A 72,089-nucleotide genomic window follows, 5' to 3' on the forward strand; every position below is an offset into this window, starting at 1 on the left:
GCCAGCCTCCACATTCAAAGGCAGCATCAAAAGAGCAGGAGAATCGACGTTTCCGGCATAAGCCCTTCATCAGGAATGAGGCTCACAGACACAAGCATACTTGAAATGTCGATTTTCCTGCTCCTTTGATGCTGCCTGACATACTGTGCTTATCCAGCACCGCACTCTCGACTCTGATCTCCAGCATCTGTAGTCCTCACTTTCTCCACAATCAAAGGATCATTCTCTGCCATTTCAAACAACTCTAGCGGATACATCTTTCTTTCACTCCCCTAGTGCATTTCACAGGAATTGTTCCCTTTGGGACTCCCTAGTCCATTCCATGACCACCAACACCAAGCCCTGTTCCTATGGCATCTGCTATATAACCACAGAGGTGCGACACCCATCCCTTCACTTCCTCACTGTTCACCATCCAAGGGCCTAAGCAGTCTTTCCAGGTTTGAATTTTTTTTTCGTTTGAATACTATGTGTTTTCGAGAAAAGTTCAATAATTTTGAACAAGCAAAGCAAACACTTGACAGGCATATCTCTGAGTTCACAACCAATGCACACATATTACTGGTATTTTCTGACTGAACAATCGTTGCACAACTGGTGCTCATACATTTCAGGGATTTCCCAAAGTGAACAACCAATGCATACGTTGTAGATACATCCCTAACTGATCAACCAGTGCACACAGACTTGTATATCCTTGACTGAACAACCTGTGCATCCACATTACAGGAATATCATTGATATACCATTTCTGTGTTATAGAGTCATAGAGTTGTACAGCCCAGAAACAGACCCTTCGGTCCAACCTGTCCATGCTGACCAGATATGCTAAACTAATCTAGTCCCATTTTCCAGCACTTGACCCATATCTCTCTCAACCACTCCCATTCATATACCTGTCCAGGTGCTATTTAGCACTTTCCATACACACACCACCCTCTGCAAGAAAAAAATTCTCTTTACTTCTCTTTAAAATCTTTCCTCTCTCACCTTAAACATACGTCCTTTAGTTTTGGACTTCACTATCCTGGGAAGAAGACCTTGCTATTCACCCAGTCTATATTCTTCATGATTTTATAAACCTCAAAAAGATCATCCCTCAGCCTCCAAAGCTCCAGGGAATATAGCTCCAGCCTATTCAGCCTCCCCATAAAGCTCAAACTCCCCAATCCTGGCAACGTCTTTTCTGTACCCTTTCAGCTTTAACAACATGCAGGGCACGTAGCATCAGAGGAGATGGGAGGGGGGCAACGTTTCAGGTCGGAACTTTTCATCAAGACTGGGGGAGGGGAATGCGGCTGCGAAATAAATAGAGGGAGGCATGGTGAGGCTGGCGGAAAGGTGGGTGGGGTAGCAATAGGTGTCTATGATTGGTCAGTGGGAACGGTGGAGCAGATAGATGGGAAGGAAGATGGACAGGTAGGGTCAGGTTAAGGGGGCGGAGTGGAGAAGGAGAGCTAGGCCTGAGATGAAGTAGGGGTGGGGAGATTTGAAAGATGGTGAATTCTAAGTTAAGGCTGTATGGTTGTAAGCTGCCAAGGCGGAAGATGAGTTGTTGTTCCTTCAGTTTGCATGTGGCCTAGTGTTGATGGAACAGGAGGCCCAGGATGGACATGTAGTTGGGGGAATGGGAGAGGGAGTTGTATCCATCTTCCTTCTCATCAACTGTTCCATCCTTCCCACGGACCAATCACAGCCACTTCCTGTCTGCAATCACCTATCGCCACCCCACCCACCTTTTCCCCAGCCCCATCCCGCGTCCCTCTATTTATTTTGCTATTCCCCATCCCCTCTCCCAATCCTGATGAATGATTTTGACCTGAAACGTTGACTCCCCTTCTCTGATGCTGCTTGACTTCCTGTGCTTTTTACCACTGCACGCTTTACCCGCTCTGACTCTCCAACATCTGTAGTTCTCACTATCTCCAAGTTTAACAACATCCTTCCTACAGCAGGGAGACCAGAATTGCACACAGTATTCCAATTGTGGCCTAACCAATGTTCTATACAAACACAACATGACCTCCCAACTCCGATACTCAATACACTGACCACCGGGCAGCATGCTGGCTCAGTGGTTAGCACTGCTGCCTCACAGTACCAGGGTCCCAGGTTCAATTCCAACCCTTGGGCGACTGCCTGTGAGTAGTTTGCACATTCTCCCAGTGTTTGCGTAGGTTTTCTCCGGGTGCTCCGGTTTCCTCCCACAAAGATGTGCAGGTTAGGTGAATTGGCCATGTTAAATTGCCCATAGTGTTAGGCGCATTAGTCAGAGGGGAAAAAGGGTTTGGGTGTGTTACTCTTTGGAAGGTCAGTGTGGACTTGTTGGGCTGAAGGGCCTATTTCCACACTATAGGGAACATGATCTAAAGGCAAGTTTACCAAATGCCTTCTTCACTAGCCTGTCTATCTAATATTCCACTTTCAAGGAACTATGAACCTGCATCCCAAGATCTCTTTGTTCACAAACACTCCCCAGGAATCTACTATTAAGTGTATAAGTCCTTCCCTGATTTGCCTTTCCAAAATGGAACACCTCTCATTTATCTAAATTAAACTCTACCTGTCACTCCTTGGCCCATTGGAGCATTGGCCCACCTGATCAAGATATTATTGTACATAGAATATAGAACATTACAACGCAGTACAGGCCCTTTGGCCCTCAGGGATATGTCTGTCAATTATTTGCTTTGCTTGTTCAAAATTATTGATCTTTTCTTGAAACCAATCTGAAGCCCATCTAACCTACACTGTTTCATTATCATCCATATGTTTATCCAATGACCATTTAAATGCCATTAAATTTGATGAGTACTAGTGCAGGCAGGGCATTTCATGCCCTTACTACTCTGAGTAAAAAACCTACCTCTGACATCTATCCAATATCTATCACCCCTCATTTTAAAGCTATGTCCCCTCATGCTAGCCATCACTATCCTAGGAAAAAGGTGCTCACTGTCGACCCTATCTAAACCCCTGATCATCTTGTATGCCTCTATTAAGTCACCTCTTAACCTTGTTCTCTCTAACAAAAATAGCCTCAAATCCCTCAGCCTTTCCTCATAAGACTTTCCCTCCATAACAGTCAGCATCTTGGTAAATTTCCTCTGCACCCTTTCAAATGCTTCCACATCCTTCGTATAATGTGGCGACCAGAACTGTACGCAATACTCCAATTTCAGCCACACCAGAGATTTGTACAGCTGCAGCATGACCTCTTGGCTCTGAAACTCAATCCCTCTATCAAGAAAAGCTAACACACCATACATTTGCTTAACAACCCGATCATTCTATACATGTACCACCCTCTGCGTGAAAACATTGCCCCTTAGGCCTCTTTTATATCTTTCCCCTCTCACCCTAAACCTATGCCCTCTAGTTCTGGACTTCCTGACCCCAGGGAAAAGACTTTATCTATTTATCCTTTCCATGCCCCTCATAATTTTGTAAACCTCTATAAGGTCACCGTTCAGCCTCTGACGCTCCAGGGAAAACAGGCCCAGCCTATTCAGCCTCTCCCTATAGCTCAGATCCTCCAACCCTGGCAACATCCTTGTAAATCTTTTCTGAACCCTTTCAAGTTTCACAACATCTTTCCAATAGGAAGGAGACCAGAATTGCATGCAATATTCCAACAGTGGCCTAACCAATGTCCTGTACAGCCACAACATGACCTCCCAACTCCTGTAAATGGCAGCATCTCAGGAATAGAGAATTCGACGTTTCGAGCATAAGCCCTTCATCAGGAATAAGAGAGAGAGAGCCAAGCCGGCTGAGATAAAAGGTAGGGAGGAGGGACTAGGGGGAGGGGCGATGGAGGTGGGATAGGTGGAAGGAGGTCAAGGTGAGGGTGAAAGGCCGGAGTGGGGTGGGGGCGGAGAGGTCAGGAAGAGGATTGCAGGTTAGGAGGGCGGTGCTGAGTTGAGGGAACCGACTGAGACAAGGTGGGGGGAGGGGAAATGAGGAAGCTGGAGAAATCTGAATTCATACCTTGTGGTTGGAGGGTTCCCAGGCGGAAGATGAGGCGCTCCTCCTCCAGCCGTCGTGTAGTTGTGTTCTGCCGGTGGAGGAGTCCAAGGACCTGCATGTCCTCGGTGGAGTGGGAGGGGGAGTTAAAGTGTTGAGCCACGGGGTGATTGGGTTGGTTGGTTCGGGCGGCCCAGAGGTGTTCTCTGCCAAATTTTGTTGGTTGGAATGTAGTTCGGAGTCCGTGTGGGATCAGTCGGTTCCTTAGGCAGGTGCTGAGGAAGGAGATGTGGCTGTGGTAACGGGTCTGTTTGAGAACGTGGCTGAAGAGCTTCTGTGCAGAGGAGATGACCTGGGGGGTGCAGTGAGAGAGGGACTCACTGAAATACTTGTAGAGGGAGGAAGAGAGCTTCTTCAAGGAAGGCATCCTTGTAAGAGGATTCGCAGTAGGTTAAAATCTTCGAGATGACCCCCCAGGTCATCTCCTCTGCACAGAAGCTCTTCAGCCACGTTCTCAAACAGACCCGTTACCACAGCCACATCTCCTTCCTCAGCACCTGCCTAAGGAACCGACTGATCCCACACGGACTCCGAACTACATTCCAACCAACAAAATTTGGCAGAGAACACCTCTGGGCCGCCCGAACCAACCAACCCAATCACCCCGTGGCTCAACACTTTAACTCCCCCTCCCACTCCACCGAGGACATGCAGGTCCTTGGACTCCTCCACCGGCAGAACACAACTACACGACGGCTGGAGGAGGAGCGCCTCATCTTCCGCCTGGGAACCCTCCAACCACAAGGTATGAATTCAGATTTCTCCAGCTTCCTCATTTCCCCTCCCCCCACCTTGTCTCAGTCGGTTCCCTCAACTCAGCACCGCCCTCCTAACCTGCAATCCTCTTCCTGACCTCTCCGCCCCCACCCCACTCCGGCCTTTCACCCTCACCTTGACCTCCTTCCACCTATCCCACCTCCATCGCCCCTCCCCCTAGTCCCTCCTCCCTACCTTTTATCTCAGCCGGCTTGGCTCTCTCTCTCTTATTCCTGATGAAGGGCTTATGCTCGAAACGTCGAATTCTCTATTCCTGAGATGCTGCCTAACCTGCTGTGCTTTGACCAGCAACACATTTGCAGCTGTGATCTCCAGCATCTGCAGACCTCATTTTTTACTCCCAACTCCTGTACTCAATATTCTGACCGATAAAGGAAAGCATACCAAACACCTTCTTCACTATCCTATCTACCTGCGACTCCACTTTCAAGGAGCTATGAACCTGCACTCCAAGGTCTCTTTGTTCAGCAACACTCCCTAGGACCTTACCATTAAGTGTATAACTCCTACTAAGATTTGCTTTCCCAAAATGCAACACCTTGCATTTATCTGAATTAAACTCCATCTGCCACTTCTCAGCCCATTGGCCATCTGGTCCAGATTCTGTTGTAATCTGAGGTAACCCTTTTTGCTGTCCACTACACCTCCAATTTTGGTGTCATCTGCAAATTTATTAATCATTCCTATTCAGAAGCTTTGCAGAACTTGTTTCTTTAAAAGACATATTATAGCTTTAGCCCAGTTTTAACAAACAGACAATGCACATATATGATAGATATACACATAAATTAGCACACTATTGGAGCATGTCTGACTCACCTCTAAGATTTAGTATGTTTATTTGCTCTATCATTTAAGGCTACCTATTTCCATTTCCATAACCTCATCATGCTTTGTCCTTGTCTTAATCTATTCACAACTGAAACCCACACCCATGCCTTCAGTATATATAAGCTTGAGAATTCCAATGCACTTGTGGCTTGTCTCCTGTATCCTAAAATATGCAAACTTGAGGCAATCTAAAACTCTTTTTCGCTTGTTTTAATTTGGAGCAAGAACTGTTTCCTCATCACAATCCAGCTCATTGACCTCTGGCTTTCTTGTCAGGCAGAGACTTGATTTTAAAGTTGTTATTCTTGATTATAAATCTCAGAGTGGACTTGCACTTTCCTAGTCTCTGTGACCGTCCAGCACCACAATCTTCTGAGACATTAGCACTCCTGTAATTCTGATCTCTTGAACATGTTAAATTTTAATTACTTCACTACTGGAACCATGCTCTTGAGTTCCGGAATACACAACCTACACCTCTTTACCTCAGTTTCATCCTTTAAGACACTCCTTAAAATCTAACATGGTCAACATTGGTTATTGGTTTAGGACATTTCATTCCATTAACGTTCCTTATAAATATAAGTTGTTATTCTAAGACATAATCTGGTCTGTTATGCAGCTGGTGTGGTTCATTTTCTGGTTAATGGTTACTCCAAATATGTTAACAATGGGGAATCTCATGATAATAATGTTTGTTATTGGATGTCACGATGATATCATTGAGTTTACATTTGTTGGAGATGGTCATCATTTGACACTTGTGTGTTCCAAATGTTACTTATAGCTAATTCTAAAGCCAGGCATATCAATGTAAGGTGTATATTTGGTATTCTGACTGATCTTGATACATGTATGCAGAAACTCCTTGATTACTTAAGGAGTTGCAACTTCTGTTGAATGTTGCAAACATCATTGAACAACCATACCTGTCATTATGATGGGGTGAAGATCGCTGATGAAGCTGTCAAAAATAATTGAACCAAGGATACTGCCCTGAGCAGTTTCTGCAGTAATGCACTGGGGCAGATATAATTGACCTTCAACAACTGCAACTATTTTCCATTGTAACAATTATGATTCTAGCTACAAATGTCAATGTTAGTCACTCTTACATCACACTCAAATTCAGCTTTGGACCCAGGTGTAATGAAAGCTAGAGTTCAATACTGCCAGTAGAACCCAAACTGAGCACCAGAGAATAGGTTATTGGTGCGTAAGTGGCATCGGCACTTTCTGTCACTTCACTGATAATTGGGATTAAGCTAATACAGTAGTAGTTGGGCAAGTTGGATATATCCTACTCTTGTGAACAAAAATGCAGGAACTGTCATAAGGCACTTACACAGTGCAGTTTGTTAGATTTACAAGATTTTGATCCAGCAGTGATGAAGGCATGGTGTTTTATTTTGAAGTCAGGATGATGTGTGACTCGGAGAGGATCCTGATGGCATTGATCATCCCATGTACCAACTGCCCTTATTCTTTGAGGTGATGTCGGCTACATCCTTGAGGGAAGCTGACAAAGGAGTTTCAGCAAGTTGCTGCAGTATATCATGTGTACCTGAATGATACATATCACCATGTATTAGTAGGGGATGGGCTACCAATCAAGCAGTCTGCTTTATCTTGAATGGTGACAACATTTTATACATTGGTGGAACTGCACTCATTCTGTGGAGACTACTCATCACGTTGCAGATTTTGGAAAGGCCTTGCAGAGTCTAAAGCAGTCCTGATGAAACCCAGATTAAACATCAAAGAGCAAGTGTTTTATGAGTAAGTGTCACTGATAGCACAGGGTAAAAACAATGACTGCAGATGCTGGAAACCAGATTCTGGATTGGTGGTGCTGAAACAGCACAGCAGTTCAGGCAGCATCCAAGGAGCAGCAAAATTGCCAGATTCCTGATGAAGGGCTTTTGCCCAAAACGTCGATTTCGCTGCTCCTTGGATGCTGCCTGACTCACTGATAGCACAGTCAATTATTTTGCTGTTGATTGAAAGTAAACTGATGGGTGTAATTAACTGGATTGGATTTGTCCTGCTTTCTATGGACAGGGCATGTCTATGCAAACTGTCAATTTATTGGGTGGATGCCTGTGCTGTAGCTGCCATACAGTAGTTTTTTCGAGGCATTTTTGTAGATTATAATCGCTTTTGCGACAATCCTGTTGTAATTATGCCACTATATCAAATATGCAAATAACAACTACTGACACCATGTTGCATAAGATAAAAGGTGAGTTTTGCCTCTAAAAGTGTGTTTTACCAGATGGGGCAATGTTTATCTTATCTCCTATAGCTTAAGAAGCTGGGTATGAATGTCATGGTCTTGAAGAATCCAATAGTCTGTGATTAGAACTAATTATTATGTATAAATACTACATTCTTCAGGCATGAGTGCCAAGATCAATATTAAGTTCTTAATTTACAACAGAGGAGCATGCCTCTTGTGTAGGGTCATGTTTCAAAAGATCCACATTAAGATGGAGTATAAGATTTTTATGCTCTCAGGTCATATGCTATTATACTGTGATGTTGTTATCACTCAATATGACTGCACAATCGTGATTGTCAAAGTGTTCTTCTCTTTGGGGCAGCATGGTGGCTCAGTGGATAGCACTGATGCTTCACAGCACCAGGGACCAAGGTTTGATTCCAGCCTCGGGCGACGATCTGTGTGGAGCTTGCACATCATTACTGCATCTGTGTAGGTTTTCTTTGAGTACTCCAGTTTCCTCCCACAGTCCAAAGATGTGCAGGTTAAATGGTTTGGCCCTGCCAAATTGCCCATAGTGTCCAGGGATATGCAGACTAAATGGGTTAGACATGGGAAATGTGGGGTTACAGGTGGTTCTAGACAGGATGCTCTTCAGAGGGTCAGGGTGGACTCAATGGGCCAATTACCTGCTTCCGCACTGTGGGGATTCTCGGATTTTATATACTGTGAAGATAACTGGAGCTGGTTTCTGTTCTTTTGCAATGTAGCACCATGATCTACAATAACTTTGTGTGATCTGGCCTTGTTGAATATTCGAAAAAGCATTGTTGGTATCCAAGGATTTTTAATTCTAACTTACACTTACTGACCAGTGAGCAGTTAATTTTCTACTTGCTCGCTTGTTGTGGATCTTTTTTTCTACTCTGCCATTGAAAAAGATTCTCCTGTATCTTGGGATGGTTAGATAGTGATTGCTGGCCAACATTATTTACATGTATCTTCTGAACATAAGTTGTGCTAGGGATGGTAATTCCATCTCTATTGTATTGAACAAAAAAATGACAATGGAATGCAAGCATCTTGTTTTGTTGTTCAACTCTTTATGAGTATTGATTTGATTATACTTACTATATGTCCTGCTGAGCAGTTTGAGAATGGATCAAGTGCGGTTTGAGAGTGAGGTGAGAAGGTGATATGGGTCATTTTCCACTTAGTATACACATCTTGAAATGGTTTGCCAATAAACTGTTTTGTTGTTAATACTGCCAGATCAGTGACAATGAATAATCTGAAAATTGTACTGATCGTTTCAATGAGCGTCATACCCATTGTGTTGCGAAGTCATTGAACAATGGGAAATTTGAAGAAATAATCCATTGGAAGTAGGTAAATGCCCCTGTTCACTGTGAATTGCTCTATTGTTACTTTTGTCCAAGGGATGGATAGAAGATTGGTTGGATGTAGAAGTCCTCCGCTGCTTGTATTGATATGATTGACATGCCTCACAAGCATTCATTTGTTATTGAATATTTTGATTCATTCTTGACTAGTACACAGACATATGGTACTCATGTGTCCCTGTTGTAATATGGATATGATATCTTGCCATAATGATTTGGTATTAGGAGTTGTTTGTCTTTGAAAGTAACTTATCATGATAAACCAATTAATCTTCTTTGGTACTTCTTTAACACTGTCAGGCCAAACCTAGATTACAATTTTCTACAATTCTTTTACTTGCTCATCTTCAATAGTTGTTGATTGCAATGATCACATTAGCTCTGGCCAAAGTATAACAGGTCAACATTGAGAACTTCTTCAACTTCATAGTCTACAGCATCAATATATAGATCTAGAGGAATATCTTGACTTTTGTGAGGGTTGGATGAGATTGTAAGTGTGTTAGATATGATTATCTTAGTACCTGGCTTATCTCTCACTTAGAGTCAGAGAGTCAGAGAGTCATATAGCATAGAAATAGACCCTTCGGTCCAACTCGTCCATGCTGACCAAGTTTCCTAAACGAAACTAATCCCACTTGCCCATATCCCTTTAAACTTTCGTATTTATGTACCTGTCCAAATGTCTTTAAATATTGTAATTGTACCTGCGCCTACCACTTCATCTAGCCGTTTGTTCCACATATGAATCAACCTCAGTGTGAAAATGTTGCCCCTTAGGTATCTTTTAAATCTTTCTCCTCTCACCTTAAAAATATGCCCTCTAGTTTTGCACTTCCCTACCGCATGGAACAGAACTTTGATATTCACCTTATCTCTGCCCCTCAAGACTTTATAAACCTCTACAAGGTCATCCTTCAACCTCCTACACTTTGGGGAAAAAAAATCTCAGCTTATCCAGCATCTCCTTATAACTCAAACACTCTAGTCCTGGCAACATCCTTGCAAATCTTTTTCTGAACTCTCTGATTTCATAATATCCTTCTTATAGCAGAGCAACCAGAACTGCACACTGTACTCTAAATATGGCCTCACTAATGTCCTGTACAACTTCAACATGATGTCCCAACTCTTATACTCAATGGTCTGAGCAATGAAGGCAGCATGCTAAACAACTTCTTGACCACCTTGTCTACCTGTGATGCAACTTTCAAAGAATTATGTACCTGAATCCCCAGGTCTCTCTATTAGACAACACTTCCCAGGGCCCTACTGTGTAAGTCCTGCTCTTGTTTATCTTACCAAAATGCAAGATCTCGCATTTATCCGATTTAAATTCCATCTGCCAATCCACAGCCTATTGGCCCAAATATTCAAGATCTCTTTGTAATCTTAAATAACCTTCTTCACTGTGCACTATACCCCTAATTTTGGTGTCATCTGCAAACTTACTAACCATTCTTCCTAAATTCTCATCAAAGTCATTCATATAAATGATAAACAGAAGTGGACCCAGCATCATACCCTGTGGAACACTGCTGTTCGTAGGCCTCCAGTCAGAGAAACAAGCCCCCACTATCACCCTCTGGCTCCTACCATCAAGCAAAATTTATCTCCAATTTGCAAGCTCGCCCTGAATCCCATGTGATCTAACTTTACTAAGTTATGTCCTTGCACTTTGACAAGCACATGCATCTAATAGTGGCACGCTCCTTAATGGTTTCAACGTATCATTGCTAATGGTTTATGGGTCGATTTCAATGATGAAATTCTTGCCAAATAAATATATATGAACTGCATGATACTGGACACTGGAGCTAATGTCTTGGGCTTTATTTTGAATAGTTGGCTTTCACAGTTGACAGGATTTTCAAATCAAAATTAAAACATTTCTCATCTTCTAAGTGACTTCAGCCACTTTTATGACATATCTGTTTTGAAAATTACTTTCCTGGATTGTAATATTGCAACTGGCGAGACTTTGCTGACAGGACCTTTGAGAGAATCAAAGACATATTGATCATTGTCATGTGACACATATGGACATGCTCCTTGAGCACATCTCAACATGGAGATAACTTTTCCACAAGTTGAGAATAAACGCTGAGAGGAAATTTTTAAACAATCAAAAGTAAAATCTCTATCTACTTTAGTCTGCAGGGTACATGTTTGTTAAACACCCTTGATCTTCCTTGAATTAGGATGAATTCCATGGGTCAAATAATGGACACAATGAAGTTTATCTGCCTGAATTTGACCAAGAACTTCTTACTGTTAAATATCATCCCAGATCCTTTTACTGCTGTCATCTGCAGGTAAAGGTTGTTGTTATTGCTTTATGGCATAGTGGCTCAGTGGTTAGCACTGCTGCCTCACAGCACCAGGGACCCAGGTTTGATTCCAACCTTGTGTGACTGTCTGTGTGGAGTTTGCACATTTTCCCCATGGCTGTGTGGGTTTCCTCCGGGTGCTCCAAATTCTTTCCACAGTCCAAAGATGTGCAGGGTAGGTGAATTGGCCATTCTAAGTTGCCCATAGTATTAGGTGCATTAATCAGAGGGAAATGGGTCTGAGTGGGTTAATCTTCGGAGGGTCAGTGTGGACTTGTTGGGCCAAAGGGCCTTTTTCCACACTATAGGGAATCTAATCTATGTTGTCCTGCTGTTTTGTTTGCTTTGCAAAATATATACATACATTACCAGAGGTAATCATGAAAAATATTAAATATCCAAATGATGTCCAAAACATTGTGAGCACATTGAATTATTTTGGTTGATGTACAGACCAGCATCCATGCTTTGCAACTTGTTTGGAAAGAATCTTGCTTTGGAAAACATTGGATTTATTTTTACTAGCATTGGTATTATATGTAGATAGCTTCTAAATGCAAAGTTGAGGAGCTTTGGATCTAGACATTCCCTTATGGTGTCATCTTTCTTTAATAACATGTGATGGAGCTACACCGATCTGTATGGTCATCAAATTATATGATTTTCCTCCATCTCATTTAGTTCCACTTGAAATTTCCTCTGAATGTGCATGCTGGTCCTTTGGTAGTTCCCAAGTATACGATTTCAGGAAGTCAATATAAGCTTGTGAATTGGCACTGCAGTGTTATTCGGCCGATGCACGGAATTGATGATCCACTAAATGTTGTGAGGCAATCTGTCAAAGATGAAGTGCCATTTGCTGAGGTATAAATCTTTCAGTATTGCCATAATATATTGTTCCTACTGCTGTGTTGGTATTAGTTTTTAATCCGTGCCATCTTCCCTTTTCAGGACGTATGATAACAACAGTTTTTGTTGTTATCATATTTCCTGAAAAGAGAAGATGGCACACATCAAAAACATGCCACCTTCCCTTTTCAGCACATATGATCACAAAATACCGTTGTCATACTGAAATAACTGCAGAGGCCAGTATTCCATCACCAATTCACCTTTTATTTGCATGGGCACAGTACATGGTTCTGACCAGCCAGTGCCTAGAATGAGGAGAGTTTCTGAATTTCTTGTTTATATCTGTCAGCCAGGACTCCCTGATTGGCCCAGGTTAACAACCACCAATCAAGGATCTCATAGTCAATGAGACCCACCTGGTCCTCATTCCAATCACTACACATAGTTTTTAAGGCTGACAATATGAAAAGCTTGGACGACTTCTGAAATTTGCCTTTTGCTTGGTTAACTGTGAACTTCATTGACATGCTTGCATTTGATACCTGCGTAACACTTTTCTTAGTGTGTCTTTCGCTGCCTTGTTTTCCTCATACTCTTTGCCTTGCAGTCAGTATGACATGTACGATACTCTGTTAATCCTGAAGTTAGTCCCAACTTTGAGTTTATGTCTATGTTTCCTAGTGGCATATTGACCATGAAGCATAACACAATAAAAACTGGAAATTTGACGATTATACCACCATCTTCTTTTTTGACTGAGATCTACAACACCTACTTTAACTAGTGGGTGGAGGAAAACCACTTGGGGGTATACAAGAAGAGGGTCCTATATTAAACAAGGCAAGCATGTTAGCAATTGGGATTTTTCAGATTTCCTGTCATCAGTTTGATCCTCTTTCAGGATTGATCTGTGATGCTTCTGGACTTCTGTTTCACTCAGCATCTGAATGGCTTCCTTCAAAGTCAAACTTTCTTTGGACTATAATCTGACAAAGACTCATCAACAATTCTTTCAACAATTCTCTTTCTAATGAATTTTGATTTCAAATCTCTATAGTCATATTTTTCACTAAACTGCAAAGTTGTTCATTAAATTATCCACAGATCCCCTCGATTGCTGCACTCTTCTGTTACATGTTGCACTTTAAATAATTTTATTTGCTCAAAGATTGAAGTCATAAGCTTTTAAAACTTAACCAGAAGTATCTGTGTCTTCTCTAATGCCTTGGCAAGCTATAACTTCATCAGTTATAGCCTAGGTGAATACAGATGCATTCAGTTGCATAGCTGCAGATTGAGAGTCAGTTTGGAAGCAATTCCAAGAACTGTTTTCTCCAGATGGCCAATTCTGTGTTCTATTTGGCCTATCGCTGCAATTAAATTTTACTGGTAGTATCACTTCTTCTGCCAATCTTCCTAAAGTTATTATTTATTCTTCTTACTTTAAAGCTTTTCCACTCTGCAGCATCTCAATGGATGGATTTCCTGCACGTTTGCAGCTAAAATGGAGGTTTATTGCCCTTTGTGGCTAAAATGGAGGTATCCAGTCTTCTGCAGATTATAAAAAGAGGATTAGTATCCAGAAGTCCAGGCTAATGCTCCAGAGGACAAGGATTCAAAACCTACCATCCCATGCAGTGGAATTTAAATTCAATCAATAAATCTTGAACATGAAAGCTACTCTCAGTTTCATGATCATCATTACTATCATTGTTAATTGTAAAAACACATTTACTTCACCAATGCAATTTAGAAAGGATATTTTCCATTATTGTTTAGTCTGCTCTACATGTGACCCCCAGATCCACATGTGTTGGTTCTCAACTGTCCTTTAAATGACCTTTCAAGTCACTCAATCCAAAGACAATCAGGAACAGGAAACAAATGCTGGTCCAATGACAACCACATTCTATGAAGGAATAAAGAAAAGCTTCTGCTTTGTTTAACCTTGCCACAATTTTGTCACGATTGTTCAACTCATTCTACTGATGACTGCCTAAATCTCTTGAAACTGCAATTAGAAGTTTCTTCTGGATCCACTGGAATTTGTTCAAATTCTAATCTGTACTTCTGCGTGCAATGTTGAAGTGGAATGGCTAAATTAAATCTTCAGATGACCATCACTGTCACTACACTATGTGAACTAAATGGACCCTTTGGTCATGAATAGGTGGATCTGCAGTTACCATTTTCTTCTAAGATTGACATCCTCAAGACCTGCTCTGTTTGATGTGGTAGGAGAAATCCATTTCATAGTCTAACTTGAAGAGACTCTTGTCATAAACAAGATGTGGTTTCTGAATGATCACAATCAGATACAAGTTGTTACAATTAGAATGGGCTGAATTTTACCAGAAATTTGCTAAGTGTCAATTTAGTGCATTTTGAGGATGGTTTCTCTCCACAAGGCTAACAAGTTTTCTCACACTATCTTTACAAACTCTCCTCATTATCTTCAGTCATATATCACACAACACCAGGTTATAGTCCAACAGGTTTTTGAAATCACAAGCTTAAACCTGTTGGACTATAACAAAGCATCATGTGATTTTTGACTTTGTCCAACCCAGGCCAACACTGGCATCTCCACATCATCCTTATTTTTGCACAGTAATCCAATGGTGCCCCACCTCGTCGTATTCTCCCACTCACCACAGTACTTGTCATTGCTTGGAAATACCAGAGTTCCTGGTGCCAGTACTATCTTTGAAGGCGAGCTATCCACCTAGTCAAATGCTGATAATCCAGAGTTGTCTCAGAGATGTACAGTACGGAAACAGATCCTTCGGTCCAACTTGTCCATGCCAACCAGATATCCTAACCTAATCTAGTCCCATTTTCTAGCACTTGACCCATATCCCTCTAAACCCTTCCTATTCATTTACCCATCCAGATGCCTTTTAAATGTGTAATTGCACCAGCCTGCACCACTTCCTCTGACTGCGCTTTCCATGTTAACACCACCCTCTGCATGAAAAAGTTGCCCCTTAGGTCCCTTTTAAATTTTGCTCCTCTCACCCTAAACCTATGCCCTCTAATTCTGGAATTTTCCCACCCAGAGAAAATACCTTATTTATTTATCCTATGCATGCCCCTCATGATTTTATAGACTTCTATAAGGTCACCACTCAGCCTCAGACGCTCCAGGGAAATCAGGCCCAGCGAATTCAGCCTCTCCCTATAGCTCAAATCGTTCAACCCTGGCAACATTCTTGTAAACCTTTTCTGAACCTTTTCAAGTATCACAACATCCTTCCGATAGGAAGGAGACCAGAAATGCACACAATATTCCAAATGTAGCCTATCCAATGTCCTGTACAGTTGCAATTTGACCTCCCAACTCCTATACTCAATGCTCTGACCAATAAAGGAAAGCATACCAAATGCCTTCTCCACTTTCAAGGCACTATGAACCTGCACTGCACCAGAGGAAAGCAAACAGTGCTTTTCAAAATATGTAAAAGGCTGATACGTCCTTACACATGTAAGTGCGCATTCTTATATCTATCACTAATTAAAAACCAAGCCACACAGCTTACCCATCCTTTGCCTCATCCCTACTGAGTACATTGCCAAGGTGAGCGCTACCCTTTTCTCAGTGCCCAGCGTAGCCCAGAATCTTCCTGTTTTCAGTGTTGGATAATCACATACAGGAAAGTCTCAAATGGTTCAAATGTTTATTCAGCAAGAACAGAAGCAAACAAAAACAAACAGAACCTGAATTTTCCTCTGGGAGCAGAAGTACACTGCTTGCCTTTTGAGTAACAACAACTTCACAGACAACAAACTATCACTGCACCCAGTTCCGATCTACTGGAATCAGGTGCCAATTAATTCATCCCTGGTTTGTGGGACCTAATGCTACTGTGCTCTAACATGCAGAAGATGATGTTCCTCCAGTGCAATGTTTCATCTTCCTCCTTGGAAAGCTTATGCTGTTCTCTCAGCTGTTTAGGTTCCAACACATTCTCTTTGTCTGCTGTAACTGTGCAGAGCACAGCATGCTAAGATTATGTGGCAGATTATGTCTGGACTGTACACTAAAGCTTCCAAATTAGTTCAAGCATCGGAACCTTATTGTCTAATCCACCATGACCCTGGTTGAAGAATGGCCAGCATTGTATCTATGCCCAGCCTCAGTCAGAGGGTTATATAATGAAATCATCAACTCTGCTTGCAAGGGGACTTCTTGTCTTTCACTAACCATCCTTGTAAAGCACAGTCCACAGGCATAGTTATAATTGGGTTAAGAATAGTTAGATGGTTGCTTTTGACAGGCATGGATTCGATGGACCGAAGGGCCTTTTCCATGCTGTAGACTTCTGTGGCTATATAAATGAAGCATAAACATGAGTTCCCAAGGATATAAGCATCATGGAATGGAACAATTAGATAAACTCCGCTGTGTTATGACATGACACTCTCAACATGAAGTGTGTACAGTCTATGATGGCCTGCACTTTGTGAAACCTAGTTATCCAATGCCTTGGCTACAGCACTGACCTCATCACAGGGAACTGCAATGAAGTGCTGTGATCTGGCATCAATTGTATTATTAACAGCCTTGATACATTTGTGGGTGGACAATTGAAGATCCCATCTGAATTACCAGTGGATGCTTGAATGAAGCCAATTGCATTAAACTTTTGTGCCCCTGTCACCCGGGACACTGTCATTGCATTATGCCAACTGCTGGAATAGGACCAGTGAGCTGAAGGGGTGGGCACCAAGATGACAGGTTAGGATGGTCGCCCACCCCTTCAGCTCATAGGTCCCACTCTAGCAGTTGGCATAGTGCAGCAGCAGTGTCCCAGGACATTCTCAGTCGGGTGACACTGCAGGAATGGCATTGAGCATGATGCTCTGGGCCTCCTATACCTCCTGAGGGGATCGTCAGCTACAATTCATTCATGTGGAGGCATTTCAGCAGCTGCTGGAGTTGCTACTCTTCCTGGGCTTGGTGGCACATCTCCTCCTCAGTTTCTCTGCACCTTCATTGTTCTACAGCTAGATAACATCTTTCTCCGATTGTTTGATCAATTTTCCAATAAACATCAGAAACAGAACATATCTTCAGTAGTATGAGCAGCTAGCTTTTATCCTACTGACAAATGTCTGTTGACCATACTCGTCCACACAGTGGGACATAGCGTATTCACCCATTCAGTGAAAAAAGAGTTGTTGTTTCAAACATAAGCTCTTCAGCAAGAATTCCTGATGAAGAGCTTATGCTCGAAACATTGACTCTCCTGCTCCTCAGATGCTGTCTCACAGGCTGTGCTTTTCCAGCACCATACTTTTTGACTGTGATCTCCAGCATCTGCAGTCCTCACTTTGTCCTATTTACCCATGCAGGCAAGGTAGGAGAGCTTTGAATATCAAAGTAGGTACTTTGTGAGAAACTGCGAAAACAAGTGAGATGCCCTGGGATGCGCCCAAGTCAAATCCATGAAATAGATCCCTGTCCCCACAGACCCATAATGTCCTGACAGAAGCATTCCAATGGATGGTGCTGGTGCACCCCAAAGTGCAGAACTATATTACAAGTACATGCAGTGAGACTGATATATTCCAGTTGACCTCATTTATGGTCGTGGGATGGGTGTGATCAATGCAGATGGTGCATGCCCTGAGATGCTGGTGCCTGGTGTCCGAGATGGAAGTCTGGAAAAGCAAACAGCAAGTTGGAGTCAGCAGATAACTGCCCTGACTTTCATGTTGGGAATTGTTGTGGTCTAGTTTCTATCCAACGGGTGCAAAAACGGGAAACTGAATATCAATCAGATATTAATGTAATATTAATGCATGTTAACACTCACCACTCACTCGGGAGATTCTCATTTCACCATTCATCACTTGACTGGGAAATGAAACTTTTTGCTCTGGATGTCAAGAAGCTCCTTGCTGGCTATGTGAGGTGGGGTTTCCTGGCTTTCTCACCAATGCTTATTTCGTTCAGTCCCCAGGAAAATTCTGCCCTATGAGAAAACGTACATGGCAGCTTTGTGTCTGTCAAGTTCTGTTCTGTCTTTCCCCACCCAAATCATGATGATTTCATCAGAATGGTTGGACTAACCCTTGCAGAGCCAATTACATGATTAGATTCCCTACAGTGTAGAAACAGGCCCTTCAGCCCAACAAGTCCACACTGACCGTCCAAAGAGTAACCCACCCAGACCCATCTCCATACATTTACCTCTGACCAGTGTACCTAATACTATGGGCAATTTAGCATGGCCAACTCACCTGACCTGCACATCTTTTGGTCTGTGGGGGGGGGAAACCAGAGCACCCGGAGGAAACTCACAGACACAGGGAGAATATGCAACTCCACACAGTCAGTCACCCAAGCCGGGAATCAAAACCAGGTCCCTGGCGCTGTGAGGCAGCAGTGCCAACCACTGAGCCTCCTTGCTACCCCTTATAGAACAAATTATAGAACATTATAGAGCAAACCCCAGATCAGGCATACCTTTTAAATGATTCTTCTCAACTTTATAATGAGACAGACCAATGATAAAGATGTTAAATGGGTGTACAGGACCAATGAATCTCCTCTAAATTTAAAGGAACCCTCCACCCTTTGCATCTGCCCAAATTATTACCATCCTAAATAGTTTATTTTCTAAGTTTCAACAAGATTATAACATTCCAGATACTACTCAGTAATATACACCCCACCAAAGAAGGTTCAGAGTTGAGTTCTTGGATTAGTGATACAAAGAACTATGTGAGACAGTACATATTCTAAAGTAAAGCCATTTATTTAAAAACTAAACATGTTATTCAAAGACAGACGATAACAGTTATTTTGATCTTTAAATAGGATCCAAGAAAAAGAGAAAGAATTCTGTCTTATTTCAAGCAGAAAATCCAGCTTTAAACTTCAGTTTTGTTACAGTAAAATATTTTAAGTAGGTTATCCATAAGATATTAACATAGCATTTATCTTAATTCCCCAACTGAAGATCACAGAGTTAGTGAGATAACTCTAGTGCAGTTAAGGAGAAAGTTATATTCACTGAGATTTAGCAATTGGATCTTTACTTTGAGATAACGACACCTAAGCAAGTTAACTAAATCCACAAATCTTATCGCTGGTCTCAACAGTCAGCGGTTTTGAGGCAGTACAGTTCATTACTACAGGGATAATATCTTAATTGTAATTAAGACCAGCCACTTAATATTTCAAAACTGGTCATGATCACTATTTATTTCTACTCAAGAACATTCCTCTTTGATTTTGAAACTTATCTGTCAAATGCCACACATGCAATTGGCCTCATTGATTCTTGGAAAGCCAAGCTTCCTCGGACATGTGGTGATTAATTTCCATTAGTTAAACTGTCTGCAGTTTACAATTATAACTTGGTGCGAGGTTGAAAGACCTCCAGCTGAGTGCAATCCATGTCACCAATATCAGCTTGTTTGATTAAATACTACAATGTGTTGTCCTTTCTAAAGTAACCAGAATCAAATATGCTAGCATGCAGTTTTTGGATTTGTTTATTTTTATTTGTTTATAAGATGTCATTGAGACTAGCATGTATTGCCCATCTCTAATTACACTGGACATACATGATTTGCAAGATTATTTCAGAGGACAGTGAAAACTCAACTACATTGCTGAGGGTCTGGAGTCACAAGTGGACCAGTCTAAATACAGATGACAGATTTCCCTCCCGAAAACACATTAGCAAACCAAATCTTTTTTAACGACAATTGATAGTGGATGCATTATTTTTTAATCTTTTTTTTGTGTATTCCTGGAAGGGTAAATCACAAATATGTCTTTCACCCAGAACTGCTTTTCTTTCAACTTATTGTAGTCATGGCCTGGGACACAGCTTATCGCTCAGCTTTTTCAATGGCACCTTTCATTTTGAATTGTTAATGTTTGAAGCCCTCTTAACACTCTTCAAGTGTGACTTTTGATTCCTCTTCGTCTTGCTTTTCTAAACAAATCTCTGCAGTAATTTGTCTTTATGTATTGTATGTGTTGAAAATGCGTTCCTGGTTAAAGCACAGCAGGTCAGGCAGCATCCAAGGAACAAGAAATTCGACATTTTGGGCCACAGCCCTTCATCAGGAAGGGCTCTGATGAAGGGCTCTGGCCCGAAACGTCGAATTTCCTGTTCCTTGGATGCTGCCTGACCTGCTGTGCTTTAACCAGCAATACATTTTCAGCTCTGATCTCCAGCATCTGCAGACCTCACTTTTTACTCCTGTATTGTATGTGTGTTTATGTTTGTGGAATTAAGGAAATATATTTTAATTCCAAATCATAGCATATATGTTAATCAGTAGCCGCTGTTTGCCATAATAAAAAAAATGTTTAAAATATATTAATTAAATAAGCTTGGTCTGCATTTCTTTTATTCTGAGCAACAGTAAGGAACTGTGGAAATGGCCATATCCATTATTGAATCAACAATATTACATTAATGGTGCATCTAATGGAGTAATGGGGCTTTGTTTTTTATTCATTCATGGAACATGGGCTAGCCAACTTCTGAAAGGAACTACGATAAACCATTTGATACCTAATATCATGGCTAGTAAAGGTCTGCAGTGGAAGCTAAGAATGCTTCCTCATTGGTCTAGATACTATTTTTGTCTGTGTTGTATTTTTGATACATAATAAAACCATGGTCACCCTGACAAATTTAACAATGCAGTCCTTGCCCTGCTTTGAGGCTGCAGTCATGGTTGCAGCAGTTGGAAAATTTTATTCACAATTTTTTAGTGTAGTGAAGATGTGCTTACCAGTGGTTGTCATTCAAGATAAAGGAATTGCCTTTAAAGACCCTCTGTGGATTTTGCGAGTCCTTTCCCCTCTCCACCTCATTTTTCTTTCATCTAGTCATGTTCTGCATGACCTCACTGCATTCTCTTTTGTTGTGCTCAGTTCACAGAGGAAGCCATGTCAGATCACCCATGTTTTGAAGCAATTTGTTTCAGCAGAAGATTTTAATTTCATTATAAATGGACAGAAAAATAATTCAGAGTCAGTCAGACCACTTCTATGTAGAGTATTGAAACTTTAGGCAAGTATAAGAAAGTGTCAAAATATATATGATTTCTCCAGCTGTAAACAGACATGTGTCAAATAACCTGTAAGCAGTTTATAATCCCTTTTAAGTCATAATGGCGGCTATTCTCCATGTTGTTTTGTTGAGATGTTTGACAATAAGTAAATAAGTAGGCTGTTGGAGGTGGTTTTTAGAAGTGGTAGTGTTGCCATTAAATCTGCACTACATGCAGATTGATGTCAAGGTCTATCTGTTCTGCATACTGCTCCAGGTCATTAGGAAATGTTTGCAAATCCCTTTACCAAGGTGACATCTGGTGCAGATGCCACCGGAAGTGTGTGCACGCATATCGCAACATGTTTCAGTGTTTTCAGAGGCCACAAAGAAACAGTTGCAACTGAGCACAATTTCTCTCGCTTCTTCTGAAGGGAAATTCATATTATTCTAATTTAGATTGCAATTAAAATGTTAACATGCCAACTGAAGATTTCAACTGCTCGTTTGGAATGGTTCCGCACAGATTAGCACGTGACTGTCACCAGACACTTGGCTGATCAGTTACTGCATATTATCACCTAGAGTACATGGACTTGTTTCCTGAGTCAATAGCTTTTTTAACAGCTGTGCTTTCTTTTAGCTGACATAGCATCATAAATAATATCTCATCCCTGACTAGTCAGTCAAAACTATTATAAGAAATAGTGTTAAGACATTCTCTTTCCACAACCTGGAATATATGAAAGGATCTAAGATAAATGGAAAAGTGTTTCCTTAAATATGTTTTATCTTTTGATATAAAAATGAGATTTTGTTTTAAACTCTCGTTGGTCTGCATTGACCGCTACATGTTGAGTCATACTTTAGAGGAAGGAAGGGAATTTTGTTAGAAACAGCTTACATTTCAAATTATCTCTGAGGATAGGTCATTGACCTGATGGATTTGTGAAATCTTTTGAACATTTTCTGATCTTTCTTCCACTGTATTGCACTTATAGAAACTTGTTATATAGGCTCTCTTTAGAAATCGTACAGATGACAATTTGTTGTAAGATGGAGTGATAAGTAGGGAACATAATGAAGTGTCTTATCCCTTTCATGGAAACTCATGTGTGTTCTGCACAATAAATATATAGAAGAGGAGAAAAGTCATCTTGTGTCAATATAGCACTGGTATCGATCACATAAACCATTGTTTCTGTGTTACAATGATATAAAACCTTCAATACATTGGAGTTTGAGAAATCTGCTGATTGTGTCTCCACAGCAGAAAAGGAAGTGAGATGTCACAGAAAAGCAGGAGCACTGGCGGGCTGGGGTAGGATTACCCTTCAGTTCAACAATATTGACCTAGATCTAATGCTGGAGACAATGAGGGAGTGACAGGATACTTCCTTCGAGGAGCGTGGCAAGAGGAGGCCAGCAAATCTTAAATCCCACTATATTCAGCATCATCTAAATTTCCTCTCTCACCTCCTGCTCCTGTTTCTTCCTTGATGAACTGTTTCCTTCTTGAGACTCACTACCTTCTGGGTTCCGTCCACTCTAAAAAGCCATGGTATGGAGCAAGCAGTAGACCACCACAATGGTCGAGTTCCTTGTAGGATAGTATTAAAGGGCACCTCCCAACTGGTGCCACAACTCAGATATGGTTGTTATATTAAGCAAGTAGCAATGGTCGTATTAGTTCTGTGCCTCTATCTAGGGTCCTATCCAGGGATGAGTAGCCATCTCCAAGGGTTAGCTCTTTTCTCCACAGTTTCACCTGCACACTTTGAGGATTCTGTGAGGATCTGAGGCAATCTGGACTGCTGAATGATGAAGGATTAACGGCCACTGCCAAGAACATAAGCAGGCACATAGTTGTGCTTTGGTTGTGGTCCCACATCGGTTGAACGTTGATTGAGTGGCTGTTCCTCCTCTTAGTAAATCTGAGTGAGAAGTTGCTAGAGCCTTGATGGCCATTTGAAGTAAACAATGACCTAGGGAGTCCAGCAATGGCAGTAACATGGAGTATGCAATCCCTGTGATAGTGACATGAAGGATCTGATGGGTAGCGCCCTTCTCACCACCAGCCAAGCTACATCTTCGTGTTTTTTGAAAAGTCGGCCAAATGGCTTTGACAGTTTATTCAGGGGAACCACTCAACAGGATCCCCCCTCTATTTTCCCTCAGGGTCTTGAGGACACTATTGCTGACCTCTTTCTGATGGACTTGTGGTCAAAATTTTTTGTTTTCGCAAATTTTTCCACAACGGATAGGTGATACGGAATGATCCAACTACTTGGAGAATTCTACAGCAATGAGGCCAGTTACATCTTTCACAACACCGGGAACAGGTAGAACCTCAGTACATAATGACAGTTGATATTTGTATACCAAGGGTCTATGCAGCCATTCTCAGAGATGGGCATCAGGAGATGTCCTTCACCCCCTTATCCATGGTGGCCCTGCAGACATGGTTCATCTTTGACCTCTAGGTGAAGTGGAAGATGGTTTGGATCACTGCAGTGGCGCATGCAAGAATAATAGGTCAGACCCATGCTACATACAACAACAGCGATAAGATCATACACCTGATGACCAGGTTTTTACCTGCAATGGAGAGGGATCAGTGCTCCCATCTGCCCATTTCTGTTTCACCTTGGCAAGTCAATCCTTCCAAGTTTTTGCACATGTACCGATGCCTCCAAACCATTTTCCCAGCACCTTCAGGTAATCTCTTCTGTCGGTAAAGGAGCTAAAGGATCAGTTGGCTCAGTTTCCAAAGAACATGGCCTCACTCTTGCTTCAATTTTGGCTCCTGAGGCCAGTTCAGACTGGTCACAGATGCTCATAAGTTTGTGCACTGACAGTGGATCCGAGCAGAAAACAGCAACATCCATGTACAGGAAGGCTTTGAACTACAGACATCTGCTGCTTGGAAAAGTCACCCCCCTCATGCTTGCATCCTTCCTGATGGACCTGGTAAACACAGGGCAGGAGAGAGAGGGCAGCTCTGCCTGACTCCAGATCTGACTGGGAAACTTTGATTTACACCCACTGATTGTGACCCACTGATGTTAGCGTAGACCAGGTGGATCTTGCAGACCCCTCCCTAAAGCCCATTTAGGTGTAGGTGTTGTGATTCTGTTTGCCAAGCTGGGAATTTATGTTGCACCCCTGCCTAGGTGACATCCTAAGTGCTTGGGAGCCTCCTGTGAAGCGCTTCTGTGATGTTCCCTCCAGCATTTATAGTGGTTTGTCTCTGCTGCTTCCGGTTGTCAGTTCCAGCTGTCCGCTGCAGTGGCTGGTATATTGGGTCCAGGTCGATGTGTTTGTTGACAGAATCTGTGGATGAGTACCATGCCTCTAGGAATTCCCTGGCTGTTCTCTGTTTGGCTTGTCCTATAATAGTAGTGTTGTCCCAGTCGAACTCATGTTGCTTGTCCTCTGCGTGTGTGGCTACTAAGAATAGCTGGTCATGTCATTTCGTGGCTACTTGGTGTTCATGGATACGGATGTTTGTCGGATGTTCATGTTTGTCCTATGTAATGTTTTGTGCAGTCCTTGCATGGGATTTTGTACACTACGTTGGTTTTGCTCATGCTGGGTATTGGGTCCTTTGTCCTGGTGAGTTGTTGTCTGAGAGTGGCTGTTGGTTTGTGTGCTGTTATGAGTCCTAGTGGTCGTAGTAGTCTGGCTGTCAGTTCAGAAATGTTCTTGATGTATGGTAGTGTGGCTAGTCCTTTGGGTTTTGGCATGTCCTCATTCCATTGTCTTTCCCTTAGGCATCTGTTGATGAAATTGCGAGGGTATCCATTTTTAGCGAATACATTGTAGAGGTGTTCTTCTTCCTCTTTTTGCAGTTCTGGTGTGCTGCAGTGTGTTGTGGCCATTTTGAACAATGTCTTGATGCAACTTCTTTTGTGTTTGTTGGGGTGGTTGCTTTTGTAGTTCAGGACTTGGTCTGTGTGTGTGGCTTTCCTGTATACCTTTGTGGTGAATTCTCTGTTCAGTGTTCTCTGTACCATCACGTCTAGGAATGAGAGTTGGTTGTCCTTTTCTTCCTCTTTAGTGAATCGGATTCCTGTGAGTGTGGCGTCGATGGTCCGGTGTGTGTTTTCTATTTCTGTGTTTTTAATGATTACAAAGGTGTTATCTACATATCTGACCCAGAGTTTGGGTTGAATTTGCGGCAAGACTATTTGTTCTAATCTTTGCATTACAGCTTCTGCTATGAGTCCAGAGATGGGTGAACCCATGGGTGTGCTGTTGATTTGTTCATATATTTGATTGTTGAATGTGAAGTGTGTTGTGAGGCACAGGTCCAGTAGTTTGAGTATGCTGTCTTTGTTGATAGGTTCACCATCCTGTTGTCTGTTCTGTATGTCCAGCAGGTTGGCTATTTTTTCTCTGGCTAGGGTTTTGTCGATAGAGGTGAACAGTGCTGTTACATCGAATGAGACCATAGTTTTTTCCTTGTCTATATGTATATTTCTGATGATGTTCATGAATTCCTGTGTTGACTGCATAGATGCGTAGGAGTGCAACTTCTTGCGAAGGCCTTCTCCTGGTCCAAGCTGATGAAGCCTCCACCAGCCCCCCACCCCCACGCCCCCCCGTCCTGCATGTAAGCGATCATATCGTCCTTGAGAGTGTGGTGCTGGAGAAAAACAACTGGTCAGGCAGCATCTGAGTAGCAGGAGAATTCTCACCTTTATCTCCCCATTCCTTTGGCTCACAAGTCTCATTTCTGAAGAAGGGCTTTTGCCCAAAACGTTGATTCTCCTGCTCCACAGATACTGCCTGACCAGCTGTTTTTTTCCAGCACCACATTCTCGACTTTGATCTCCAGTATCTGCAGTCCTCACTTGCTCCTAGATCATATTGTCCTGCCTGGTATAGCTTAGGTTTTGTCAGGTTGAACCACTGAGCCCAGAGCAGACCTGATCAAGTTGGCTATGGCCTTAGACAGGATTTGAAAGCCACATTCAACAGTGAAATTGGTCGCCAATTTCCAATCTCCTCTGCTCCCCCCTTCTATTTGTAGATGAGGGTGATGATATCTTTCCATCTTTACACCAGCTGGAAGCATACTGTTGGACACCTCCAGCAAATCCTGGCCAATCAAGTCCCACAGAGCTGAATACAACCTGGGAGTTTTATTCTTCTCAAAGGACTCAAGGGCCCTGGTCAGCTCATCCAGAGACAGCGGCTGACCTAGCCTCTCCGGTGTGCTGTCATCTCAGGTTTTGGTGATAGGGAACAGGAATGACTGGGAGGTTGCACCATCTGTGAGCTTTGTGTCAAACAGTCTGGCGTAAAAGGAGTAGCTAATCCTGAGGATGTCAGACTGAGATGACACTGCTGAGCCATTGCTTTCCTTTAGGCTGCTAAGCATAGAGATCCCTTATGCCCTTCTAGAAGAAGAAACTTGAGCACATCTCAGCCGCTCCATGGAGTGTACTCTGGACCAAAGATTATCTTGGAAGCCTCCAAGACAAAGGTCAAGGCTTGCTGGCTTTTCACCTCCTGGAGATTCTCATTGACATTTGTTCCCATCATCTGCAACAGGTGTAAGTTCTGCATGCTTTTCTGGAGTTTGGACAGATTTCCCTGACTCTCTCTTTTGAATGGATAGACCAATCTGGCCACTTCCAGGTACATCTATGTTGTGCTATGTCAGTAGGGGTACTGAAGATATCATGCAGCTTGGCAAAATCCATCAGGTCTTTGGATGTGGTGCCCAGTTTTCTGTTAGTCCTTCTGTATCATCCAGCTGCATCGATGAAGTCTCCGGCCAAATGACCAGCCGGACATCACCAGCAACAGTGGGAGCTGTTGCAGGACAGCCAGCTGCTCACTCTTTACCATCAGGGCATACAAGTTAATTCATCTCAGGGGAGCATTTCTGTACATAACGTATGCTTTGAGGAGGTGCCTGCCTTAACCTCAGAGATGCTGAAGTTGCCTCCTCACAGCTGAATATCCATGGGTAATCGTTACCCATCCCGGACCAAATTGAAAGCCTGTGGGGCCAACAATCTCAATACTTTCCTGTAGCTGCTGAGGTGTGGTATCCCGCACTCCTGCAGAAACAGGAGGTCCGCTTTGGTGTCAAGCTGGAAAAACATTGTGTAATGGTTTTTATACTAAGTACATTTACAGTGGCAATTTTCAAAGACATTTAAAGTTTTTTTTAGGTTACCATTAGTTTAATACCGTTTCCATCTGGTGTTGTCACTAGGAGAGACCCTGCAACCCTGTGGTGTGGGCAAATTTGCTGCACCCTCACAAGGCTGAGGTAGCTGTTCTGGGCGCATTGACCCAATCTGGTGTTGAAGGACGAGGCTGGGAAGGTCAGTTCTGAATCAGACAGAGCTGCTGTCGTGCTCTGCTCCTGGTTCAGAATATCACTGCTCCCGGTTACACCTTTGGTGGAACGAGTAACCCTGTTTCCTAATGACAGGAGGTGGGGTTGCACTGGAATCCTTGTGATGTCTGGCAAATCAGGGCTGGGAAGTGGTACCTGGTTTCTTGTTTTTGTTTGTAGCCACCTTTTGTACCATGTTTCCCACTGGTTGCAATTCTTGGTTTCTTTACAGTCATGGAGTCATAGAGCATACAGCATGGAAACAGACCCTTCAGACCAACCCGTCCAACGTGCCAACCAAGTTTTCCAAACTAAACTAGTCCTGTTTACCTGTGTTTGGCCTACATCCCTCTAAGCTGAAAATGTGTTGCTGGTTAAAGCACAGCAGGTCAGGCAGCATCCAAGGAACAGGAAATTCGACCTTTCGGGCCAGAGCCCTTCATCAGGAATCTACATCCCTCTAAACCTTTCCTATTCATGCACCTGTCTTTATTCAGCTGACCCTCCTGTTTGAAGTTGCTGCAGAGGTTTACTTTGCAGTCCGCTGCCATGGTCTCTGGCCTTCCACAGGTTCAGCACACTCTAGGCTGCCCCACATATATCAGGCAGCTCCCACCTTCTTTACAATCACCCTCTGTTCCACACACACTGGCCATGGGTGCATGTAGAAGCCATAGCTCTGGTTGGCTGGACACTGGATTGGCATTAGACTCAAACCAACATAAACATCCACCAATAGCAGGTCAGCTCAAGTGACAATCCACTGATTGCAACGCTGGAGGTTGGATGATGTACCCACTGGCATCCACTTTGATTGACCTTTTGCTGGTCCAGATTCTGAACAGGTTCATAAGTTAAGAAGCAATCACATTTTACTCAGATCCGTCATCACACTCAGCAAATGGTTCAAGAACAGCTTCTTCTATGCTTTTATTAGACTGCTGAATGGACCTCTCGAAATTCAAGTAATGTTGATCTTGCTTTGTTCACCTCTGATGCAGCCGTAACCTTGTATGCCTTGCACTAAGCACCCTAAGATCTGTCCCTGTTTGCTATGATCTACCTGTACTGCTTGCAAAACAAAAGTTTTCACTGTGCTTAGACACGTGACTACAATAAATCATATCAAATCAAAATCATATCTACGCTGCTCAGCTAAAATAAATGATGATCCAATAGCTGGTTTTGCTAATTCAACTATTTTGTGGTGTGTTATAATGTACTGAGGAAGTTCAACTTGCTGTAGCAACATGACTTTTATATTTATGTGGTAGTCCGAAGCTATGGACAACAATGGCAAAGGTTCTAAGATTCATCACCATGGTTAAAAAGGAATTTATCCCCTCACCACTGTTGTGCATTGGAAAGTTTTACTCAAACGTTTTTGGCTGCTTAAGGAATACACCTTTCTTGGCCACCAAGTCGTGAGATGGGAGTGGAAACCAAAAACATCTTAAGGGCAGGGAGACTATCCTATGCATCAGGAGACCTCCTACCAGTTTTGTTGTATCTAATTAAATGGAAATGTGAATTTTCTTCTGAAAGCAATTATTTGAAGGAGACATAGAAGGGGTTATTTTTGCTGCAAAATATTTCTGCAAGCAGTAGGTTTAACCAGCTATTGGTTATAGCGTTAATTATACCTATTGACCCCAAACCTTACGTCCTCTCTCCCCAGGACCCCTGGGGTTATCAGCGGTCAACCTGCAGTCACGTGACTCCCACAGGTACCCACCCCCACATCCAGGTGACGTCACGGGACCTGAGAGGGCGGGGCTACAGGGAGGAGGAATCAAAACAAAAACAGAAGTAAAGCGGCTCCGGGGGCAGCGGTGGAAGCGGAGCGGGTTCGCGATCGACATCCAGGAGGTGGCCAAGAGGAGCCGAGCCCGGCGGCCAGGCACGCAGGACGGAGAGAGGATGGTGTCACCCGTCACCGTGGTGAGCGCGAGCTTACGTTTGGAGTTTGCTGTTTATTTCTCAGCAGGCCGAGTGGTGGAGGGGTCATCCCGCATCCTCATTCCCCAATCCCCCCCCATTCCCCAATCCCCCCCCATTCCCCAATCCCCCCCCATTCCCCAATCCCCCCCCCATTCCCCAATCCCCCCCCATTCCCCAATCCCCCCCCATTCCCCAATCCCCCCCCATTCCCCAATCCCCCCCATTCCCCAATCCCCCCCATTCCCCAATCCCCCCATTCCCCAATCCCCCCCCATTCCCCAATCCCCCCCATTCCCCAATCCCCCCCATTCCCCAATCCCCCCCCATTCCCCAATCCCCCCATTCCCCAATCCCCCCCCATTCCCCAATCCCCCCATTCCCCAATCCCCCCCCATTCCCCAATCCCCCCCATTCCCCAATCCCCCCCATTCCCCAATCCCCCCCATTCCCCAATCCCCCCCCATTCCCCAATCCCCCCCCCCATTCCCCAATCCCCCCATTCCCCAATCCCCCCATTCCCCAATCCCCCCCATTCCCCAATCCCCCCCATTCCCCAATCCCCCCCATTCCCCAATCCCCCCCCATTCCCCAATCCCCCCCATTCCCCAATCCCCCCCATTCCCCAATCCCCCCCATTCCCCAATCCCCCCCCATTCCCCAATCCCCCCCCATTCCCCCCATCCCCAATCTCTCTCCCCCACATCCCCAATCTCTCTCCCCCACGTCCCCAATCTCTCTCCCCCATGTCCCCAATCCCCCCGTCCCCCAGTCCCCAATCTCCCTGTCCCCCAGTTCCCATCCCACATCTCCCATCCCTGATCCCCCATCCCATGTCCCCAATTCCCGATTTTCCGTCTGCTGTCCTCCATTCCCTATTCCCTGTCCCCCATCCCCAATCATCTATTCTGTGTCCCCTGATCCCCCCTTCCCCCAATCCCCTGTCCCCCCTCCCTAGTCCCCCATTCCCTATTCTCTGTCCCCCACCCCCAATCACCTATTCTGTGTCCCACATCCCAATCCCTGTCCCCAATCCACTATTTTCTGTCCTGCATCCTGGTCCCCCATCCCCTATTCCCCAACCTACATCCCATCCTTGTCCCCTATTCCCTGTCTCTGTCCCCTATTCCCCATCCCCTAATCCCTGTCCCACATCCTGGTCCCCCATTCCCTGTTCCTATTCCCTGCACAACATTCCCAACCCTGTTCCTGTCCCCTATTCCCCATCCCACATCACTGTCCTTGACTCCTATTCCCCACCCCACATCTCCATCCTCTAAACTCTAAGCCCTATCCCTGTCCCACATCCCCTTTCCCTCAACCCCTGTTCCCCATCCCATATCCATGTCCACCATCCCTGCCCCTAGTCCCTGTCCCACATTCCCATCACCTGTTCCTCGGCCTGTCCGCTGTTCCCCGTCCTATATCCTCATCCCCTGTTCCCCATCCCAAAAAACCTGCCCCGTCCCCCGATCCCATATCCACACACCCGACCTTCATCCCCATCCCCATTTCCCCATCCCATATCCCTATTCCCCATCATTGCCCCTGTTCCCTGTCCCCTATTCCCCATCCTACATCCCTGTTCCACATCCCCCATCCCCTATTACCCATCCTCTGTTCCCCATACCCACCCCTATTCCCCATCCCCTATTCCCTATCCCATACCCCTTTTCCCCCTCCCTGCCCCTTTCCTGCATTCCCAATCCCCATCCCGTGTCCCACAACCCCATCCTCTATTCCCCATCCCATAATCCCTGTTCCCCATCCTCGCCCCTATTCCCCGTCCTATATCCCCATGCCCTATTCCCCATCCCATATTCCTGTTCTACGTTCCCCTGTCCCCTATTCCCCATCCCCTGTTCCTCATCCCATATGCCTGTTCCCATCCCCACACTTATTCCTCATCCCACAAACCCTATTTCCAATCCCCATCTCTCGTCCTACATCCCCGACCCCGATCCCACATCCATGCACCCCATCTTCATACCCATCCCCCGTCCCACATCCCCATCCCCTAATCCCTGTCCCCCTCGCCCATTCCCAATCCCAATCTGCATCTTACATCCTTGCACTACATCCCCGCACCCATCTTTGTCCCCTGTCCCCTATCTCACATCCCCATCCCACATCCCTATCCCTATACCCCATCTCCAAATACTGTGTATCCCTGAAGCAGCCCCCATCCTCCAGATCACCCCATCCCCTCACCTTTTGTCTCCACAAGTTTCCACTGAGCCCAGCCTGACATAATGCCTCAGCCTGTCACCATGTCCTTCCAACCCACACATAGACTTGTGTGGTTTTGTGTCCCCTCAACCGATCTTCTTCATGGGCTCCTGCTGGTACAAATGTACAATACAACAATAATTTACTTGTGATTATAATGATCTTACAATGGATACTTCTTTGGGGTTTTTGTGTTGCCGAATCTGTCAAGGACCTGGAGTCAGGTTCAATGACAGCACTTTTTCAGAGTGCGTTTGCTGTAGAGTTAAAGATCCTCTTCGCAGGCTGCTGTATTTTTACAAGCATGCTTTTGGATCATTCTTTCCTAATAACAGGGTGTTACATAACAGTGAAAGTCAGATATGCATACTTCCTTGTGCTGCTGAAGGTACTGTAGATAAATATTGCAAAGGATGGCTGTAGGAGGGAAAGTGAAGAAGGAAAAATCAACACAATTATATTTAGCTTTTTTTCAAAAATACTAATTTATCCCTGCGATACTTCCTCCATATCTGTGCCTTCGATTTCCACACTGTTTTTAGTGACGATATATGTTTATCAAGATGAGAGATGTTAATAATGGGGAAGGTATCTAAGTGTAAGGTTCAAATAAACTTAACTCAATTCTGTCAAAAACCCTTGAATTTGTGATACTTCAAAGTCAACTTATGTGGCAAGCAACTAAATTCTGTAATATTAGGTTAAACGTTCTGCTTCTGTCCAAGATGGCAGCTCCTTGTAAGATAGTAATTTAATAAAATAAATTAATACAAGTCTTTATATTTAATTCATATGATGTTGGCATCACTGGCCTGGATCAGCATTTATTGTTCATTCCCAGTTGCCCTTGAAATAGTGGTGGTGAGCTCCCTTCTTGATCTCTGCATCCACATGCTGTAGCTGGACCCACAATGCTGTTAAGGAGTGATTTTGACCCAGTGACAGAGAAGCAATGGTGATATATTTCTAAGTCAGGTTGGAGGCAAACTTATTATAAAAAATGGTATAAAAATGAGTTTTTCATGAATTAATGCTTTTTATTCAAAACAAATTAGATATTTGAATCAGTTTCACAGCTGTTTGCTGTGTCTGTTCTCAATTGCTCAGGCATCTAAGATCTAACACTTAATGAACTCAAAGTTCTCTTGCCTGATTCTTAACTTAAGTCAGTGGCACAGCTGGTGTCAACCAATGCATAATGCTTTGGATGCTGGAAATCTAAAAACAAAAAATGGTGGAAATATTCAGCAGTTCTGGCAGCATCTGTAGGAAGCAAACCAGCATTAACATTGTGACAACAACTGTTTCTCTTCACAGAAGCTGCTGACCTGCTGAGCTGAACACTTTTTTTCCCTCCGTTTTATTTCATGTAGTTAGATAATACAATATCCTTTCATTTGGTATTAACATTTACAACAATGTAAGTAAGTCATTGTATAATGAAGTAATTGTGAAAAGAATTGTTAAAAACGATTTAAGTTAGAGATTAAAATGATAGCATTGTATCTCTTAATATGCTTACGGTTCCAATGACCCCAGTGTTTGTTGCTGACAGAGATAGTAACCAGTGGTATTATATTTGGCATCATGTACTTGGGTTACTAACAGATTAATAAACCAAGAGATAAGTTGATGTAATTTCAAATTGGGGAGAAATAATACTGAAGTAATATTGGTTCAACATATAACTCAGGAAATATTCTGCTGAGCCTTTATTGTAAATATCAAGGCCTTCAAACAATGTCCCTAAATCTTCGGCAGCCTTCTTGCTGCAAACTGTCTGTCCAAAATGACATTGAGAGTGGCCATTAACACTGCCATTGAGTGGCATGTACTTACTAACATTCTGTTTAAATTGTTCCCCTTCTCTTGCTTGCTTCTCTTGTCACAGCCCTTTTGACTCAGACAATAACATAAGAGTTGAATGCCAAAGAATTATTTTTTTCAATCACTGGGCATGAAATATATTGACAATTATCATGACCAACAACCCTTGAGAAAATGGCAGTGAGTTTCCTCCTGAACAGCTGCAGGTGTTATGGCTAAAATACAGACATGGAGCATGTTGGGTAAGTAATCTAGGATTTTAATCTGGGTGATAATGAAGGGACGGTGATACTTTTCCATATTTGGATGACGTATGCCTTAGGTGACAGCTCAAAGATGGTGGTGTTATCCTGCAACTGCCATTTTTGTGTAGTTTGCAGAGTTGGGAGGAACTATCAAAGCAGCCTTAGCCACGCTCCGAATGCTAGGGCTTCCAAATCAATCTGTTAGACCATAACGTGTTGTGTCATTTTAACTTGGTACACCCGGGTCCAATACCGACACCTCCAAATCGGGACGGCACGGTGGCACAGTGGTTAGCACTGCTGCCTCACAGCGCCTGAGACCCGGGTTCAATTCTGTGGAGTTTGCACGTTCTCCCCGTGTCTGCGTGGGTTTCCTCCAGGTGCTCCGGTTTCCTCCCACAGTCCAAAGATGTGCGGGTCAAGTGAATTGGCCATGCTAAATTGTCCGTAGTGTTAGGTAAGGGGTAAATGTAGGGGTATGGGTGGGTTGCGCTTCGGCGGGTCGGTGTGGACTTGTTGGGCCGAAGGGCCTGTTTCCACACTGTAAGTAATCTAATCTAATCTAATCTAATCTAATCTAAATCCTTAGCATGTTATGGCTGTCTATTCCTATAGGTAGGACACACCATAGTTATGATACACTAATTGTAGAGGGGTGGATGTTTCAAATGCTGAATGCTTCTAGTAGGGTGCTTTGCTCCAGCTCATGATCTTTGAAGGCATTGAAAGATGATTTAGCAATGAGGAACTTCTTCAACAGTCCTGGGCCTGTAGTGATTGAGCTTCAATGAGAATACCCTTTTCCTTAGTGCCTGCCGTGACTGCAGCAACTGAATTGATTTCCTCGACCCCATTTTATTTCAGTTTTGCTAGAGCTGCTTGTTACACACTAGGTTGACAGCTGTCCTGATATCAAATGCAGTTGCAACATGACAAATGAGGTTAGTGCCATGTTTGGACAAGTCTGAATGAAATTTTGCACTGATGATTAAGAGTATTGTGATAAAGTGATTGTTGACAAGGTTGGATTAGCCTTGCCTTTATAGAAATGCCCAGTAAGGAAAGCTTGGCACGTTAGTGGAATGCATTTTATAGACAGTATATGAGAATACTATAATATACCATTATTGGATACTGAATCACCTGCACTTTTGTTCTGTGTTGAGCTTCTTGAACATAATTGTAGCTGCACTCATCAAAGTAATTGGTGAATATCCCATCAATTTTCAATCATGTTTTGGAGATACATTGACCTTCACCATCTGAAAGGATAAAACCACTAGGTGCATGGGAACACTACCACATTTGACTATCCTGACTTGAAGATGTGCAGTTGGTTTTTCTTCATCCCTGTGTCAAATTTCTGAACCTCCAACCTGATAGCAATTTGACACACCAAACACAGTTAGCTGCAGGTCAATTCAGGATGAACACTGTTTTCTGACCTTCCTGGTAAGGTCGCCTCAGAAAGTAAACAGATAAACAAACCTTCTAGTTCCGAAACTTCAGTGAACAATTGTAGCCTTTTCTTTGGAGAGAAAACAAAGTTAACATTTCAGGTCCAACGGCCACTGGACCCGAAACGTTAAATCTTGATTTCTCTCCACAGATGCTGTCAGACCTACTGAGTTTTTCCAGCAATTTCTGTTTTTGTTTCTGATTTCCAGCATCTGTAGAGTTCTTTCAGTTTTTTTTCTAGTCCTTTTCTTTCTGGTTATCTTTACTTCTCACTTTTTTTAGAAGTTTTTTACATTGTAGTGAGCTGAAGTATTGTGCAGTTCAGTCGGCAAGAGAATAGCTATTTTTCTGTGTCAACTATTTACATCATTAAGCAGTTTTCTGTCTTAATGGCTGCATTACAACTATATAATTTGAGAAATAACATCTTTTGAAATTATACCATCGGATTGTTTGACCTAATATTCTTTCCTCAGCTGATGTCCAATTCACAATGGAGGGGGAAACGGGAAAGGAGGGGCTTAGGGCACTAGCAGCTCTTCAGTATTTTAGTGAAACGCCTGTTCTTCCTATGTGTGTCTTTGTGTGGATAACGACGTCTTCAAACAGACTATTGCAGCCTTGCTCTGTGCAGCAAATCCGAAAGACTAGTTTTGTTTCTGAGTGCTGAAGAGTGCTGAGACCATTTGCAGCAGCAATACCACCATTTCGGTTTGATTAATTCCCCACATACCAGGAATTGAATTTGATATGTTCCTGATCTGTCAATCTCTGTGTCATACTTAGGTAGTTAAAAATAAGTGAAACTATTTCAGTTCGTTGTTTAATTCTTAAGTGGAGTTGTGTTTTTCATCTACAAAACAACTTGAGCTCAATAACTGGAATGGAGGAACATTCAGATTCTCTTGTAATCATTGTGTTATAGAATGAGTCATTCTCATGTTGCTATTGTTTAGCTCACGGTGATGGATTCAAACGATCTTTGGCAGAGTTCAGGTAATTGATTACTTGCCAGCCTTCTTATTTCTGAAAGGGAAGGCTCCCCAGTTCTTTTCCACGAGTCCTAATCTATTTGTACTTCTCAAAAGCTATTCGGATTGCTCTCCTTGGATTTGTGATATGACTGCAGCAGACTAGGAACTGTTTATTTTGAGACAGCAACATTTGAAGACAAACATTTGGATTCATGTCCCTTATCAATGTTACTGCCTGTAATCAGAGATTTGAAACTGGCTGTTTATGGTACATTCAATGAGAGGAGGTAAGTAACTCTGGTATAGCCTGCATCTGTGGCACTCCATTAAAGTTCAGGTTTTATTTGAGGTCTACCTTCATCCCTCAGCCACAGCTTTGCATTTCAGTTCTTGGCATATTCAGGTGAAATTAAGGCTTGTTCCCTCTCGTTCTCTTGCAGAAACTTGAGGCAGAATTTTCCCCGTTGATGAAAAGTTAAGTGGTTTTAATAGAGCAATTGGCTATAAAGTAAAATCAGTTCCTTACAGCCAACCGAGAGACAGATTTCCATCTGACCAGTCTGGTCTTGATCTAGGCTCAGTTTCTAGTAGTAGACAATAATTTATTCCATTAGCACCCACTCCCAAGTTATAATTCTTTACTGTGGAAGGCTTTTTAAACAGATCATTCTGGCCTCTCCATTGTACACAATCAGGAGGATGAGATTGGTAATCTTCCCCCTAGTACTCTTGTTGGAACCAGCAGTTAGCATGTGCTAAAGAGGGTCACAGGGTCACCTCTCTTTTGCTGACTCTGTTGCTCTTTTAACAGGTGTATAGTCCACAGTGCTATAGTGAATTGTAGGTTGTAAATTGTGTGATGTCCTAAAACTCTAACAATAATGTCTGCAACATGTATACCCTATGGAGTCAAGAATATTAACAAGGGACATGTGAAATATCTGAGAACTTTAACTCAGGATATTCCATGGATTCTTGTTGTTAATTTGCCGGACTGCCTATCCAACAGTACTGGATTAACAGAAATTTCCCCTGATTAGACATTGAGGTGAACAAATCCATTGACTTTGGGTCCCCCCACTAAATTCCATTCCCTTCCTACCAACTCCATCCCTCTTTCTGGCAATGGTCTAAGATTAAATCAGACTGTTTGTAACCTTGGTTGCATATTTCGCCCTAAGTGAGATTTTATCTACTAATTTTGCCATCTCTGAGGCCACCTATCTCTCCTTCGTGACATCTCTATTTGACTGACTGGCTCTCTTTTTGTTTCTCTTAAGACACTTCTTTAAGCCTACCTCTTCATCCAAACTTGGCCATCTGACCTAAAATCAGCACATGTGATTTAGCGTCTGAGTTTGCTATCCTATCTCTCTTTTGAGCAGTTTCTTACTGCTCAGTAATAAGCAATATCATTATCCTGCTTATTACTAAGCAGGATAATGAATGAGTTAGTAGATTGAGTGATACATTGCATTATCATTTATTTGATGAGTATTTAATATAAGCATATACTTATTGGATATAAGTATCCTTACTATAAAAGATCATGCTTATTTGAATCTGTCAATCTTAATTCTATTCATTATGCATATGTAAACTTTAGCATAAATTGGCATTGAGGTGTGGCATTTTATTTGAAAGAAGCTGCAACAATGGCTAGTATGGGAGATGAGATGCTACTCTGAGTTGACATTAGATCTTTTTTGAGGTAAAGGAAATGGAGTTTTACTTTGCATGTATTATGTCTTGTAGTTGTGGAATCTTGGTGGTACAACGAAAAGGGAACCTTACTCTGCATCTAATCATGCTGTATCTGCCCTGGGACAGAATGAATATGATAATGAAAAGAAGGACAATGGAGCAATGCAACTTTGTAGCAATGCAGCAAACGGCAGAAATTCTCATTTCCATCCATTGTAACTCTCCTTTGTATAAATAGCACAGCCTATAGGAGAACCAAATGTTGTTCTAGTTTGCTGTAGGCATGATCTGCATGTTCCAGTATATTGAATTAAATATTCAACTTTTATTCTGAGATTGAAGTGCAAACATTGGTGAAAACTCCATGTTGTTTTCAGAAAAAATGTTGCTGAAATTATCCACTCTGGAATCCATTCAAAGCTGTGCTTCGTAACAAGTCTTCTTTCTTTCATCTTTTTGATAATTTTGCTGTTTAAAGTAATTCTGATGTGCACTAGACGTTTTTTTTCTTTGATTTCACACTTAACAGCCAGAACAGATATCATGTGAGAAGGACTTGATTCTCAGTGAACTAGAACTTCAACTTCAGTAGGGCAGTACATGAAAAAATGACCATTGAAGAAAGGAGACATCTCTTTTCTCTCTCATTTTAGAGAGTGAATACTAGAGGAGTACAAAAACAGGTATCACTTGAGACTGGTATTGAGACAATGTGGGAGAGTGGCATAAAATGATGGCCATCAAAATTGGCATTGGCTGCCAATTTAATTTAGCTTGTGAGAAATTAAAACTGGAACTCTCAGGTTCAGGTGTCACTGTGAAATATGAATGAGTTGAATGCAAAGGGAAAATAAGAGCCACTATGGACTGGCATTACTCCAAGTTTTTATTTATAAGCCTCAGGCATGAAAGCTGTGGGAGCAATTAACTGAAACAACTTGACAATGGAAAGCTTTGCACTACAATGTAAATTTTTAGATAGAAAAAATAGAAAATCAACACAAACTGTTGGCAAAAACCTCTTTAAGTAGCCAATGAATCTGTGTGTTAACCATTCTGAGTGGAAGAGGGTTAAATGATGTTTTTGTTTGGTTCCATGATTTTGTAAGTGCATGAAATCATATGATGTTTCCCCAAGCCGGTACTGAAACTTTAGATTGCACAGACAGCTGACAAGCAGCAGGCTGCCTTGTGCTTCCTGTGAAGGTAATCTTGGTTCATAGAGGACTTGAGCAGTCAGCAATTTCTCATTGAGATGAAGGACAATATGATATCCCTGGAAAAAAAACAGCTGAAGGGAGCTGAAGAAAGACTGAAATGGCGAATATTTACTGTTTTGAGGACTTGTGTTCTGTGTCAGCCTGCAGCATTATTATTAAATGATGGCTCCTAATAGGCAATGCTGGAGAGCTTTGTATTTTTCCGCTTCCTTAAATCTTGAAAGTGCCTCAGAAGATTGAATGATTGGATTACAGTTACACAGATGGCACCGCTTTGCGATAATGATCCCATGGATGTGTAATGGCAGAATTGACTATTGTCAAGATCAAGATGGGTCATACCTCATCCTTGACAGGGTGACTGGATCGTGATCACAAACTGGCATTTCTTCCCTCTTAGCCCAATAGTGAGGAGGTTATAGAACTCTAACCACTGCCCAGGTTGAGATCATCACACCTTAAGATTGGATTGGAAGTGCTAGATTGTGAACAATTTTGGTTGTGCTTTCTCAAGACTCTCCGATGGAGGCACAAAGTCAGAAAAAAATGCTAGTAAGTCAGAAAGGAGTTGTAAAGTATCACAAAGTATGGGTTTTACAAATCTATAGAGTTCAGACGGAGGGAAGATTGATGGGGTAAGATGTTCCACAATCTGAGGACCTAGCAATGAATGTCTCCTTTTAGAATTCAGAGTGATAACTCTCTATTTTCAGCACAACAAGGAAGAGGGTGAATTGGATGGGATATTTGCAGCTCAGGAAGAACACAAGCAGGGAGTTTAATGTGGTAATGACCATAGTAGTATCTACAAGGTAAAGACTAGATAGGTTGCAGAAATTGTTCTTAGAATTAGCCAAAAAAAAAACTGGTATTTAACTATACAGATTTCAATATTGTGACTGACTATGTCTTTCTCTCTCTTTTTACTACCATCTTTAGGTTAAAAACGAGGGACCCAAGTTAGTGCCTTTCTTTAAGGCCACATGCGTATATTTTGTCCTCTGGCTGCCAACCTCGAGCCCATCGTGGTTCAGTGCACTGATTAAATGTCTGCCAATCTTCTGCCTATGGGTATTTTTGCTGGCACATGGAATCAACTTTCTGGGGACACGCTCCAATGCAAGGAAGATCTTGGCAGGCCTGATTTTTTCTGCTCTGGGAGATGCTTTTCTTATATGGCAAGAACAAGGATATTTTGTTCATGGTGAGTGGATCTGATGTGCAGTGTTATAATCAGTGCCACACGTGCTGCAGTTGAGTATTGAATCAATGAAACTTTTTCTCCTTGGCTATTTTCTAGAATTTGAGGTACTGTATCTGAGGTAGTATCTCCATGCTTGTATTGGGGTATGAGATTCCCCTGTACTGAAGATGTGAGGTCCTAGCATCTACAGTATACAGATTCTGAGACATCCTAGTATCTCTGTACTGATGCTGTGAGATGCTGGTGCTACTATGTTGGTGGGGTGAAGTCCTGGTTCCAGTACTAATGATATGATCTCTCTAGATAGTTAGTTAGAATAGGAATAGGTCATTCAGCACTTGCGGCTTTCAGCAAAATAATGGCTTATGCTATTGTAACCCTAACTCCGCTTTCCTGCCTGCATCCCACCCTTATAATTTGATTCTCTTCAACTGGGTTTTGAATTTATTCAATGATACAACCTCCATTGCTGTCTGGGAAAGATCATTTAAAAAAATTAATGATCGTCTGAGAGAAGAAATTTATTGTTATCTCAGTCTTAAATAGAGACTTGATGTTTCTAAACTGTATTCCCTAATGCAGTTGTCTGTATGTTCGCCGAGCTGTGAATTTAGTTTGCAGACGTCTTGTCTCTAATCTAGGTGACAACCTCAGTGCTGTGGAGCATCCTGTGAAGTGCTGCTGTACTGTCGGTTGGAATTTATTTGATTTCGTTCCAGTTGCTTCTAGTTGCTGGTTCCAGTTGTTCATTGCAGTGAATGGTATATTGGCTCCAGGCCAATATGCTTATTGATGGATTCTGTCGATGAGTGCCAACTTCTAGGAATTCTCTGGCTGTCCTCTGTTTCACTTGCCCCATTATTATTGTGTTGTGCGTAGAAGCTTAGTGCTGATCTACAGACTCCATCAGTAAACACATTGAACTGGACCCAAGATGCCGACCATTGCAACGAGCAACCAGAAGCAGCGGGAATGAAACCAAATAAGTTCCAACCGACATAGTACAGCAGCGCTTTACAGGAGGCTCCAAGCACTGAGGATGTCACCTAGACAGGGGACAAAACGCCTACAAACCAGATTCATAGGTCTTCGAACATATTCACAACAACTGCAACCTGCACCTGCGCTCGGCTTATGCCCGAAACGTCAAATTTCCTATTCCTTGGATGCTGCCTAACCTGCTGTGCTTGAACCAGCAACACATTTTCAACAAACCTCGCATTCCTAATTTTAGATTTTGTCTGTCAAGCCTCCTCATTATCTTGAATATTTCAATAAAACGAGATGTTACCTTTCTAAACTCCAATGAAAATAGACTCAAATGACTTAACCTTTTCTCATAAAACAACGCCTTCATCCCGGGAATTAGTCTAGTGAACCTTTTTTGAATGTCTTTCAATGCAAGCATATCTCTCATTAAGTTAGGAGAGGAAAACTGTACACGTGTTCTAAATGTGCCATGTCTCGTTCTATCAAGACTTACCAACTTTTAGAATCCAATTTCTTAACCATAATTTTCTTTCACAAAGCCACTATGACTCAGCCTGATTATATAATGATGGTTCAGAATTCCGACTAATTTCTTAGAAATGGATTCCAGCATTTTCCAAAATCATATTTTGGACTAACTGACCTTTAGTTTGCTGTATACCATGCTGTTTCCATCCTTCCCTCAATTCAAGTGTTACATTTGCAATGTTTCAATATGATGGATATATTGGTTGTATTCTTCTTCTCTCTCAGCAGATGCTTTTTTTAAAATTTGAAGAATGCAGGCTATGAGGACTAAGGGACAGGATAACATTTTGTCTCGCAACCTCTTCCTGTATTTCTTTCTCAAATGATGAATATTTGAAGATTGCACTGTTGGTTTTCTACTCTTGAGATGATTTTTGTGTCTTTCACTGTCAAACCAAGTGCAAGTACTTGGTCAAATTCTCATAAATTTAGCTTTCCTTTTTTATATAGATATTTTCTAATCAACGCAGCTTTAGAGCAAGTTGGATTTGAACCTGGGCCTTCTGGCTCAGGGATAGGAACACTACCTTTGTGCTGCACGAGCCCTCGTATATACTTGTAGAAATTTCTGGTTTTGTATTTCTTGTACAAACGTTTTTTATATTGCACATCTTTTACATGAAGTTTTCTTTCAACGGAATATATCTTTGTTAAGATTTATGAAATGTCTCCTAAAATGCCTTCTACTGCTTCTTTGTCTTGCTATATGTTCCGTCTATTCTAACCACATCTGTCTTCATACCTTTTGTTAATTACTTCTTCTTTATATATTTAAGACATTAGTTTCAGAACCAAGATTCTCTCCATCAAGAGCAATGTGAAATTTTATTATGATCATATTTGCGTTAAGGTTCCTGTACTGACGTTATAGATTCATTTATGGCACAGATAGAAGCCATTTAGCCCATCAGGTTACTGTTAACTCCCCATTTAGTTGATCGCATTTCTCTGGATAGCCAGGTGGAAGATCCTGAGGTAAGCAATCAGCAGTATTAAGGAGTGGGAAAGCAGAGGACCCTGACAGTCAGTAGCACCTAGTGAAGCAGGTGACCGCTAGACACGAAACAGACACTTTGAAAGAATTACTGAGCAATGGCATCACATGAAATCTGTAGGGTGATTGGCTAGTGAGTGATTGCTCGAGGAGAATGTGTAAGTAGCTGGACATTATATAATTCCATGTTTTTAACAAAATTACTAAGAAGTAAAGATCTGTTTTATTACTAAATTACATTTTTACGGTAAGTGGTAAGGTAAATAACATTAAATGTTTTACAAATAAAATTTAAAAAATAATAATTAACCTTTCTCTGGAGGAATAGACCCATGGGAAAACAGTAGAGTGGAGGATAAATATGCCTGGTTTGAATAAACATATCAGACTATGATATTGCTGATTGGTTGGTTGTTGAGTAATTGTGTTTAAATGCTGAAATGGAGAAAAACTTAATTTTTTTTAAACAACATGTAGTTATCTAGTTTGTGGTTATTTAAGAAACTCTAGAAAAGAAGTGTGAATTTAGCTATTTCATTATTTATTTTATTCAGAAGTGATAAAATTTGTAGATTCTGAGGTTTAAGTTAGTACTGTAAATGGTGGTGAAAAGAGACATTAATGTATTTAATAATTAATTACTTATTTAAGACCCAAAATTGACAGGGCAAGTAGTGCATTGTAATCGCAAAGTTTAGGAACTCATGGACCTCACTTTTGGCTCAGAGTTTGATTTGGGCGCCAAACTATAGATATTGCACATCACGGTAGGAGAAAACTACTTCATTCCAAGAAGTGATCACATTTGTTAGGGTCTTTGTTCCCTGAGGGTGTGATGTGTGTGAGGCATATAGGAGGACAGACTTGCAGAAGTGCCAGCTTTTGTAATTATTCAACAGGTTTGAGGTTCTTTCAGTTGTTTGAATGGAAATAAGGGCCACAGGGTGGATTAGCTAACTGACCGTGGCACCGTAGTATAGGAAACCAAAGGTGAATGTATCGGTAGTAAGGACAGTATCATGGGGGATTGACACTACAGGAAGAGTGAAAGTTCAGAAGGTTATGTTGCTGCCTGGTGCCAAATTCCAGGATATCTGCTCAAGGCTGAAGAGGAACCTGTTTTGGGACGGAGAGAATACAGTCATTCAGGTCATGAACCAATAACAGGCTTGACGAGGAAAGATTACAATGTAGTTATTATGAGGAGCAAGGCACCACATTAAGGGGACCTCAAAAGTAGTTATATCTTGAAATTGATGTAGGGCAAACAAGATTAGAAAAATGAATATGATGCTCAAAGACTTATGTGGAGGAAAATGGGTTCTGGTTTCTGGGGCATTGGCACCAATTCTGAGGGGAATTGAGGGCTGTATGTTTGAGATGGTTTACTCCGAAACAATACTTCCACTAATGTTTTAGTGACTGTCATTATGAGTCAAGTAGGGTGGATTTCTTTTTCTTGTATATTTATTGAAAAAAATCTTTCCTTTTTTATACGGAAAAAAACCACAAACCAAAAAAAAAGGTATTAAACTACGAAGATAGAGAAAAGTGGGAATATCGCACTATTGTGTTATATTACAATAATGTTAACAATAAACTGCCTACTATTCTCCAGGTTGTAGTCGACTCTTATTTACTTAACTTAAACCAAACTAACACAAACTTGAATTAAATAGAATAGCATGAAATTTAATTTTGGTGGATTGAAATTTAATTACACGACATTGTACTATATTACATTTACTCCACTGACCACACTTCCACCAAGGCTGCCATCCACGGGGGCAACAGCGATTATACCCGTATTTACTGGGCCTCCCCAACCCCCTGCCCCAGGGCCCTGGACAGCCATATACGGCCCTTGTAGCTATACAAAGGCCCTTATCAATACCGCCGACAAATCCATGTCTATGTAATTTAGAAAGGGCTGCCATTTCTTCTACAATTTCTCCATTCCATGGTGGACCATACTTGTCAGGTAATCCTGAGGCTCATGCTCTATCACAAGTCTGCACCCATCGTACAAGACCTGGCGACTTTTCCGACATTCAATTTATTAGGATGTTTTTCCTCGCACAGTATGTCAGAATGTTGAATAATCTCCTCCCATGCTCGTCCAAAGAGTGAAGATTCAGTAGTCCTAAGAGGAGGGACACTGGATCCTCCCAAGCTTCCATTCCCAAAATCCCCTCTAGTTCACTCACTATAGTCCCCCAATACCCTTGTAATAGGACCAGAGGCAATGTATAAAGGCACCAACATTATTTTTACATTTGGAACATTTTGGGGAAGATTCTTTTTTAAACTTTGCTCGTCTCTCTAGCACTATATGGGCCCTATGGAGGATCTTCAATTGCATTGCTTGTGCCCTATTGCATATGAAATCTTCTTTACATTCCCCCATATATCCTCCCACGTTTCTAACGTGATTTCTTCCTCTAACTCCAGATTCAAAATCTCATAGAGTCTCTCCATGTCCCCTTAGGCATTCCCTCTTTGCAGATGATATAAGATGCTAACTGAGAGAGTACCCCACATCGGAGTACTCTTCATTCCATATCAGACTTGTAGGGCAGGGTCAAGAGCGTGGTTTTCTTCTGTATATAGTCTCTAACTTGGAAATAAGGGAGGATTTTAAACTAAATAGTGGGGGCAAGGGATCACATTTTGGACAATCTGGTAAATCAAAAAATAAGAGAGGGCAATTGGGAAATCATCATAAAGTCTGTAACAAGACATAAAGAGTATAAAGACAACAGATAAGGTAGGAGGTTACAAAAGTAGTAAAAGGACAAAAGTAAAGTTTCTGCATCTAAATACATGTATCATTTAAAACTGAACTGATAGTCCAGTTGACAATAAAGAAGTATGATTCAAATAGCCTTTACAGAGATGTAGTGGCAGGATGACGTAGGTTAAGAGATGAATGTTGAAGGGTTAATGACATTTAGGAAGCTGGAAAAGGTGGAGGTGTGGATCTGTTAATTATGGTTTACATAATCAAGAGGGGTGACATAAATTCAGGACACTTCTACGAGAAGTAGTTTGGACGGAGATGAGAAATCATGTAAGCAAGAAATCTCGTGGGGAAGATGTTCAGGTCCCTTTAGCAATAATGACATGGTAAGATGGAGTGCAAAGGAGGAACTTGTGTGAAAGTGACAGAAAGGTACAGCAACAATCATGAGGATTTTAATCTACAAGTAGACTTGAAAAATCAGGTGGACAAAAGTAGCATGAGGAAGTTAGCGAATGTATTTTGGAGGCAACCAGACAGTAGGCTATACTAACCTTATATTGTACATTGTGATAGGTTTAATTAATTACTTTGCAGGGAACAGGGACCATAATATGATTGACTTTTACATTTGGTTAGAGGGAGAGGAAAAAAAGGGTCAAAGATTAGTATTTTAAACTTAGATAATGACAACTATGAGTGCGTGAAAGCAGAGCTAGTTAAAGTGAGCAGGCAAATTTAATTAAAGTATAGGTCAATTGAGATTCAAGGGCAGACGTTTATGGGGATGCTTCAGAAAGCACAGAATGGGAAAATTCTAACAAGAAAGAAAAAAATCCAGTGAGAGGACTGTGCTTAATTAGAAGTTAAAGGTAGTATTCAACTGAAAGAGAAAGTATATAATTGTGCAAGGATGGGTGGTAGATCAGAAGATTGGTCAGAATATTTAAAAAGTAAAGAATAAACAAAAAAAGACAAATTAAGATGAGTGAAAGCTAGCTAGAAACATAAAAAGAGGTTTTATGTATTTCTATAAATATTTTCAAAAAAAGTTAAAGTGAGAACCTATCCTATAGAAAGTGAGCCTGGGAAATTAGAAAGGAAAATTAAGGAAATGGCTAATCCATTACCAGGTATTTTGCATCAGTCTCCACTCTCCACTCCACTCTATACATTGCAAATAACAAATCAGAGCAGAAAATGCTATAAATGAGGAAATGTAAAGGTAGGAGGTACTCAAGAAGATCAAAATCACTAGGGAAGCACTGATCAAAATATTGGACTTGCAGGTTGATACATCTCTGGGGTCTGATGGACTTCACCCTAGAGTCTTGAATAAAAACATTGTATTGATTCAGTTGATGCATAGGATTTAATATTCCAAAATTCCCTAGATTTGGGGAAGGTTTCAGTAATTTGAAAAATAGTGAAAGGAACTCCTGTATTCAAAAAGGAGAGAGATAGGAGGTGAGAAATTACAGATCAGTTAACTTAACATCTACCTTAGGTGAAACTATAGAAGTTATTATTAATGATGTTATAGTAGGGTGCTTAGAAATTTCAAGGTGATCAGGCATAGACAACATGGTTAATCATGATTTCTCTTTTACAACCAATTTATTGGAGTTCCTTAAGAAAATAACAGTTGCTTTACATAAGTACTTGTATTTCCAGGAAGAATTTGATAACATGCATGTCATGTCAAAGATTATTATGAAAATAAGAGCTTATGGTGTATATTGCATAAATAGAAGATTGGCTGGCTAACGAGAAACAGAGCATAGGAATAAAATGATAATTTTCTGGTTGACAAGGTATAACGAGTGGTATACTAAATTTAGAATTTATATTAATGACTTGAAAATACTCAATGTATTTTTCAGTATTTACTGATGATTTGCCTATAAAGATAGGTAGGAAAGTAAGTTGTAAAGGGGACATAACAAGACTATAAAGGGATATAGATAGGTTAATTGCATCAGCAAAGATCTAGCAAATTGAGATTAAAATGGGAAAATGTAAATTGTCCATTCTAGCAGGAAGAATAGGAAAACACTTAGTCTCAAATGTTTGCAAGCTCTCTCCTTAACTATGTTCTAGTGCATACATTAAAATTCAGTTGGGAATTGAATACAAATTAGTGAAGTTATACTTTAGTCATACAGGGTATGATTGAGACTACCTCTGAAGTACTGAGCACAGCATTGGTGTCTTTATTTAAGGAAAGATGCCATTGCATTCAAAGCAATTCAGAGAAGGTTTACTGGAGTGATATCTAGAATGGGTGGATTGTTTTATGAGAGGATTGGCAGGCTAGGCTCTATCTAATGGATAACTTTTTTTTGCCAAAATAACAGAAAAGGCTGGTGAAGGGAATGTTGTAGATGTTGTGTATATGGATTTTAAGAAATCATTTGACAAGTATCACAAAAAGACCTAACAAGATTTATGTTTAGATCGTTTACATTCACATTATTAGGATTAGCATCTCAGCTGATCATACTTGGTTAGTTAGCTCTATCCATATAAATGTTGACAGAATATGGATTATAGTCTGTGATATTGATGCAGTTAAATCAGAAAATTAAAGTGATTTACAAAATTGAGACTTTGGAGGGTCAGTATTCAATTCAAAAAAAAGAATTAGCTTAAGGATAGAAGGCAGTAAGTTATGGCGATGGTGTTGTTTTTCAGCCTGTGTGATGTCAGCAGTGGTGCAACTGTAAACAGTGGAGAATATCAAAAGGAAATTGAATGATCACTTTAAAGAAGTCAACCTCCAAGGCAACAAGGCATGTGGGAGTTGGGAGCAACAATAGGCCACTCAACCTGTTTCCCTCATTCAGTAAGATCATGGCTGATCTGATTATTCCATGTTCCCGTCTACCTCCTGATAACCTTTTACCCCTTGCTCATCAAGAATCAATCTACCTCTGCTTTAAAAATATTCCAGGACTCTACTTCCACTGATTTTTGACAGATTTCCAAAGATTCATACCCTCCGAGAAAGAACCTGTGCTCTCGTTTCTCATAAAAGAATTGCTCTTCCTTTTAAACATGGTCCCAAGTTCTAAGTTCTCTCACAAGAAGAAACCTCCTTTCCACATCTTCTCAGCATTTACTCTGTCAAGCCCCTTAATGTTTCAACGAACTCACCTTTCTCTCTCTCAATTCCCAATAAGTATAGTCCCAATCTTTCTAGTCTTTGCTCATAGACATCCCTGCATACCAGAGATCATCCTATTGAACGTTCTCTGAAATGCCTCCGATGAAATAACATTGTTCGTTAACTAAGGAAAATAAAAACTCCTCTCAGTACTCCAGACTTGGTTTTATTAGTACCTTCTACTGTTGTAGAAAGACTTCCCTTTTCTTCTCCAACCTGCTTAAAATAGGGGCCACCATTCCATTAGCCGTCCTGATTATCTGCTGCACCTGTGTTTTATCTTTCTGTTTCAGTACCCTTAAGTCCCTCTGTGTTGCAACTTTATGATGTTTTTCTCCATTTGGGTAATACTTTGTTCTTTTGTTCCCTCTTCCAAAACGAACAACTTCACGTTTTACCACATTATACTCCATTTCCAAACATTTTGCCCCCTCATTTAACCTATCAATGTCTCTTTGTATCCCTCTCACAACTTGCCTTTCCACCTGTTTTTATGTCTTCTGCAAATTTGGCTTTGCTACATTAATATGTATTGAAAACAGTTGCGATCCCAGCACTGATCACTGTGGAACCCCACTGGTTACAGCTTTTCAACCTTACACCTTCCTTTCTTGTTTCATCATAAATTTTCTCCCTCTTTTTCCTCATCTTAATTTTAAATGGGTGGCCCCTAATTTTCAAAATGCATCTGCTTGTTTAGCTTCAATTCACAAAGGATAACAGCCTCTTAGCAACCACCTTGTCAAATTCCGTCAGGAGCTTGTATATTTAAATAAGATCATTCTTCTGTGTTCTAATGGGTATAAGTCTAACCTGCACAGATTTTCCTTTATGAGATAACTCCTTCAGTTCAGGATTCAGTCAAGAGAGTCTCTTCTGAACTGTTTCTAATGCTATTGTATATTTTTAAGAATAGGGAAACCAAACTGTACTCCAGACATGCTCTATCAAAAGGCAGTGTATAGTTACATCAATACATCCCTATTTTTTATTATTGAAATCCTTTTAAATAAAAACCAATGTTGCATTTCCCTTCCTAATCACTTGCTACACCTGCTACAAACTCTGTGCACAGAGTTTTGTAGTCTTTCCCCATTCAGATAATATAGTGCTTTTCAATTTCTCCTACCAAAATGGACAAGTACACATTTTCCCATCTTATATCTCAACTGCCAAATTCCTGCCCGCACACTAAATCAGTGTATATCTCTTTGTAGTGTCTGTATGTTCATTTCATTCTTATCTTTGTGTCATTGCAAATTTACCTACCATACATTTGGTCCCTTCATCCAAGTCATTGATGTAAATTTGAACTGATTGAGGCTGCAGCACTGATCTCTGTGGCACTTAATCTAAATATTTACCAGCCCAAAAATGATCCATTTATCCTTGCTCCCATCTGCTTGTTAGCTAACATGCCAATATGTTACACCTTCTTGGTACATCTTCCAAATGCCTATTTTGCAACTATGGACTGTGTGTATTGCTTAGTTATTCAATATCACAGTAATCCCATTTGTCAACTTATAGATTATACAACACGGAAGCAGACCCTTTGTTCGAAATTGGCCAGGCTGACCAGACATCCCAGTTTGATCTAGACCCGTACCTCTCTAAACCCTTTCTATTCATATACCCATCCAGTTGCTTTTTAAATGTTGTAATTGTACTCACCTCCATCACTTCCCTTCGTTGCTCATTCCATACACAGTCCACCGTCTGTGTGAAAAAGTTGCCCCTCAGGTCCTTTTTAAATCTTTTCTCTCTCACCTTAAACCTTTGTCCTCTCATTTTAGATTTCCCCCACCCTAGGAAGAATACCGTGGCTATTTACCCTATTCATGCCTCTTATGATTTTATAAACTTCTGTAAGGTAACCCTTCAGCCTCTGACGCTCCAGGGAAAAAAAACCCAGCCTATTCAGCTTCTCTGAATAATTCAAACCTTCCAGTCGCGGCAATATACTTGTAAAGTTTTTTTCAAATTTAACAACATCTTTCCTATCGAAGGACAACCAGAATCATGTGCAGTATTCTAAACGTAGCCTCACAAATGACCGCACAAAAGTAGCTGCAACATGACTTGCAAATCTTTTACTCTGTATTCTGACCCAATGAAGGCACACCAAAAACCTTCTTCACCACCCTGTCTACCTGTGACTCAACTTTCAAGGATTTATACATTTGCATCCTCGGTCTTTGTTCAGCAACATTTCCCATGACGCTTCCATTTACTGTATAAGTCCTGCCCTTGTTTGCCATATAAAATGCAGCACTCACGTTTATCTAAATTAAACTCCTTCTGCCACTCCTTGGCCCATTGACCATCTGAACGAGGTCCCCTTGTACTCTAAGATAATCTTCTTCACTATCCACTGCACCACCTAGTTTAGTATCATCTGCAAATGAACTAATCATGCCTCCTATATTCACATCTAAATCATTTGTATAACTGACGAAAAACAGTGGACCCAGCACTCCTCCCTTTGGAGAAAGTCAGGACTGCAGATGCTGGAGATCAGAGTCGAGATTGTGGTATTGGAAAAGCACAGCCAGCCAGGCAGCATCCAAGGAGCAGGAGAATCAAGGTTTCGGGCATAAGCCCTTCATCAGGAATGAAGCTTGTGGGCCAAGGGGGCTGAGAGATAAATGGGAGGGGGGTGGGGTTTGGGGAGGTGGGGGGTGGGGGGGGATTGGGTGGGAAATGGGAGCTAGGTGAAGGTGATAGGTTGGAGAGGAGGGTGGAGTGGTTAGGTGGGAAGGAAGATGGTCAGGTCAAGACGGTGGTATGGAGTTGGAAGGTTGGATCTGGGATAAGGTGGAGGAAGGGGAAATAAGTAAACTGATGAAATCCACATTGATCCCATGTAGTTGGAGGGTCACAAGGTGGAATATGAGGCGAATGTTTGGCGATGGAGTAAGCCCAGGACCTGCATGTTCTTGGGGGAGTGGGAGGGGAGTTAAAGTGTTCAGCCACAGGTCGATTGGTTGCTTCGTGCGAGCATTCCGGAGATGTTCTGTACCATGCAGAACCTTGACGAATGCTGAAGTCCATATAGGCAACGGCTACTGCTCTGCCTTTATCAATCTTCTTTGTCACCTCTTTAAAAAAATCTCAATCAAGTTAGTGAGGCATGATTCCCCATGCACAAAGCCATGTTAATTATCTCTAATCAGTCCTTGCCTTTCCAAAGCCTTTCTTAAATAATGGTACGAGATTAGCCAACCTTCAGTCTTCCAGCACTTCACCCCTGATTGTCGGTGATTATAATTAACTCAGCAAAGGGCTCAATAGTCTCTTCCCTAGATTCCCACAAAGTTCTGCAAAACTCCTGAGCAGGTCACAGGGATTTATATACTTTCATGTTTTAAGATCTTCAACACCTCCTCTTCTGTAATATGAACTCCTTTCAAGATATCACTATTTCCCTAGCTTCCATATCCCTCTCCTATTCGTTTAGAATCACACATTTCCAGTGATTTCGCACATATGGCCACATTGATCTTTAAGTGGCCCTGTTCTTTCCCTAGTTATTCTTTTTTTCCCTTCATGTACTTATAGAATATCTTTTGGATTCTCCTTAACTGTATTTACCAAAGCTATCTCATGTTCCCCTTTTGCCCTCCTGATTTCCCTCTTAATCATACTTTGTCTGCCCTTATACTCCTCTAAGAATTCACTTGATCCCAGTTGTGTATACCTGAAATATGCCTCCTTTTTCTTGACCCGAGCTGATGGCACTCTGTGTTTATGAGCAGGGCTCAGTGTCGTGGGAACCATGGTTGATTTTCATTTTTGTCCCTCGAACCAATAAGTGTTGAAACCAGTTATATTGCCAGCGGTTGGTTAGCCAATTTACGGCAGTTTGTAAATCAAACCAGGAACCTTTTTGAACAGAATGACTGACTGTCCCATTCCAGAAATTTTCTTTATCAACAGAGGAATTTTGAAAAACTTTTAAAATCTCCTATCTTTATTTTAAACTTCCAGTATTGAAATTTTTATTTAATTCTGATCTTTATATTTTTAATCCAAAAGTTGTTTTACTCACTCTGCTTTGTTTTTGACTCCTCAGGCCTGCTCATGTTTGCAATTACGCACATTCTCTACACCTCAGCATTTGGAATGAAGCCCCTGAATCCTGAACCTGGCTGTGGGGTGGTGGTTATTTGTGGAATATCTTACTGCTTGCTCTACCCATATCTTTCTGGTCCCTTCACCTACCTGGTGGCAGTTTACATCGCTCTGATTGGATTCATGGGCTGGCGAGCCATTGCAGGGGTGCAGCTTTTCAACGACCTCTGGACATGGACCAAACTCTGTGCCTGCCTTGGAGCCGTACTCTTCATGGTATCTGACCTCACCATCGCCGTCAATAAGTTTTGCTTTCCTGTGCCTTACTCCCGGGCCATCATCATGGCCACTTACTATGCTGCCCAGATGCTCATTTCCCTGTCAGTTGTGGAATGCAAGGACGATAATGATAGGAATATCAGGAAGATGAACTGAGGACAAACCTGCTCTGTCAATAATGTAACAAAGTATTCCTGAGTTCCATGGGCACAGAAACCTGGAAATTATGGTGTGATCTGGTTTAGAACCACATGATTTATTTTCATTGGTTTGCTTCTATGTTAGTTTGTTGTTACCTCCAAGAAGTAGTCTGCAGTAAGAAAGGTGTATGTGCTGTAGTTAAAACCAGGGCAGACAACACTCCAACTGAACTTTGGCTAAATGTTCTCACCATACTGCACTCTTTGTTTTGTTGTGAACTTCTTTCCCATGAGTAAGAAGATATAAATGGTCCAAATTCATTTCAGTGATTATCCCTAGAATCAGAGAATGAGCAGATTTTGCATTGAATTCTATGACATTGTTAATTTCAGAGTCAGTCTTATTAACAATGTTCTGAAATGCCCTTTCCTTGTAATATTTGGAGGAGTTATGACTGATATCAATTGGTTGATACATAATTTCAAAATGAAACTATAATGACATTTAAAGGTAATTGGAAGATATTTGAAAGGGTAAAATGTAAAAGACAGGATGAATGAACATTTGGAAAATGACAATCCAGAAAAGGTCTCTTGGTCCATTCCCAAATAGATATGATGTCTTGCACAACACAGTGAACACATTCCCATCCCATCCTTCTGGGAGAGGCGAGAAACCAGAGAGAAACCCAGGCCAGATAATGGGAGTGGTAGGGGCAATAGGAAAAATTCCTTTGCGACCTCCTGAGGTAATCAGAATTGTCCAAGGAACCATTCTGGCCCTGATTCACATGATACAGAACCTACCTCTTGTACAAAGTATTCTTCGCTTCAGGGAACTATTAGGGAAATGGGATTAAAATAGGCACCGCCAGTTGAAGAACAGACACAAGTTTGATGGCCAAGGGATGATTTTCTGTGTTGCAATTTCTGTAATGTTTTGTTTTTGATGTACAAATTGCTATATACTGATTCATGCATGTATTGCTCATACCCTGGGTAATGCTTGCAGTGACTAGAGGGACCTAATTTTAAATTGTGATGGCACATTTTTCCTTTATAAGATGTGGTACATTTCAATCCTTTTAAATAATAACCTATTTTCAGTGTCATAGGCCAGGTGCTGTGGGAAAATCTACCCTTTACTGTAACGTGACTTAGGGGGAAGTTCAACATGGCTGTGCTGGCATTCCGTGTGTTCTGGTGCTAACCCACGCTGCAGTGTCTGTATAGAGAATAATTTCATAAAGAAGTATTTGTGATGGGGACCGTTGCCAAATGAGAGAAGATTGAGGGAAGTAGAGCACTTAAATTCAGAAGCAAGTAACTGATGGTTGAGGCTGCTAGTATCATGTATTCAGAAAGTCACTTCCACACTCTACTTTTGCCCTGCAGCATTCCATAGAATTGAAGTTTAGAATAAAAGAGTACCAAAATATAAAGATCAAATACTTTACTTTAAAATTGCAAACTTATTTATTTTAATTAGTCCTCTGAATTTATTCTTCTCAGTTTTTGAAGGTGTTGACTCAAGCTGGGGTATGGTTCAAAGACTTCTAACAGTCTGGTCCTTATCAAGCAGCCATGAGTAAGCTGGTGTAGTGAGTGTTATCTGTTACATTGGGTGATAAAAAGACACTTGACTACAGTGGTATCACAGCTGATCTTATTCTTGCTCTCAACTTGTGGTCTAACATGCAGTCTTTCCAACAGACATTGCTGAATAGCAATCAGTGATATTTTCTTTTTTGTATATCTCCATCTCCATCCAGAGACACTCAGGAACTCCTGGTAATTCCAAACAGACTGAGGATCAAATCTAAATCCTTCATGGTTTGTGCATTTTTGCTACTCATTACCTTAACAAGTTAAAGCCACTTGCTGTTCACAGTTAATTTGAAACTTCATCCATATTTTTTTCTGCTGGTGTTTAAATTCAATAGGTTTTCCTTGTATCAAGAAGAAACTGTCAGAGAATCTGAAAGTGTCTCTCCTCTATTACTATTTCTCCAATTGAATGTACTTGGTTGCTTATTCAGTACCAGGCCATTTATAACTTGCACTCTTGGTTGAGGAATGACTGTAAGGATTTGTAAGAAATTATGCAAAGGCCATTGGGAGCTCTTTGTTCAAAGTACTCTTTTTTTTAAAAATGCCATTTCTCCCCAGAGAGGCTGCAGAGCTGAAGAACCACAGAAATTTCAGGATGTGTCTCTTAGAGATAGTGGAGTATTCTGAACAAAAGATATTGCTCCTGAACTTACTTTTATTTTTAATAGGTGTGTATCAGAGCCCAATTTTCCATTTTACAATTTTATTTTCTACTCCTTTCTCAGTTATTCAGCCAAAATGCTTCCTTCTTACACATGAGAGTGGAGTAAAGTTGCAGCACCAAGGAAGAATAGTAGGCATTACTACTAAATATCATCCATTGGTTTCAGTGCATTAAGAACATAAGTGTTATTAAACTGAGGACTCAGTTAGATCGATAAGACAGTTTGTGCTCATTGGAGAAAGCTATGCACACAGAAACATGTAGGTACAGGAGAATTACAGAGATCTACATATATAAACATTTCCTGAACTAGATCTATTGATAAATGTCACTGTTTCCTGTCCCTGTAATATGTAGACTGCTGTGTGTAGCTGTCTCCTCTACCTGCAGTATTTAGATTGTCATAGAACTACTGTATTATGTATCCACAGTATATAAACAGTCATTAGTAACTGTCTGTTGTACCTACAGTATTTAGACTGCTGTGTAACTACTGTGTGTCTGAGGTATATAGACAGCTGTATGTGATTGTCTCCTATCTCTACAGACTATATGCTGAAACTGATTGTAACGCATTTAACAGTGCTGTAGCTGAGATAAGTTAACTCAACAGGCCAATATCAAGCATGGAAATTTCCTTTTCTGCATTACTGAGTGATTCTGTAAATTATCTAGCCGAAGCATCAGGAATAGTTAGCTTGTAAATTCTGTAGTGAGCTCTCTGTGATATGTAGACTATGTTCTTTAGAAATAGTCAGAAGTACTGATCTTTAGAATTATGGGTGGTTATAATTAAGCAATGATAATATAATCTCTATTAACTGATTTAGATAGAGTTATAAGCCATAAAAGCATCTTGCTTTCATCAGTTTTGGTGAGAGGCACACTAATGACAGTTTAAACAGCACCATTTAAATTAAATCTCTTATGATTTTCGTTTTAAGAAAGTCTGTGAAATTTTTGCAGTGTGTCAATTAGAGAAGCTGTGGTGGTGCAGTTATAAATTCTGTCCTTCCATCAGAGAAGAAAATAGAGAAGAATATTTTGAGGTTCTAATGAAGTTTTTTTGCACAAAATGTGTAGCGCACAATATTGCAGTGTATTGGTTAACATGATTTACCCCAATGTGTTAAATAATTCACTTAATTTGATTAAACATTAATGGTTATAATCATTAATGAAATCATAAAATTCAATGAACAATGTGAAAGTAAATGGTGCAGTAATTTAGGAACTGGTCTTTCACTCTGGAATTTGAATTGAAATTCACTGGATGGAATCTTGTGTAAGAGTATCAAAAAACTACATGTCTGCTGCCTGGAAGAGTACTGGACAATGGAGGTCTCAATTCAGTCTCTAGTAATCAGGGATACATGGCACAAAACTACACCCATTGTGATTGTGGCTGGCATTAAATTGACAAATTTGCAGAGAGAACTGAAGGGTGAGAATTAAAAAGAATGTGCACTATAATTAGGAGTGCTCTAGTGACTTTGGAACTGAAGCATATTTTTGGGGGGAGTGTGGATTAACTGAGTACTTGGTGCTGACAGTAAAAGCACAGTAGAAAGTATTGTAGCAATAATATCCATAATCTTTCTGAATATAATGATTAAACAAAACTGTCTTTTTCAGTTCACGAGATGGCAGAATAAAGACATTTCTCCAGAAACAAAGACTTAATCTATTAAGACATGCACATTTGAGCTGTTGAGGACACAATAAGGTACTAATAATGTAGATTTTGTATGTAGAATGGTACTATTGTGTATTAAGTCTACAATATTATACCAACCTAGGTGGAGAACTAGTGCAGGACATCACCAAAGTTTAAAATAATACAAAAAAAAGCAAAGTAGATGAACATTAAGTTTCTGAAAACTCGGTTTCAGGGAGATGGAAGACAGAGGGAGAGGGAGCTCTGAAAGACCCAAAACTTGGTGTTCATGAGGAAGAATGAGAGTCTGAGAGATTGATGAATTTTCATTTCAACATAGAACGGGAGAGAAAAGTGGGCATCAAGGGTTAACAGGAAGATGAAAGTAAATATAGAGGAGCCATATTGCAAAGGTAAGAGGAGGAAGAACGGTTGCGATGGATTTAAAAAAAAAGTCAGATTAGAGATAAGACAAGTATCTCTTATTAAATAAAGTATTTTCTTGTATCATATCCATGTACACAAAAGAGAGGAAAAAAAACTTGGAAGTTTAGAAATGAAATGTGAGACCTCTTTAATGTTAACTTCAAGCTAACATTCAGATTACTATGAAACAAGCAAGTATGTGCACACACCCCTGATTTTCCTTGTCAGAACAACATAGGCCAACATTATTGACTCCAGGTTAATATTTTAGATGCTGACCATTAATCAGAATGGTTATCCTAAATGCTAATTCTGTTTATTTCTGCATAGAAGCTGCCAGACAGAGTGATTGCTTCCAGAAATTTGTTTTAATTTCAAACTTAAGTGGAGCTAAAATTCAGGGGGCATACGTAAAACAGGCTTCCCAATCCAATAACCTTGTAAATCACAAAACTTAAGACTAGAAGTTGATTTTTATTCAAGTGGAGAATTTTAGAAAAATCTTGGAGATCAGGTTGATACATTTTTCCAATTAAATCTGTTTTTGGTGCACTGGTCAGAAAGAAATAAGCCAAATATTCAAAATCAAGAGAAAAATGGCATTGTTCTATAATAGAGGTAAGCATATGATACAGAAAACAGTCAGTATTTAAAAAGAAAAGCTACATTGAATTTTAGAAATTAAAGATGAAACATTTTCCCAACTATGTGGGGAAAATTCTGTTAAGTTTCTCTCTCCTTTCTTGATGCCACAAGATCATATTGGAAATGCTGTCAATTTGTCATGCTTTATGCATTAACCTAGCTAGGAAGTCAGCCTATTTCTTTTTCATTCAAAGTCCACTAACTCTGATCCGGAATGGGAGCTCTGAATAAACTTACTAATGTTAAGGCCAGTTGTAAACAATTGCCTTCAAGTTTAAATCAGTTGAGTTAGTTTAGACTTCTAATCATTTAAATATGTTTTTCTGTATTATTTTAGGGACTACTCTTAACATGTAATTTCTTACATTTCCATACATAGGCAGCTGAGTGCGCTTTGCGAGAGGTTGGAGTGTCTATGCTCTTTCGTAGCTGAACTGCAGTATGCTGATGATGGTATACTTCTGATCTGTTCGTTAGACATAGGACAAGTGTTTGTGCTCCCTGTGATTGATACTCTTAATTTGTTTTATTTCTTTTTCAAGTCTTTGAAACAAATAATGGGAAAGCTAAAATGTGGTGTACATAGTCTTGAAGTGCCCTAATGTGCACAAAGTGTACCAATTTAAAGATGCAATTCACTCAGCATAATGTATGGCATGTGCACATGGCAGGAGTGCAATTAACTGCTGTGCATCAATAATGCACTCTGGATTAAAGGGAAATAAACACTATAGTCTGGCATGTGTGTACAGTTGTGTGTCAGTGTATGTTTACAGTTTACTCAAGCAAAAGGGAATGTTAAACTGCTGTCTGATACTGTTCAGCTCTCTGTCTCAGTTTCAAATCTAGCAACTATTTTATATATACTGTATATATACATTATATACACCTTGTATGTAGCAGAAGCGATGCTTTTTGAGAATAGGTTTTGTAGTATGCAGCTGGCAGATCAGATGAGTACAGGAATTCACTTCATTGTTTGCATCTATGAGCAATAGAGTCTTGCATAATGGTTTTCTGTATCTTAAATTTTTCTTTTACATAGGTTAGTGCTTTATTTCATAGACTCACGAAACAATCAAATAAATAGTGTCCTTTTTTAAACTTCTCTAGTCTTACAATTTACTTTTTTCAGTATAAAACATTTCCATAAGTGCATGGGAACCAAATGTTACCTTTTTATTTCATTTGTGTTTGACTTGTCTAGAATTGAGGATTGTTGCTGAAGGAGTGTTAGGTGGACTCCATTTACCCTCCTATATTTACTCATTCCACAAGTGTGGATCTAGATAAACGCCAGATTGCTCATTCATAAGGAACTTCACAGCTGAGAATACTTGTCTGCTCTCACCTAACCTCACCTTATTTCAGATGCAGGAACCTGACTGACTTTGTTGAAGAGAAGATAACAAGAAAGATAATGAGGCCAAACATAGCTGCGTTCACCATTGTTAGCATTCGTGTACTCTAAGGTTTCACCACCTTTGCTGAAATACTTGGTATTGAGATGTACTACTACCTTATTGCTACATGTACTATATTATATGAAAGTCTAATATATTTGCAATCTAAACAAAATGATTAGCTGGTTAAATGAGACAAATCTTTGTTAAAATAGCAGACAGAAGAATTTGATTAGTGTTAAGTGCCTGAAGTGTGATATTTCTCAGAAGTATTTTTCATGTTTTAATCCCAGTTTTTTAATACCCAGGGACGTTGTAATCCAAAACCCAGCTTATTTTATAAATAAATATATATATATAAATATGTACAGTGCAGTATTAGAAGAGTGAGTAAAGGAAAAGTATATGTTACATTAGAGAGTAATATTTTGGTAAGAAGGAACAGTTTCTGTTTTCCATTTTGAGGAATCAGCTTTCCTCTGGCTCTGGACAGATGAGAAAAGAGGGGAAATATTTGTTTTATTTTAGATCTCTGCATCATTGGTAAAAGTTTTAACATATTATTCAGTAATTTTACGAATTGGTACAAAGAGCACTTGCATGGTAACGTCCTTTTTTCCTTGTGAGAAACTATAGTGGTATTACTAGATTGTTTCATTACGCTAATGAGTGTTCACTTGTATTTAACGGGGGTTGTGTGACTTTCCTGAAAAGGATATGATTTAGAAATGCCGGTGTTGGACTGGGGTGTACAAAATTAAAAATCACACAACACCAGGTTATAGTCCAACAGGTTTAATTGGAAGGAGACTAGCTTTCGGAGCGACGCTCCTTCATCAGGTGATTGTGGAGGGCTCGATCGTAACACAGAATTTATAGCAAAAATTTGCAGTGTGATGTAACTGAAATTATGCATTGAAAAACTGATTGCCTGTTCAGCCTTTCATCTGTTAGAATACAGTGATAGTTTCACTTCTTTCATGTGTAAATCACAAAACCCTTTTTTAAAAGTTGCATTCTCGGGTTAGCTGTTAACAATGGTGATAGCTAGACAATATGTTGAAGGTGTTAGCCCCCTGTGTTCTCTGTCTATGACCTGATGTTTAGATTGTTATCTCACTTTTTAGATTAGAATCAATCTAAACATCAGGTCATAGACAGAGAACACAGGGGGCTAACACCTTCAACATATTGTCTAGCTATCACCATTGTTAACAGCTAACCTGAGAATGCAACTTTAAAAAAGAGTTTTGTGATTTACACATGAAAGAAGTGAAATTATCACTGTATTCTAACAGATGAAAGGCTTAACAGACAATCAATTTTGCAATGTATAATTTCAGTTCCATCACACTGCAAATTTTTGCTATAAATTCTGTGTTATGATCGAGCCCTGCACAATCACCTGATGAAGGAGCATCACTCCGAAAGCTAGTGTGCTTCAAATTAAACCTGTTGGACTATAATCTGGTGTTGTGTGATTTCTAACTGAAAAGGTTAAGGATCGACACTTTTGCATGAAGCACATATGTTAATACAAGAAAAATGCAGATTGCAAGCTGACTGTCTTTCAAAACATGCTCTGTTAGGACCTTCCATCTTAATAACATAATCTGTACCTATGATAAAACTAAAAACTTTTTAGATGTAATGCAGCAAAACATAAAGATTGAAACTGTTTTGCATACTTAAGTGGGTTATGATTGTATTTGTGGATTTTTCATTTTTAATTTTAAAAGTTTTTCTTTAAAGTTGGAGGAATATGGCTGCTATTCAGTACCAATACTCAATTTCTTAGCTGAATGACTTGGTTGAAGTGTTTTGTTTTGGTACGTTAAAGTAGAATCCTAATTAAATGTGAATCTTAATTGCAGGGACAGTGCAAGCACAGTTTATATCGGGTTTTCACTAATACACAAGAACTGGACTTTCTGCCCTTTGATAATTAATAAGAGAATCTAGCTGTAGCGTCAGTATAATAGAATGGAAAGTATCAACTCAGTCAACAATCTTAAGATATGTTGCATTTTATTGTACAGTTTCCTTTAAGCCTGGTTGCTATTCCTCCCAGTTTAGACTGGAAACAGTTGCGGCAAAATGTAATAACTTCAGATAGTTAGTTATTTCTTTTAATAATCCATTTCAGTTTTATAATTGATGGATCTGTACACAGCTCTATGCATCTACCATGCAATAACCACTGCTGTATCAATTACTTCACTTTGGGGCACAACAGGCAATGATAGACCATTTCATGATTAGTTGACCTATATTGTCTATCCTATAATTCCATAGATCAACTAGCACACAGTGTTACTGAACTTGTATATAAGTATCCTGTCAGCATTACCACCGTGCATGCATTGAATAATCTGTATCTTAATATTCAGATGGTAGTTACCTTTTGGTTTGTATATTTATGTTCTGTATCCTTGTTTGCTTTTGTCTTTGCTTTTGTTGTAAAGTGTTCATTTTAATTGTAAAAGGTAATGCCGTGAAATTGTTCTTTACCTATAGTGTAAAATGGATGGCAGTGAATGGCAGCCCATTTTACATCCATGTATGATTCTGTATTCCATTGATGTCAATGGGTTGTCTAATATCTATTAATAAATCGTACAAAACAAGTTGGTATTTTTCACTTGTTACTTATATGGCCCTCTTAACCAGCCAATATGATCTCATGCCATTCTTTTAAATTGTTGAATCCTCTGTGAGCTACTGTTCTGTGCTTCTGGCACTACACCTGGGTTTTTCTAATTCATGTGAATGTCGGCTGTGAACATTGACTGAGCAGCTGTATGCTCTGCCAATCATCAAGCATAGAATCATAGAACGGTCACACTAAAGAAAGAGGCCATCTGACTTATTAAGTCTGAACCACCTCTCAACAACACTAATTTAGCTAACCTTCCCTTGTGATTTCTTTTCTTCTCTTCAGGTACTTATCTAATTCTCTTTTGACAACAATAATTGAATTTGCCTCCGCTATATTGTCAAGCAAATGCATCCTGGATCATAACTTCATTGCATTAGAAAAGCTTTTCCTTATATTGCCTTTGCCTAGTCAGTGGGAAAATAAAAATAATTGGTCACTATTCTCTTTTTTTTCCTATCACTCAAACCAACTAATCCAGACTGCTATTGTCCCTTTTACGTCATAGACTTCAAAAAGGTATTTGATAAAATAGCCTTTGTACACCTCATGAATTCTCTGTGGCTTTCTCAAGAAGCTCAATTAGGTTGGTTAACACAATTTGCTTTTAATGAATTAAACCACAGATGTCCAAATGACCATTAATTTTGTCACAGATTATCGTTTCTGAAAGCTTTCCGACCACCGAAGCTAAACTGACTGGCCTGCAGCAGCTGGATTTATCTTTACACACCTTTTTTTGAACAAGACTGTAGCACTTCCTCTCCTTCAGTATTGTGGTACCAACATCTGTAGCTAAGAAAATTGGAAGGTTATGTCAGTATGTCTGGAATTTCCACACTTGCCTCCCTAAGTGTCCTTGGATGTATCCCAATCATCTTGATATCCTATCAACCCAGACTCAGGAAGCCATTCCTCAACCTCTTCTTGCTCCTATTTTAAACCTATTCAGCATTTCAAAGATCTTCTTGTGCACAACGAGTGTGCCAGATCTTCTTTCTTGGTAAAGACAGACTAAAAGTACTTAGAGGAGCAGGGCTTAAATTACTGGGTTGGGAAGAGGGGGAGGGTAGTACCCAAACTTGCTCTCAAAAGCTATCAAAAATGCATGCAAAGATTCAATTATGGGGACGACCAGTTAAAGAACAATCACCTCAAAATAGTAGAAACAGATTCTTTGAGGTGCTGTCCTTGCGAATGTTATGTGGTTCCTGGATCTTGCCGATCCTCCAAAGACAGAATATGTGATTAGAGAATTAGCACCGTGGGGGCTCAACATTGATGGGGAGAACTTATCCAAAAACATTTCTTTGCGAGGAAAATCTTCAATCAGCAGGTAAAAATATCCTTTAATGTGACATTTTTCACATTAAGTTAATTCTTCTCTCTTAGATGTCTGTACTGATTCTTCAACCTGATCTTCACAGGGCCAATACAAAATAAGACGTAAGAGCTTTAGAATAGAGAATAAAATAAACTTCTACCCATTCAGTTGTGAAGCTGAGATTTCACTTGAATGATTGTTGACAATAAAAATTGTGGACAAATGAATGATGAAAAAGAAGTTAAAGATTTAGGGTACAGTATTGGTGAGTGTGAATGCAAAGAGCTAGATTCTCTATTTTCATGTTGCAACTGTAACATGAGATTTAAACATGCAGATGGCCTAGAGATCATAAAGCAGGCATTTTTTTTCCAATGAATCACAATTACAAACTGAAGCCTGGACCAGGACATTCAGCCTCGGACCTTCGGGTGACCATCCTCCAAGGTGGACTTCGGGACAGGCAGCAGAGGAAAGTGGCCGAGCAGAGGCTGATAGCTAAGTTCGGTAACCATAGGGAGGGCCTCAACCGGGACCTTGGGTTCATGTCACATTACAGGTGATCACCATTGCACTACACACACACGCAGATATTCCTAAACACACACACTCTCACATACACACGGATACAGGTACACACAGATACCCACACACACCCTTATAGACACACAGACTCCCACACTCTCACATGTACGCCCTCACAGACTTAATACACACGCGCACACACACACTTTCTCACACTCACAACCCCCACTCCAGACAGACACACATACACACAGACCCACATGCACACATATATTTTGTGTGGTGAATTTGTGCTTGCAGAGTTACATTGCACTTTGCTGAAAAATTGCATACATTCATGTAGAACTTTGAGTTCAAAAACTGCATGAATTTATGTAAAACTCTGTTATCTCACTTTTTAGATTAGAACCAATCTAAACATCAGGTCATAGACAGAGAACACAGGGGGCTAACACCTTCAACATATTGTCTAGCTATCACCATTGTTAACAGCTAACCCGAGAATGCAACTTTTAAAAAAAAGGGTTTTGTGATTTACACATGAAAGAAGTGAAACTATCATTGTATTCTAACAGACGAAAGGCTTAACAGACAATCACATTTTCAATGTATAATTTCAGTTACATCACACTGTAAATTTTTGCTATAAATTCTGTGTTACGATCGAGCCCTCCACAATCACCTGATGAAGGAGCATCACTCCGAAAGCTAGTGTGCTTCCAATTAAACCTGTTGGACTATAACCTGATGTTGTGTGATTTTTAACTTTGTACACCCCAGTCCAACACCGGCATCTCCAAATCATAATTTGGTATATTCTTGCTCAAACTCCAATCCTGAAGCAACAGGAACATCACCAGTGTCACTTCAGCCAAGCTGCTTAAAAATAGACTGAGGTTTGGCCCTGTGGCTGCCTGGTCCATGTGGCTCAATTCATGAATTATGTGAAATGGAATCTCCATTTTTCGTTCATGTATCACGTACTCTGGATTGATCAGGTAAAGAAAATGTGTAAACAAAGAAAAATTAGTCAAAATTAATATCTGATGCTTTTAAATTACATGAATTGGTAGGGGTACGTAAAATACTATTGATCTATTAAAACCTAGGCTTTAATTTTTTTCACTTACCTGCCTTCTCAGCATTTACATCAATTGTTTCTCTCCAACTGAGAAGAGTTGTGCACTTTTTAAAATGCTTGGTTGGGGGTATCATCTATAAGACTGACATTTGTTTCCCATCCTTAATTGCCCCTGTATTAATCAGCTCTCCATGCAATTCGAGAGTTGACCATATCGCTGTGGGCCAAGTGTGTGGTGCTGGAAAAGCACAGCAGGTCAGGCAGCATCAGAGGAGCAGGAAAATCAATGTTTTGGGCAAAAGCCTTTCATCAGGAATCAGGGCTTTTGCCTGAAACGGTGATTTTCCTGCTCCTCGGATGCTACTTGACCTGTTGTACGTTTTCAGACCACACTTTTGGCTCTAAATCTCCAGCAATCACTTTCACCACATTGCTGTGGGTCAGGAGTCATGCGCAGACCAGACAAGTATGGTACATTTCCACCCCAGAGGGTGCATTTGTGAACCAGTTTTTGATTTGAAATGACAATGGTTACAATTAGACTAGCTTTTAATTCCAGATATTAATTGAATTCAAATGTTGCCATTCACCTGGTGGAATTTAAATCACTCTCCTCAGGATATTAGCTTGGAGCACCAGGTCAGTGACATTAGCACTCAGCCACCACCACCCAGTTGATTTTAGTTGTTCTTTCTGAGTAACCAATTGACATCAGTATTGATCTTTGGATGAGGAAAGTTCCATTCTAATTTTGTTTTGTACTCTTCATATTAAGCTGTAGTTGAATCAACCCTTCAATACTACGCAATCATTTATTTTGATCAACTTTGAAAATTCTCATCATAAATCTGGGAATCTTTGATTTTAGTTTTGAAGTCTTTTCTCTTTAATGAAAATATGTCAAAGTCTTCAGTTAGCACCCCACTCTTGGCTCGGGCCTTTAGTGTACCAGAGTGTACCAATTAACCTTGTCACGTGGCACTTATCAAATGCTAGGGAAACTTAATATGCCATAACTTTACCTATAAATTTAGAGATTTAACCTCCAATTTACAGGTGCAAAACCTGTTGCTTAGGTGATCCTGAAAAGCTCATGCGGTTCAGCTGAGGCCACGAGAAAAGAAAGAGGAAATTAGCCCAATGGACTCCTAGAATGTAATCTCAAGCATTTGGTCTTAGCACTTTGCTGCAAGGACTTAAACAGTTTGTTTTGAAATATAATTTATTTTCATTATGGCTATATTTGGTAAAATACAAATGAATGAAAAGATTGCATAGTTTACATTACAAATTTTTAGGTGATCTCCCACAATTTATATTCAAAGCATTGGTACCAGAGTAGATTTTGGTTTAGACACTGGCTTCTTCAGCATTTTGCTCTTTGCATTTTTCAGGCGATAAACCATGTTTGCGACCTCATCGGATAAAACCTGTCGGGAATGTAAGATGGAATCACATTAATTTACTGTGGAAATTTCCCATATTGAAGAGAATTGATGGTAGCAACTAGGGTGGTGTAGTTGGTTGGAATTGTTGGTCCATCTCCTTCCAAGTCCACAAAGGAGCAGATGTGGAGTGGTGAATGAAGATTGTGTTTTTTTTAAACACAAAGACTGAGAAAGTGAGTGAGAGAAAGACAGACAGACCATGAAATGAGCACTTGTAGTTGACCTGATACTTGATGTGTTTGAATCTGAAAGGGTTAATACAGACGAGTACCATAGGTACCACAAACTATGGAGATGTTATATTAATGTGTATATAGAACAGTTTAGGATCTCAAAGGCAAGTGACTGAACATCTGATCCTCTTCAAAGTCTCTGTAACACTGTCTGTGATATTCATAGAATCAGTGTTCAAAAATATGGGGGCGGGGAGCAAGCAAAACAGCCACCAAAAGTTGTAAAATCACCTGAGAAATCTTATTTCTTGGGGTGTTCAATCAGGAAAAAAAGTTGTCCCTGTATGTGGAACTGAGAAATTTTGAAAGGAGCTGCTCTTTCAACACCGGCAGTTTCTCCCCGTCTGTGCTGATGATAGGCTCGATAATAAACTTATCAGCAGCAAGTGTCAGAGAGAGAGCTAACCTGTGAATGTAGTGGTGAAGAACAAGACTGGTGAAGCTGGAGTCCCAGGTCAGGAGCAAGCTTGCTGGATGAGGCCAGGCTTGGGGATGGTGGAGTGAGTTTGTCAGGCCAGGCCCAGATTTGGGGCTGGTAGAGTGAGGCTGCTGGGCCAGGTCAGGACGTGGAGTGAGGCTGCTAGGCTAGGCCTGGGTTGCGTTGGTGTAGTGAGATTGCTGGGCCAGGTCGGGAGGTGGAATGCATGTGCTGGGCCAGGCCTGGGTTGGGGGATGATGGAGTGAGACTGTTGGGTGAGGCAGGGACCAGAGGTAATGGGTATGGAGTAGGTCTGCTGGGCAAAGCTGGGTTGGACTGTGACTTGTGTGAAAGGCAGCAGCCAGTTTGAATTTCAAGGCTGACAGAAATAAGAGGCTAGAGGGCTTCCTGTAGAGGAGAGAAGACAGTGGCTGCAAAGGGTAGAGGGAGGATGTCAAGAGAAGACTGTCAATAAAGTTAGCTAACTGGGAATGGGAACACTTGAATTCATGGTTATTTGTAATAAAACCTTTGGTTGCTAACTTATAGCTGTTGTGCCAATTTAGATACTTTGTTTGGGAAATTTAAGCTTTCCTTGTAGGCTATGGCTTTAAGTTTAGTGGACTGTAAATAATCCTTGAGGTTCATGATGACTTATTTTCATCCCGCCCTAACTAAAAGTACCCATATGTCAACACAAATACAGATGTTAAAATTACTGCATGATTGCATTTAATCTGATGAAAAGGTTAATTAGAATGAAATGTAGCTACAGAAAATGAACAAGAAGCTCTCAAATCAAAAAGCAGTCCTTGCAAAATCTTAAAATGAACCTTTGGGAAAACAAAATTATTCTGACTACTGAATATGACCTGTAACTAGTTGCTATAATAAACTCTCAACAAGAGATTCTTCTGGTTACAGCAGGAAGTGGGTTTCCTCTACCACACTGAATCAAGTAAGTTGTGCAATTCTTACTCAAGGGGATGAGGCAATGTCTCATACAGTGTAGTGAGCTGGCATAAAATCATGAGAGATTGAAGTAGCCCATTCTGTCCCTCAAACCCACCTTGCCAATCTACAAGATCATAGTGCATCTTTTTCACTCCACAACTCCTCTTTCATGCCCCATCAAAATCTTGCATGTTTCAATAGGAATCTTCAGTGTTCTAAGCTCTAATGACAAAGTCCTAACCTGTTTAACTTTTCATATCAGGAATCAGCCTCATGGATCTCTTTTGAACTGCCTCCAATACCAATATGCCTTTCAATTTGGGGACCAAAACTCTACATAATACTCTAGGTGTGGCCTCACAAACACCTTGTACAGTTGTAACAAGACTTCCCTGTACTTAATCCAATCCCCTAGTAATAAAGTTGCCTCCTTAATAATTGTTGCACCTGCATGCTAACATTTTTGTTTCATGCACAAGGACACCTGGATCTCTCTGAAATCTCTATTTAAGTAATAGTTTGCCTTTGATTCTTCCTACCAGAGCACATGATCTCACACTTTCATTAGTTGACCTTCATTAAACTCCATCTGCCAGGTTTTCACTCAGCCAATCTGTATTTCCTTACAGATTTCTCATGTCCTCATCAAAAAATGCCTCCCACCTATTTTTATATTAGCAGCAAGTTTTAGTATGTTACTGGCTTAGAGGGAGCAGAGTTTACTCTAGATGGTAAATAACTAAGACCCTAGGACTGTGCCACACTGAAAAAAGACTCATTAGTCCTGATTGTCTATCTTTGTGTTTTAACCAATCCTCAATCCATTGCCCTAAATACTGTGAGCTCCTATCTTGTGCAATAACCTTTTATGTGGCACCTTATTGAATGCCTTCTGAAAATCCAAATAAACTACATCTTCTGATTCCCCCTTATCAGCTTGTTATTTCCTCAAATTTGCCAAACACGATTTCCATTTCAGAAAACCAATGTTTGTCTGCATTTAGCTTTTCTAAATGTCCTGTTATTTCTTCCTTAATAATGGACATTTTCCCAATGATAGATGTTAGGCTAATGGGTCTATAGTTTCCTGCTTCCTGTCTCCTAAACAACATGGTATGCAGCAGTGTGGATTTAATTTGACTTCTTGTATCACATAGGATGAGCAGCAGTGCATGATCTTCACACTCAGGTTTAGGTTGTTCAGCACAGTAAGCAGTAGGGAAGAGCTGCAACTTTAAGAAGTGACTGAAGAAACCTTTCTGGCAATCCCCAACATTGGGGAATACTTTAATGAGTAGTGAAAACATCGCAGAGCTGGTTAAGAGATGTATGGCTACTGAGAGTTAGCACCTCCCTGGTGAAAAATAAATTTTTAAATTAACTAGTAATCCAGATTGGAAAAGTAAGAAGTTAAAAAAATACAGACCAGATTGAGCATTGTTACCACAGTGATTAGACACAATGAGGCAAGGCTATGGAAATGGAAATAAATGGCCATAAAAGAAGAATATATCCAAACTGGTAGACCTGGTGCCAGTTAAAGTGATCATGTCAGCCAGATCAAAAGTTGGCCTGGTCTAACAGAGAAAAGTAGTTTAGGAGACTTTATTTAGGCAATGGGAAATTCAAGAGATTAATTCAAGCCATGATAAAGATAGGAATCATTTATTTAAACTGCAAGAAGTTCAGCAAAACCTGAGTCAAGTGGGAATGATGTATCGAAGCCTGGTGTCTTCCAACAAAACCACAAGAGAAATAGGAATGATTTATTATGCCAAACACTGAAACAATGAAAAAGGAAGGAATCCTCTATTGCAGGATGTGGGAAAACCATCTAGTAAAGCAGCAAAGTGCAAAACAAAACTTATTACTGCAAATTGAACACTTAAGCAAGAAAAAATATATCATTAGATTAGGAAGATATGGAATGAGAATATTACAAGGAAGACTTTATCTCAAAGATGGGCCAAATAGAACACAGAATTGGATATCTTGGAGAAAATAGTTTCAGAGATACACATTAGCTTCCAAATTAGAGATTAGAACAGAAACTGAACAATCAACTATGCTCTATATACATTGGGAATAAAGTTGATGATCTCATAGCTTGCCATGGTGCAAAAGAAACACCAGATACTTTTGAAGAGGTAATGGAAGCCTTTGACAATTAGTTTAACATGAGAGCAAGTAAAATTCTTGAAAGAGTACAATTTAATACAAGAATTCAAAAATCAATGGGATCCAAAGATGATTTCATTAATGATATCTACAGATTAGGGGAGAAATGTAACAATGGTGATTTCAAGTCAGAATTCATAAAAGGGTAGGGGAATGGGTCTGGGTGAGTTACTCTTCGGAGGGTTGGTGTGGACTTGTTGGGCCGAACGGCCTGTTTGCACACTGTAGAGATTTAATGATTCTATGATTCTAAGATATAGGATTACTGTAGGAACTGCTGACGTGTCTTTGTCAAATTCATTACAGTCAAAAGAAGTTCTGACTACAGGAAAAGCCATTCAGATGGTCAGTCATGCAGAAATCTGGAAGGAGCACAGATAAATCGAGAAGATCAATGTTGGGGCAGGTAATCAGCAGTGTCCATTCAGTTTTTAATATATAAAACTAAAAATAATATATAAAACTACAAACTAGGTCGGTGAGTAGGACACACATGAAACACAAAAAGCATTGTCAATGATATAAAACAAATAGCCTCAAGGGCACAGGCAGTGACCAGCTATTAAAACTGAATGCTTTATCTGTCACACAATGGAGCACTTTCAGAAAATGTGTCAAAGTCAGACACTGTTTCAGAAAGCAAGAAATCAAATATCTATCCACATAAAGAGCTTAATAAGTAGGCTAATCTACAACAGACAAAAAAACCTAAAGTGTTCCTGGATGAACAGGTGATCCAGACCCTACATGTTGACAAACTGATATGTCAAGTCACACGTATCAAGTTAGACATAGGGCGAGTGCACTATATTATCAGACAATAAGTCATGCATAAGAAATTATTGTCTGCGCTGACAAGAGTGCAATTACATGGTCTAGAAGGCATTGCACTTAAGACTAAAGACATGCTACAGGTAATTCTTCAATATACAGGATATATAATACTAGAAAACTAGTATATACTTCATCATCTCAAATACTTACTCTTCAGTAGAAAGGCATATCTTGACCTCAGTCTTCTTCAAATGGCAAAATAAGTTAAATGATATAATTTCAAAGAGAAGGGCAAGCAACAACCAAAGAAGGGTCAGTCAGACAAAGGACAGCTGGTAGAAGATTTTAAAGTACACCCCACACTTATTGATAGGTTCTGTTTTTTGTTTAGGTTCTATCAAGATTTGTTGTGTTCATGTGAGACCTTTGTTTCATCATTTCAACAAAATGGACACCTATGAGTGCACTAGATTGGTACAAATGTTTTCTGCTCTGTACACACCAAAGCACACTCAGACTGTAAGAAACAGCAAGGTTTATGAGAACAATCAACAATCA

The 72,089-nt window shown here is 40.6% G+C and overlaps 2 protein-coding genes across 2 annotated transcripts in view; one reads left to right on the forward strand and one right to left on the reverse strand.

The window, feature by feature from the left end:
* Positions 1 to 29,638: 29,638 nt before the first annotated feature.
* Positions 29,639 to 53,865, forward strand: tmem86a (transmembrane protein 86A). The gene is made up of 3 exons (XM_060838842.1): positions 29,639 to 29,765; positions 40,359 to 40,623; positions 53,117 to 53,865. Exons 1-3 carry the CDS (start codon positions 29,745 to 29,747, stop codon positions 53,548 to 53,550), a joined length of 720 nt encoding a protein of 239 aa, XP_060694825.1. The 5' UTR covers positions 29,639 to 29,744; the 3' UTR covers positions 53,551 to 53,865.
* A 12,902-nt stretch (positions 53,866 to 66,767) lies between these two features.
* The window catches only part of si:dkey-9k7.3 (circularly permutated Ras protein 1), an 81,462-nt gene continuing 76,140 nt past the window's right edge, over positions 66,768 to 72,089 (reverse strand). Inside the window, exon 20 of the mRNA XM_060838469.1 lies at positions 66,768 to 66,956. Within this exon, the coding sequence (XP_060694452.1) occupies positions 66,846 to 66,956 (111 nt within the window). The 3' untranslated portion in view covers positions 66,768 to 66,845. The remainder of the gene's footprint in view (positions 66,957 to 72,089) is intronic.

The sequence above is a fragment of the Hemiscyllium ocellatum genome, chromosome 18, assembly GCF_020745735.1.
Source record: "Hemiscyllium ocellatum isolate sHemOce1 chromosome 18, sHemOce1.pat.X.cur, whole genome shotgun sequence".
NCBI classification, from domain to species: domain Eukaryota; kingdom Metazoa; phylum Chordata; class Chondrichthyes; order Orectolobiformes; family Hemiscylliidae; genus Hemiscyllium; species Hemiscyllium ocellatum.

Coding starts and splice junctions, on each gene's coding strand:
- tmem86a (XM_060838842.1), top strand. CDS start 29,745: ATGGTGTCACCCGTCACCGTG. Junction 29,766..40,358: donor TGGTGTCACCCGTCACCGTG/GTGAGCGCGAGC, acceptor TACCATCTTTAG/GTTAAAAACGAGGGACCCAA. Junction 40,624..53,116: donor ACAAGGATATTTTGTTCATG/GTGAGTGGATCT, acceptor TTGACTCCTCAG/GCCTGCTCATGTTTGCAATT.